Source organism: Bactrocera tryoni, chromosome 4 (genome assembly GCF_016617805.1).
Source record: "Bactrocera tryoni isolate S06 chromosome 4, CSIRO_BtryS06_freeze2, whole genome shotgun sequence".
Taxonomy (NCBI): Eukaryota; Metazoa; Arthropoda; class Insecta; order Diptera; family Tephritidae; genus Bactrocera; species Bactrocera tryoni.
The window spans coordinates 34,979,132-35,051,220 of record NC_052502.1 but is presented as its reverse complement, the minus strand read 5'-3'; the positions used below and the strand labels follow the sequence as shown (position 1 = coordinate 35,051,220).

The window sequence follows — 72,089 nt, the reverse complement described above, 5'->3', positions numbered from 1 at the left end:
TTTCGATGACGCATTTGAGCATTTTGACTGGTAACTGACGAATAGCACTATGTTTTGCTCTAAGGCCTGAATCATAGCGGGATTATCCGCACAGACTTTAAACTTTACATATTCTTACAGTGGAAGTCGAACGGTTTGATATCGCATGATCTCGGGGGCCAATGCACCGACGTGAAATTATACGGTCACTGAAGTGTTAATTCATTGATTGTTGCTATGTGTAGAAGTCTTGTTGACATGTCGCCGAGATCACGAGCTTCAAATTCAGGCATCAGATAGTCGGTTATCATGGCGCGTCGCCATAGATGGTTATGTTCTCATCGGCATCATTTTTGAAGAAATATTGACCCCTGATTCCCCCATAATCACACAGCCACAAAACCAAAAACCAGATTAAACCGTTGTTTTTCTTGATGAAGCGACAATTTTGCTTGCTTACATAACCATTGAGCCAAAAATGGGCCTCATCGCTGAACAAAATTTAAATAGAAAACGTGGGATCTTTTCAAGAGCCAATAGAGCGAAGCGAAATCCCTTGGAAAGGTCAAGCTGCTTCAGTTCTTACACAATTCGCGATGAATGGCCCCGAATCGACTTTCCACGGTCTTCGTGTACACTCACAGCTACGGCTGCTATATTTTCTTCATTGCGCGCTGGACGTAGTCTATTCGGTTGAATATTATCCCATAATGAATTCTAGGTCTCAAGATGGCTGATGGTACGCTCAGTAGGCTGAATATCTTGAACATAAATTGAGCGAAATGAAGTTGAACAATTTGATTAAATGGCAAAATACACTGAACAAAAATAACATGACAACTTGACACGACTCCCGCTTGATCTGTCAAAACAAAGCCTATTAAAAAAGTACATCCACGGAATCACCCGTAGTAATTGTGACTTTGAGCTATCAGTGATTTTTTATCAGTACTCTTACTCTCGTAGTTATTTTAAATATAATTAAAAGGTGTCGAGTTTTTCAGCAGCAATGCCTTCACCAATAATTAAACACTTATTTAAATACGAAACCAAAAAACACAATGAATGTTCTACTCATAGGCTCGCTCATCAAATACATATTTATACACATTCATACAATTGCCTAGAGAATAATTACAGAGACTTTGTCGTAATTAAATGAGCATAATGACTTGTGTGGAAGCTTTTGTTAATCGGATCGCATGCAAATGTCAAATTTAATCTTTAGCAACGTTAGCGAAGCGACAAGAAGAAGCGAAAGAACTAATTGTTTATTTACCGTATTAAGGCCAATCAGGAAAATAGTCGTGTAGCTAATTGACTTTCAAATGATCTCTGAACACGTCGCAGTTTGCCATTCTTTTAGGGAATAGGCAAATAGAGTTGCGGTTGCTTTGTACTGAAAATTAACGAAAAACCTTATTTTTAATTCAAATTTTTGTGGAAATATGTATTTGATAAATACTCAGTAAGGAAATCTCACACATTTTAAAAGGTCATTGAATTGTTTCTATATTAATTTTTGCAAACGGAGAACTCGAATTATCAAAAGCGAAAGAATCATATGGAATTTAAAATTGGGTTATATGGCAAATAGGCGTAGAGAAATGTCAAAGTAACATTATATACCAAATTTGGTATATGATTGGAGTACTGAAGGGATTTGTCCTGAACGAATTTTATTTTAGCTTGAATGGTTAAGGAGATATGTATATTAAACCTTTTAGAGGGAGGGGCTGCACCCATTTTTTCAAAACTTTTAGCCAAACTAAAGCAAGTAATTTGTGACAAAAAAGTACCAATAAATTGTAAATAAAACCCAAAATATTTAATTATTCATCAATATTTATTTTATCGCCTTCAATGTAAACTTCACCAGATGTAATTAATACACTTATGCCAATGATTTCTCGAGACCTCGGAACACTTTTCATAAGCAATTTTTGGGATGATCTTCAGCTCCTTAAGGGAAATTTTTTTTTTATCTCTTGGATCGACTGAAAACTTATCAAACTCATATCTCATAGGAAATTATAACGCTTTTCATGAATGTGAAATCGGGATTCGGACGATCAAACATGTCCAAAAAGACATGTTTACGTTACTCTTTTTGAAAAAAATTTAGCTTTATCGGGACGGTCTAGCAAGAACGCGTTTTATTGGTGGACTTTTTAACAAACTCATTCGAACGGACTCGCGAGAGATGTCGAGCTCTCTTCCTATCCCTCTAAAACTTGCCAGACGATTTTCTAGCACCATATCCTTCACTTTTATAATATTTTCATCAGTTGAAGAGGTCAAAGGTTGCACAAGAAGAGGACAAGTCTTCAAGGATTTCTGAATCACCGTAAGCCTTTTTCAACATTCACACCGACTTAGTTAGAAATACAAAATTTGAAAGAAATTCTTTGTTAGATATTTTTTCCATTGTAAAAATCACAACGCCCTACTGAGGTGTACCGACTTAAGCAGCTCCTGTGAACAAACTGGTTGACGCTCATATTTGGCATAGTATTTAAGGATAGTCCTACCAACTTAGCAAAGTATATTTTTTTGAAATATCATTTACCTGGGGAATTTAATTACAATTTCCGGTACATTTCCAATAAAATTAATGTTTATGCAGATTTTAAATAAATTTAACAAACATTTATTAATTATAATTTCACTCCTCACCCACCTCGTCCGTGGCTAGTCTCAGAATTATCTTCTCAATGTACGTTACTGTCAGAAAGCTTCTTAGGACGGATTTGATTCTTGCAATTTAGAAGAGAAAATATTCTGTTGCACCCGAACTTAGCCCTTCCATACTTGTTATAATCTAGATTTGTTAAAAATATTTGTTAATAATGTTCTTCACTTGCTTTTTATTGTTCTGTCTCAGTATTTACATATATTGTATATACCATATATATCCCAAAAAACTCAAACAATATTTTAGTAAATATCGTTTTCGTCTAGTTTATTAGAATTTCACTTTTCAGTGCCTTTAATTATATGAATTTTTTATTGAAAAATGTAGCTGGGTTGTTAAAGGAAATTTTTTTGAACTTCTGGTTATATGTATATTTGTAATGAAAACACATGATTAAGTGCTATTTACATCAGAAACTTTGAATTCTCACTTGCAAATTTTAAAATTAATCGTTACATTTGTTTTGGCTCACACTTATGTAGGTATATGGTATATTTCCCAGGACTTTTCTTTCAAAGCAAAAAGCTTATGTTATCACTGTGTGGGCATAGCTAACCTTTGAAACAACTAAAAATAGAAAAGTCTCAATTTTCAAGCAGCTGAACATAAACTTCACACAGGACCTGACGGATTGCATTTTATTGCGTAGAAAGTTTGCCCAGCGTATTTCATAATCGTATTTTTTTCCTCACTGCATTGGTATGTAATATACAGCACAGCTCTTCTTGCTGCAACACAGAATTGCACGCTACTTGCCATTAGATTGGCCCACAGCCTTCGCTGCACTGTTGATGTGGGAAAAACTGTAGCACGCTTAGAGTAAATTGACGGGAGAACTGCAACGAAGTTCAAGCTAGGAATAAAAAATAATACAGGCATTGGAATTTCGCATTGCTAAACGAAGATACGATATAGTGAACGTAATGCTTTTCGAAAAAAGTCGCTGATTTTGAGTTAGAAATTGAAATTGATAAGGGATATGCTTTTATTCGGCTTTTCAGCAAAAGGAAATGCGATTGTGATGCACTGTAATATGTTCTTTGTTCAAAAAGCTACAGAACACTTCAATAAATAAGAATATTTTTATTGGTGTAGTAAGTTACCAACCCTTATTATTTTCAAAAAATTCATTTTATGAGCAAATCCCATTTAGTAAAAGCCACTGATAACTAAGTACAGATTAAACTGCTTGTATTTAAGTAAGTCAGTTAGTTTACAGAGTATATATAATAGCAGATATCCCCTTATAGAGTTTACCCGAATCGACCCTTCTCTTCCTTAAAATGAATATTTTTATAGCCTTGTGGTTTGAAATAGTAATTTCACTTTTTTCTGAAAAGTTTCATGAGTTATTCAAGAGCACTCTCCTTCGCACTGAGTTATAATGTTATTGAATTTCATTCCACGGATATATTTGTTTGTATATATAAAAAATGGTTACTAAAATGCACACAAAACTCATTCTGCATGCAGCTGCTCAAAATGCTGGCCATTTTTGATGTTTCTGACCAATTGCATATTCAGCAAACATTTTATTTCCATTTATCGCCCTTTTTGTTAAAGTTTATTTTATTTCTACTTTCAGACACCTAAAGAGGAGGCATTTTAACGCTCAACTAAAAATTACAGTTAAAAGGTAAGTGTAGAGTTTCATGGTATTGGTTTTTTGCGGGAAATATCTGTAAATACCTTACTAACATATGGTATGGAAAAACTATTGCAGCAAATAATTTGCATATTTATTTTGCAAGTATTTGTAACTGTAATAGTAGTTATGAATACAAAACGACCAAATACTCTCAGCTCTTTTTGCTCTTGTTTGAGCTTTTAAAATTTTAAAATATTTCAAACTCTTAGCTTTGCTAGTTAGCCTCAGTGGTCTACGTGTATTCATCACTATTACTATTCAATTCTATTACCTTTCTATTAAAGTTGTTCACTAAATAGAGTGAAAGAAAACTAAAGTGTGGTAAACAGTGAATAAAAATGGCTACCGAGTTTCGACTTTATTGATTGAAACCAATGTTAATCGGCAGGGGGTTAGGTCTGGTGCATACGACGGGTGGGGTAGCAGCCCCCAGCCAGGTACTTTGACTGTATCCTAAACAGATTTTGCTTTGTGTGCACTTGCATTGTTGTGGAACAAAATTAATTTGCCGAGTCTTCCGGCACCTTCTTCACATCCGTTCATGGTTCTTATTGATCATTTGTTGTCTGTAGCTATTAGTAATAACTAATTCACCAGATTTGAGGAGCTCATGATATGCCACACAATTCTGATCCCACCAAACACAGAGTTTTTCTTTCTACCGATGTTGATGATTGTCCCGAATTAACTCTTGAGTTTCTCCGTTTAGGATTCTTAAATAAATCCATTTTTCATCGCCAGTGACAAATCGGTTTTTCTTGAAGACAAATTTCACAAGTATTTTTTCGGTTATCTATTTGTTCAATACATGTGGCACCAGTTTTCGACATTTCTCTTCACTCTTTTTTGGTGGTCTTTCACTCCCACTGCATTTAGTGCGACTCTGCAGCACTTTTCTTGAAAGGGAAAGAACAAGCTAATGATTTCCGCAAGTAAACTCTTTTCGGCTCGTTCCCTATCAACACATTTCTAACTAAACGCTCACTTTATACCAGCACAACTGGTATATATTATAGGGTTTCCCACGTTTCCTTCTGGGTGTTACAAACTTCGTGGTAACTTAGTATACCCTATTCGGGGCATAAAAAGAGGCATGGTGTCCACAAATTGTCAGAAAAGTGGTCAAAATGTGTGCAAAGTAATGGTCAGTGCTTTGAATAATTTTTTTTGCTTTCCCATTCAAAACAAGTATTTTATTTACATAAAAACGTCATATTTCATACCAGTATGCTTGGTACATATGCACTTAGTATATCTATATGGTCAGAATGATGATGAGCTGAGTGGTTGTAGCCATCTCCATTTGTCTGTATATGGTATATCCGAACTAGCTGCGCGTGTTTTAAGATATCGCTCTGAAATATTGCATATAAACTTTTCTCCACAAAAAGCTAACCCTTTGTCGGAACCGCCGATATTGGTTCACTATAGCATATACTAGCTGCTACCAGACTAAAGTGATTTCATGTAAACCTTTTTAATTTGATAATATATGTACTATATTCACGAAATTTGGATCTTTTAATATCACACCCTTTTTTGTACTCGCGGTCTAAATTTCTGCATCTTAGAGTTTTATATAGCTCATATATGTAAATAAACACTATATCTTCATTTTATATCTTTTTAATTATATCGGTACGAAACACCGTTTGTTCGTTCTTTAATTATAATAAGAATATATTATATCTATATTGCACAAAAAGAAATAGGTGTTAGCAAGGAAGGAATATGGAAGGCTTACATTTTTCTTGATACAAACAAAACAACTTTGCCAGGTGCGTACGTGAGTGTACATTCAATACAAGGTGTTTTCCAAAGTAAAAAGGACTTTTTGAATCTAGCGCCCCTGGTGGCGTCATCTATATGTCGACTGGTGCCTTAGAATCTGCTATTTTTATCAATTGTCCAGTAAGAATTTCATGACATTTCATCTATTGGAAGTGAAGTTATTGCGTTTTAAGTGCCAGTATGTTTGTGTTATCAATATGTATTTATGAAATTATTATTTTTTATTTTCGCGGTTTGTATGACGCAGCAAAGGGCTTCCATTTCCACTTAAACTTTATGGACTTAAATTTTCGCTAGAAGTTAGTTCACGAACAAAAAGAATTGTTTGAGAATGGCAAACAACTCTTGAAATTAACCACAAACTCTACGAAAAGCTATACTTTCTGGAAAGGTACGAAAGGGAAATATTTGTTATTTATATAAATGGAGTTCATGTTTCGCTTTAATATGCCCAGCAATGAACAAGCAGTTACACCTTAGAAATCAATGTAATGCTATGTTTAAAGATCAGAACTGGCTAACAACTCAGTAAGTCAAGTACACAATGCCGTAAGAGAACTTTAAATCATCTAAACATCATGAGGTGTATAAGTTTTGACTGCTGTTTTCTTTTAATACGTTATTGTTTCTTTTAGTTTAACATTTTCGTTGAAATAGTAATAGCTACACGTATGCGGTCTACAGGTATGTATGTTTATGAGAAAGATATGTACGTATCTCTGTATATATAAATATATATATGTAAAGAAAATGATACTGTAATTACTGCTTCAGTTGTTCTAATTTTTATCTTTTCTTTGTCTTTGAATTAAGTAAGTGAAGGTGTGTGTTTCAAGATAATAAAAATATAACTGCATTTAGGTTACTAAGAAAATACTTGCATTTGACAGCTGTAAAAATTGCACAAATTTCAAAGTAAACTTTCTGTCAATACAAAAATGAAATTCTGAAATATGATATTACTATACAGTATATCAAGAAGTGACTTCGGAACAGTAATGACAAATTTCGTGAAAATATCTTATCAAATAAAAAGTCTTGCATACAAGAACTTAATTTTGGTCGGCCAGCTTGTATAGCAGCTATGGACTATACTGGTGTGACCTGAATAATTTGTTCCGAGATCGTATTTACTTGGAAATAATTCAAAAAAAAAAAACATATCTAAATTTTATTTAACAGGCCAAATAGCTGTAAATGCAGTACAGTACAAGAAAGCCTTTATTTGCTATTATCTGTGCTTGGAAAATATTGTAGAGGTCTGGTAGACGATTTTTGAAAGCGATTTTGATACCTGGTCTTGCAGAAAAGACACTCCTACTTGATTATCTAGTTTGGAACCCTTTCGCCATTGTCCACCATGCTTCTTTCCCGCTCTGTCCTGGAAGGAAAAACAATATTGGGGACTGAATTTAATTTTAACTCTATAGCATTTCCAAAATCCCATGTATTTGGTAGAAACGGGAACTTTCCAAGTATCATAGGTTGTTCTTTCTTACTGGCGACTAATTAGAAGGATTCCCTTAGTCTAAAAGTTGACTTCGCTGTCATTTGTTTACAAAGCAAGTCTATTAGCAGTCTAAAATTTCGTTTAGTGCCTGGCTTGGTATTTTTCTGAGAGCTTCGCCGATGCTCTTTATATGCTTTCCATACGTCTTACCGCGTATTCCACTTCCGTTCTACTTCAAGTTGGTTTTTGTTGAAAAAATCTTTCTTTTGTTCTTAGTCGGTAGTCTCTTTCTGCTTTCTTTTGGCTGTATGTTTCGCCTGTTAAAAAGTAAGTTAAGTGAGGGACAGGTATGCGTACACCATATAAGGCATCTACAGCACTTATTTGTACCCTTCAGGAACCAAAATTGTTCCACAAAAACGCACAACGCCGCAGTCAGCAACGTTCCAGAACTCAACTCATTAGAATGTGATTTCACCTTGTAATTCACAATTGTTGTGAATCGTAGGTAATGTGAAATATTCCATTCCTCCACAATTACCCTTGTGCAGTCTATTTACCAAGGGCATCCATCAACAGAAAGATTGATTTTCATTCAGAATTGTCAAAGATTTTCTGTTTTAGCATTCAGCTTTATCTGCACAACAATAACCAAACAATTTACTTACATCCTTTTGATTGAGAAGCATTGACCGTAATCGGTCATCAAAGTAACCAAAAAGAACGATGTTAAGATAAAAAAGTCAACAATTGAGCTCACAAATTTATAAAAGTGCTTTTAGAAGAGCTTTTGTGAAATGCATAAAAGCATTAGTGCGTAAACACGCAGAAAAAAACTATATATAAATATTGCACTAGATAAATTAAACTTGCAAGAATTGCTGGCTGCTTTTATTTTTTTCGTTTCTTTAGTATTTCTGAATTATTGCTCTGTGTGTTTGTATAGTTCGGTTTGTGCAATGTCAACATTTTAAAATTCTAATGCATAAATTTAACTTTCTTCATACACATACCCGCATTATCTTGCAGTCTTCCGCTTTCTTTTAAGTATATTCTAAAAGTCAAGATATAAAAGTGACTGATGATTTGGCAATTTTTCCAATAAAGCAAGTGGGAAATGGGAAATTATAAGCTACATTAATATATGCATATATATGTAAGACAAAGAAGACATATTTCTACAAACCGCCAGAAGAATAAATCGTAAAAAATGGTAAACTGATACGACTAATATAAATATGGCAGTCCACAGGTGTTGGTAGTAAACCGAAGGGAGGAACCATTATTTTAGTGGCTGTCAGAATTAGGTTAAAGAATTAGTCCTCTACAACTGTCATAAACATCATTTCCGTTTTAAATTTCTAAAATATATTAAGTATATGTTTTGGTGGCAAGAGATAAAAATGCCATTGGTTGTGGCTACAATGCAATTAGTGTTATTAAAAATTTATTATCTTTTCCTCACTACACGCCGAAATAAATTTTTATCCCGCATGGCAATTAAAAATTAAATTTATTACTATTACTAACTTTCCGGTTAATATATATTTCAATTTTGTATACGGCATGTATATATATTAAGGCTTAAAATATGTATTGTGATTAAAATAATGTTTACCAAAACATTTTGTGGTTCATTTACCACATTAAATCATTAATAGCTAATTCTAAGGCTCTTTATATGCTCATAACGTATTGATTCTAATAATTTGTTCCTTTTACTTAAAATTTTTACAGTCTTTGTTATAAAATGTATTACATAAAATAGTTCAAAAGCAATTCCTGTATATTGGTATTACAAATTGAGGGAATTAAACTGTTTCATTCCCACAAAACCAAACTTGCCTACTTTTCAAACAACAATCCAATTAGGTGAACTTAATTTGACTAAATCTTATTTTGACTATTTTGCAGTCGTTCAATCTTTTCTAGCCATTATAAGAAATTAGCATCCCATCTCATAAATTTTGATTACTCATACGCACGGCAGGCCATGAAGAAACCAAAGTTGCTATTTCTACAACTGCTACTTCGATATCCAAGTTATTGGATAAAATTCTGAGAAAACAACAAATACAACAAATGTGTTTCTAATATGAAATTTTGCTATTTGCGAGTCATATCTGTTTTTTGTTTGGGCTTTTTGTGGGACTTTCCGATAGTGTCCGTGAGTACATAGAAAATCTATGATAATAATTCCACGAATGAAGTTTGATAAGTTTTGTGCTAATGATAGACCAACAGAAGCTATGAAACAATAATCTTTTCAAACTACTGCTTAAAACTTAAAAATGTAATGTAAGTTTGGCAGTGTGAGTTCATATCATTTGAAAAGTATTGTGATGGAGATGTGCATTAGAATTATTGCGGTTAAAGTTACAAAATTATGTAATGTGAAAATCTTCATCATTGGAAATGTGATAGAGAGAATAGGAGTATAGTAGAAATAGAAATATTCTGAAAAAAAACAACACTAACATAAAATAAATTTCTCCAGACAAAATACTATTATCCTTAAAAAAGAATTATTATAAATTATTGTTTCGTTAAATCGGTGAATGGACAATTGTCTTCGATTAAATCCATTCCCAATCAAATATTTGGTAGTACTCCCTTGGTATTGTGAAAGCTGTGCACACCACTCCACTAGCGACCTGCTGAAGCAGCAAATAAGCTGAAGACATCTGCTTCGGCTGCCTATTTAGCAAAATCAAACACAAGAGTAGCATAGAAATATCGTTTACCTGAAAATATAATCAAGACAAATGGATGCATGAAAATATGAGGATTTATGTAAACGAGCGGTACTGATGAATGGCTGATGGCTTGTTGACGACGCATTGACAGCTTATCAGTTTCCCACACAACCAGCAGTGTCCTTTACTTACTGACGTTGAGCTGTCACTCCTACGTAGCGGTCCTTAAGGATAGCAGCATCAGGCAGACCATATCTCTTCATTAGTGGATTTATATTTATTTGAGTAATTTATGTCTCTGCTTTAGAAACAGAAAAGTAGAGATTGACTAAAAAAATAGAATAGCCATATTTGATTTCCTCCTATCAGTCTACTTTAAAGAGGCCATTGGCTACTAGAAAATATTGTTATTGTTCTGACCGTCATTTGTTGGCTGGTTGTTTACAGATTAGATTACTATCGATTTTCTTTATATTTCTTCTTGCTTTTTGCTCCCACATTTCGGATTGCCTTAATCTCTTTTTACTTTTCCTTATACATATATATATACATAACTGATGTCACTTGCACTCGGAAGGATGTCAATCTTCATTACCTTTTCATCTTGTCGAAGGTAAAATTGAATGTTTGCTTTGGCTGACAGTTGAATAGATACACATGTTTTAGCCAATGCTGAGAGCAATATACATATGTATACACATATGTGTTTGTAAACAACATGAATTACTATATGGTAGGTGTATACTTCCAAAAACACATACACCTTTCGCAAAAACATCTACCCTTATGTATATTTTAATGTTGCCGATTCAAAAAGGCGGCAAATACTAAGTCCAAAATGTCATTTATGCTTAAATAAATACTGCTAAGACTCTACAGTTCTAATATTCCAATTTCCAGGTCACGACAATAGAACTCTCCTCTCAATTACCTTTATTGAGATTTGACTTGTCTACTGTTTTTAATAAACAGTCGCCCGCAGCCATATTTGCTAGTGACTCGTTAGATATTTTATTTCTGTTATCGAAGCCGCCTTAACTTTACCTAAACGAGAAAAAACATAACTTTCGGTTGCTTTGAAACTAAAGTGCTCTTCTCAAATTCAAAAGATTCAAAATAAGGATTCCGATTTCCGATAATTCAGTTTGTGTGCCAGCGACATATATTTCATAATGGTCCGATATCGGCGATTTCGACAAATGAGTCGCTTCGTGACAAAACAAATAAACCCATTTAGGGTATAAAAAAAATTCGAAGAAAACGGTTAACCAATCATTATGAAGATGAGTGAGGGGTCTCTGGTCAAAATGAGGTTACCACTAGCATAGATAGGCAATTTGAGTCGGAAACGCTGTACACTACCGCGAAACTTCAGTTTATTTGTATCTTCCTCTGAAATTTAAACTAAACCTTAATATGATTATTCTTAAAGATGTATAGTAGGTTCATCTATTAAAACAAATAGCTTCATTAGCAAAAGACCATAGATGCATCTTTTATGGAAATATATAGTATGATTTTCATTTCATTACTATCACTAGGCCAGTTCCAGGGTTCAGTTTTCCACAGATCACTAAAGTTTAGATTTAAAGTTGAACTTCAATCGGCAAAGTAGTTTCTTTTCTTTTCCTATGAATACTGAATTCATCTGAGTTTAAATTCTGTACAGTCATCAGCCAGAAGTAAGCGTTTAAAACCAAGTAGAACAAGAATTAATCTTATTTAAAAACGCCAAGAGCATACAACAGTCTTATACGTGCTCATGTGTGAGCATAAGTTAACAACACTTTTGAATCCTTAAGTAATTCAGTGTATGCAAATGCAACCCAAGCTAAGAAGATTAAACCAGGAACATTTCACTTTTACCATACAAACATATTTTATACCGATCTCTTCGTTTCTCTGTTTCGCTTGAACTTGGTTACTGCGACTGACAGTGTAAATAATTTGGATTTTTTGCTTTATGTTATACTGTTTCGTTAGTTAGCAACCAACTTTTCATGTACGCTTTTATTACTATCACCGAAAGCAGCTTGAAAGTTTTAAGCATAGCTGTCCGTGTCGCAACGCTTTCAATATCGCGTTCACTTTGCGTTGTCTTATAACATCTCATGCTGCCAATACCTAGCGGTATAGCACAAATATAAGCTATTGAAAGGTAGTTGTTTGCTCTCGTGCTCCATTAGTATAAAATTTTTTTATTTTTAAGCAAAATTATTATAATATTGTGTCCTTACGGATCATATTTATTATATCCTGAACAGGGTATATTAAGTTTGTCACGAAGTTTGTATCACCCAGAAGGAAGCGTCGGAGACCCTATAAAGTTTATATATAAATGATCAGTATGATGAGCTGAGTCGATTTAGCCATGTTCGACTATCTGTCTGTTTGTCTGTCTGTGTATATTCGAACGAGTCCCTCAGTTTATAAGATATCGTTTTGAAATTATGCAAACGTCATTTTCTCTTCAAGAAGCTGCTCATTTGTCAGAACTGCCGATATTGGCCACTATAACATATAGCTGCCATACAAACTGGATGATCGGAATCAAGTTCTTATAAGAAAAACTTTCACATTTGACAATGTATCTTCACAAAAGTTGGCACAGATTATTTTCTAAGCCAACAACGTAGTCTGCGAAGAAAAAGCTGCCATACAAACTGAACGATCGGAATCAAATGCTTGCATGGGAAACTTCCTCATTTGACGATATATCTTCACGATATTTGGTATGAATTACACTGTGGATCATTTTTGGGATTATTGTCAGGGGTGAGAAATTCCAAGTCAGGGTGATGGTACTAGGTCAGTATAGTAAAACCCTCAAAAGGTTTGGCACTCGTATGTGTCAGTTTTTTTTATGACCTTATAAATTTTTTCCTTATCTTGATTTTTTTTCGCTTAGTTGTAATATTTTGGCAAAAACGGAGTTTAACATAACTCGCCAACCACTATTATCTATTTTTCCAATCCATTAGACGGTTATAGCAGCTTTTACACACTATATTTGGTACCCAATTTTCGTTCACACTAACAGGTCATAAAAAAAAACTGACACACACGAACGCCAAACCCTTTGAGGGTTTTACTCTACTGACCTAATACCATAACCTTGACTTGGAATTTCTCACCCCCCAGATTAGCTGTTGAACTGTGTTATTATTGATAGAAATATTGTAGTCTCCGAAAAGATTGTTCAGACCGGATTAATATAGCATATAGCTTCCATACAAACTGAACAAATAGTTACTAAAAGAAATGCACCTGTGAAGGGTATACTAGCTTCGGTGCAGCCGAAGTTAACATCTTTTCTTGTTTTTTTTATTGTTTTCACATTTTATTTTAACTCAATATTTGCCTCAATACCATAAAGGGTGACACACGCTTTTTCCACAACTTTAATGTCATCTGAAAAGTTTTCTTTTACTTTCTTTATTAGTTTTGTATTTCTTTCTTTTAGTTATGCTATTTGTTTATGAGCAAATTGCTATTCGCAAGTTTGCAAATTTCAATCAGAATACTTGTAGTTGCCTTGTCAGGTCTACTGAAGTGCATAAACGTGTTTCCGAACTACTTTGCTCTTGAGAAATTTGCAAATGAAATACAAATATTGCTTTGTCATTATGACAAAGTTTGCTGAAACTTAAACCGTTTTATCACATTTACAGTTAAAGAGCTTATAACTATAATGCATTCACGATTCGACGAAGGGGTATAAGGATTACAATCATGTTTGGTATCTTGAGGTATACGTGATATAAAGGCTACCAAAGAGACTAAATTTAATATTAATGGCCATATGAAAAAACGGGCCAGGGAAAGAGTAATATTTATTATGAAGAAAAGAAAGAACCAAGGTCTGGACCGAATTTATTCATATTCAACACTAAGCCACATTCTGTTTGTGAAACCTTTGAAATATCACAAACAATTTTCAAATCCAACAAAAACTGTTCCAACGCTAGGTACTGAATATTTAGCCTCCAGTACCTATAGTTGACTTTTGACCCAGATATCGCATATATCGACCAATATGTGAGCTCCAAGAAAATGAGAAAGCGTGTCTTACTCACAACAGTGTATCTTTGTGCCTAAAATGCATAAAATGGAGCGAAAACTTTACTAAGCCCCCATATAACCAACATTAGGCTTTTCGAATATCCGGCTGACTTTAATCTATATGATTGGCAAAAATAGATCAGATCAGGTTTATACTACCCCAGCTCTCATATACTATATATATAATTATTTTCGTTTTTCTATCAAACCTTAAGTGGAATATGTCGGCTAGTATTTGAGTTATACAAGTATATTATTTATGCTTGTATAAATGCTGGGATTCCGATCCTCTGGTTAACGTTTTACACCTTAAGGTAAACCCTGGCTTTGATGCTTGCAAGTTATAAGAGTACAAAATTTTCGGTAGCACAGGAACTTAGCGTTTCCCTAGTTTTTAATGTTTTATAAAATGTGTATAAGATTATTAAAGACCTTGCCTATAGCATGCGTCTCTTTAGTATAAAAGATAGAAATGTTCGATATATAAGTAAGTTCGCCTGGCAGTTTAATTTTCTTTACGACGCTTTCTGCATTTTTTTTATACACAAATTTTTCTACTGTAAATCAGTTATGCGGCTTTTGTGGCTTTCATTTTTCTCCAAACGAAATATTTTGTTTTTAATGTTTAATACCTATTGTGATTCATAACGTAACACATACCGTTCTTAAGCGAACCATTACACCCGAATTCTCCGATTCACACAAGGCTATTTAATAATTTATTAAATTAGTGTCTTTCAAAAGCAACAATACTGCACACGAATAGGTTTACTTTACTTAACTCAATCAATAAACTTGATTTTTTTTGTTAAATCAGATGATTTTCACAAAAAGGTCTGGCACACAAAGCAGTGAGTGGTTGTTTTTTTATAACTCAATTCGATTATTTCATTTTTTATTTTTCCGTGTTGTTGAGACCATGATACTTTGTTGATGGTAGCGATTTAACTGAATTAGTGAGCAATATATTTTGTAATGAATGGTAATATATTAATGCCATAAATACCAAGGAAATTTTTAGTAAAAATTATATTATACAAGTATAGTATATACTTATACATATGTACATATGTACATATATGGTATGCGAAATACTTTGTAATGTATGATAAATACAGCCACGGTTGACGTGACTAACGATTTTGACGTTTCGTATACCCCACACTAATTAATCAAATCATTAGTTCATACATAGTTTTTTATTTTAATCTCAATGATATGTTAAGCATATTGATAATCAATAATAAATTCGAAAATAATGGGCATCAATTAACGACTTTGCACATCAATTTGTAAAGCTCTGATATTTGGTGTCAGTGGCAATTCATAATTAAAATTCTGGGGTACGCATATATTCCAAAATGATAATCAAAATCGTTTACGGAGCACTAAATGCGGAAGACTAGCAGGGAGTAGTGAATCGTGCAGAAAATTTTACAACTTTTCCCATGGAGTTCCACAGAATGACTCAGAAAAGAATCGAACACTTCAAAGGTACTGTGATCATTTTTCACTTCATTAGTACCGGAAATTAGATGTTTTACATCGATTATCGGTACTGATCGTAAAATCTCCTCAAATAAATACCGCTAAATTGAAGGATTTTTTGCCAAGAATAATTCAGCTTTTCACCGGCTTTCATTCGTTTTAATGGCATTTTATTCTAGAGATAAACATCAGTAATTATTATCTGAAACTCATAAATAATGTTTTACAGAGTAAACGTCTTGACCTCTTTTCGCTCATTCTTTATATTGGGGATGTTTTAGTACACGAGAGTACCGACTCCCTGGAATTTTTTGCTTTTCGTAAATTCTGAAATTTATAGCCCACCATTTTTCGTTTTTAACAGGGTGCAGGGGTTGGCGCAGTGTTTTTTTACGGATCAAGCGATTTTAAACCATTTCATTTAAGAGATCGCCACTCTGACCCACCCTCCACTTAACCCGTTTCGGGATTCTTGACTAAAAAATGCTATTGATGATTGAAAGTACTTATATGATGAAAGATGTTACCTTTACTGAATCCACCCATCATTCATTATTACATCCAAATATGTATTTACTCCATCCCAATTCATATTTTTATGATCAAATTCACTTACTGCTGCTTTGTCTGTTGTTTACGAATACGGAATTATTGCTTATCTGGATGTTGCTTATTATTTTTCTTGACATGAAAACATCACAACAAATTTGATACCCTAAAATTATTCTCATTATTCTTTTTCTACAAAGCTTTTTGAATAAAAGAATTTCATTCCAGCTTCTACGCGCAACGGCAACCATAAAATTGTCTTTGTAGCTTTTAGTCTTCATTCCGTTTTTATCGTATTTATCAATTTTAGCGCGTCGTCACTTTCCTCTCTTCTTATGCAAATGTGTTGCATACCGAAGGTGTTCTTTTATATTAAGCTATGACGAACCTTAATTTGGTTTCCCTTTAAATATTATGAATAAAAAATTCAAATTGCAGTTTTTTTATAGCAGACGAGATGAGCGTTGCATAGGAGTGTATTCACATCAAAATTCAATTGAGAATACTTACATATTTTTTTGGCACAAACTGGAAGCCATATTCTAATTTTTCTTAGAATAAAAATACAATTAGGCAAACAAGAATGCTCAAATATTATTTTTTTTGAGGGTTTCTGAACAAATCGTTGCTGTTAAATCCAATTAGTCAATTTTTGAATAATTAAAAAAATTAAAAGTGTTATCTAAAATTCACAGAAATGAATAAACCAACGAATGTTTCTCCCCCATTACAGTAAATAATAATTAAACTCATATGGCATGACTGTATATGTAGTTATTTTGTTTTTGTAGACACTATAGTTTTAGTTATAACTTTGAATATTTATATAAATATTATATTAAACATTTATATATAATATATATGGTATTTATTAAAATCATGACTCCCAGAGTATTCAGTCGTTTACGTTACCAAAATTTTACAAAAGCAGAGAGCAAAACACTTTATTTTCAGAAGTTTTACTTTTAAAGCAACTAATATTTCCATATCTTTCAAATTTGCTTTTCTTTAAAAGTTATACGCATCAATTGATATACATAAGTGTCCCACAAATTTTGTGTTACTCATACAACATGGCGTACCGTATGAATCCTCAGTACATGGTATATAACTTAAACCTTAAATATTTAGTTTTAAATTGAAAGTAGACAGCTTGTTTACGTTGCATAATTTTTTAGGGGAAGAAACTCGACCCTATGGGGGCACGGTAAGCAAAATTCAACTTTTAATTAACGAACAGCCTGATAAATACGTAAAATACATATCTTTTGCCAAAAACGCGAACTGAAAAATTATTGTGTTGATTAAATTCCACATTTCATTGAAAATTGCCACACAAAATCAATTACCCAAATTCACAATCACATTTGTTTCCATGTGCGTGAGGTTCAATCATGCCATACTAAACCAGCAAAACAGGAAATAATTGCGAAGATATGTATGTATGTTTTTAGAACAAACTGTTCAAATATTTGGTAGGAATTTGTTGAAATATTGTCAAAAATTCAAAAATTGCTTATTTGCTCCACATAACGCATCCGTAACACGTACGTGCCTTAAAACTTCAGGATGGATATATTGATTTTCTGCGAAATGGCTTGTGGCTAAAACACTTATGTATATCATGTTAACAGTGGCTTAACATATTCGACAGGTGAAATGGTGCCCGTGAGGGTGGATAAACACATTCGAATGTTTGAATATTTTACTGCTGCTAATGTGCCAACGGAGTATGTACTATTAAAATTCCATACCCATCAGCACACACATAACCAACTGTAAGAGATTAGCTAAACTTATTGCAGTATATGTGGTTTTTCAATAAGACATATACTTGAATATGCATATATGTACATAGTTGTGTGGTTTATGGTAAGCACATAAAGCGTTCGACGTATGGAAACTTTAAGGCTGCATACCTACCATTATAGTACATCTAATATTTCCTTATTCATGTTAAGTCTCGTTAAAGGTAATCAGACTATTGAAAGCAGTTTTCAAATCAAGCAAAATTTTAGCAAAAATTTGGGAGAGATGATGGAATACGGCGTCTAAGCTTTAGACGATATCAACTTACGTTATAAACTAACCATGCATTTACAGGGCTTCATTTTTATTTTCATATATAGAATATTTAGCTTTGTAAAAATATTGCAATGCGCCTGGTTTTTTTAACATTCATTGTTTTCTGTAAGCTCCCGTGTCAAAATGTTTTCGTGTATTTATTGTTGTTGGTTTTTCGGCATAATATTTAATACTAATTAAAAAATTTACACCTGATTGGCTACTTCGCCACCAAAGTTCTGACCATACAGAAATTATAAGCGTCCTTTTCGAGACATTGTTTGAATTCTAATATTAACCTGTTTGGTTGTATGAACAAATTTAAGCTCAAATAAGAATCTCCGTTACTGCTGGTGGAAAAATAAAACCTATTTGAGCTGAAAGCTTTTCATTCTAATTTTATTTTGATATTTGTAGGTCTTTATACTATTTTGAAATCTTTGCATCATTAAATATGTATGGGAACTATGTACTATGTGCTCAACCTTATCTGGGGTTGTTTTTGGTGTGTTATCATATACATAGTTCATGTTGCATGGTTTGGGTTGTTTTATCTATGTCGAGCTATATCAGGCGAATATTGTGGTTGTGGGGATATTAGGTTGGAAATTTTGGCGCGAGATTTCCGAAGAATTATGTAATGCAGTATCCGACGGTGAATTATCGTGGTGCAAAATCCAAGAGTTGTTGGCCCATAGTTCTGGCTTGCTTTTATGAATAGCTTCGCGCATTTGACAGTTTGGCCGGTCAGAAGGAATTTGAAGTACATCACACTTCGTTAATCGAGGAAATTATCAACGTGATCCTGACTTTTGACTTGCTTTGATTATTTCGTTCTCGGCTTACCTTTGCCACGATATTCGGCCGACTGACCATCAGATTTTAGGTCCTTAACATAGATCCCAGACTTACCGCCAGTAGTAATACGTTTCATGACATATTAGTAGTCGGAAAGTATTGTTTCACAGACGTTAACCAGATGCTTTTTTCAAAAAAATTTACTGAATCGTGCTTTTACTTTTCATGGACCCAAATTATCTTTCAAAATGGTTTCCAATGATCCCTTCGATACTGCATCGATGCCAATAAGATCTCTAACTGTAAATTGTCATTATCAAGCTCCAATTCTTTTATTTCATTTATGTATAGATCATCAGTTGATGTTAATGTCCATCCTGGACGTTGTTCGTCGTCAACATGTTCTCGACCATCAGGGGTAATTTGTACCAATCAAAAGCACTTGCTCGCGACAAACCATTATCACCGAAGGTCTTTTGAACTTTTTGGCACCAGAAATTTGAAGCTGCACACACAATTTAATGGAACTTATTATGAAATAAATTAACTCATCGTAAGAACTGCCGAATGCATGTAATGTACTCTAGAAAAGCAAGCGTACACTAAACACCACACTAATGATTATTTTTATATGACATTTGGCACAGATGTCACTGACAGTCATACAACTTAGAAAAAAAAATATTTCGACGAATGGGTTTCGCGCGAAAATTAAATTAAAAATACTTACTATATTTTGACCACAGTAATAAAATTTTTAAGCTTTGGATTTAGGTCTACAACTTTGCTTCCGCCGTTTTTTTGTAAATTTAAGGCTTTATTGTATAAAAACGGTCCAAAAGTGTTTTCCCTTATTCGCTCAAAAAGCAATGCTTGATTAACACACGAAATGCTTTATGATCCATTTTTTTTGTAAACTAACACAAGTTGCTTTACAAAATTTCTATATATTTTTAATACCTAATAGAAATCATATAGATGGTAATAGTAGAGTAATAGTATTATATTTGTATGTGTCAGCCTCAGTAAAGCGTGGACGTGTCCTCAGCCGCACTTTTCTTGGAATTAAAAAAGAAAAGCAAAATTTCCAGCAAATGTCGAGAATTCGGCTCAAACAGTGACATTTTCAGTTGAGAATAAGTTTGGGGTGCAAACAGATCGTTACAAATATTTTGTTGGGTTAATATTGACAGAAATGTCCAAGATAGATATGAAACGATTTAGTCGACCAGTGCTTGACCCTAGAGACATCTATTGGAAAACGGCGGAAGCAAAGTTGTAGACCAATAGTATAAATCTTTTCGAATAAGGAACAAAACTGCAAAAACACCAATATTTTACTGAGGGGTATTGTTACTGCCGTGATATACTTTTGCCCATAAAGCATGCAAAATTGCTATATTCGGTATTTGGGCCTTTACGACGGTAATTCCTCGAAATAACATTGTTTGTAGTTTTGTTGGCAGCTTACGATAATTAACGTTCAAGCACATGATAGCCTCGTAAAGAAAATGCAATTTTAGCGTGCATATTAGCGAGTAGCGTACGTTCCATAAATACATACCTAAACCCACACAGGAAGAAACGAAACTGTAAACTACTGCAATTATGCAAACGCACTTAACTTTCGATTACCTCATACATATCAATATTTGAGGGTGCCACGTCGTATGAGCAACACCCAGTTTATAAGGCACTTCCTCATTAGATTTGATGTATAAATTTTACTGCATAAACGCTTTTTTAATGAAAGATGAATAATAATTTCGTTTATATAGTGAACAATTTTCTACTAAAATATGCTTTCGTTAAAGTTGAAGATTTATTGTCTTAACGCAAAGCTTAAAGCAATTCGATGTTATCGGACGTCAACAAAAAAAAATGAAGTAGACAACCTACCTACATCGCTTTCAAAAAAAATAACCACATGCCTACACCATTGGTAAGCTCTCTCGTCATCGTTAAATAATGTTTAGTTATGATTAATATTGTTAATGGCGGAAATATCAAAGGCTTTGGATACAACTATATTTAAAGCAAGCTACTGCTTATGTTTTCATGTTTGTATACTATATACTATACACTATATGTTTATGAGCATCCCTATACATGAATTATGCAGAGGAACATTATTTGCAGTAGAGCATACTCGGCATCATCGCCCTCTGACAGGCTTCGTGTTACACAGGTTTTTAGAGCACTCAAGCTTATAAACAACAGGTGTGACACACAAGCGTTAAATGGCTTCAAGCACTTTGCTTGCTGTTTCTTAGGTTCTGCTTATTTAACTTTTTTACTATTCACAGCGATTCTCTTTAAATGTTAATGCATGCTGCTTTAACATTGATTTGGTTGCCATTTTTGTTTGCCACATTTATTTGGATGAGAAACTTTTTCGTTGAAAGCGTATTTGTTCAATTTTTTTGTATTATAAAAATAATTTTATATGAACTAGCACTACCGCAAGCTACTGGTTGAACTTTCTGGAATACATTACAAATGCAAGGTACATTCCAAAGTAAATAGGACTTTTTGAACAGGACTAGCGCCTGTGACGGCATCTATATGCCAACTGGTGCGTTAGAATCTGCTATCTTTATCGATTGTCCAGTGAGAATTCCATGACATTTCGTTAATTGGAAGTGAAGTTATTGCGTTTTAAGTGTCTGTATGTTTGTGTTATCGGTGCGAAAATAAGTGCACGAGTGGTTTCAATGTTTTCAAAGTGGTCGTGAAGATATAAATGATGATCAACATGTGGGCCAATCAAAATCCGTGATAACCGGTAATTCCATCGAAACTGTACGTAAGTTTATCAAAAATCAGCGGAAATCGTCATTAAAATTCAAGAAAATGGAAACATCGATTGACCAAACATAGGGGCTTACGAAAGGTTTGTGCACGGTTTGTTCCCCACAAATTGACTGAAAACCAAAAATTGCTCAAAATCCAATCGAAGGACACATTTTAACCATTAGCCACTCCCCGTATTCACCTGATATGGCAGCGTGCGACTTCCTCCTTTTCGGAGAAATGCACTTGCCTATAAAAGGAAAACATTGTGCAGTCGTAGAGGCCATTCAAAACGCTTGCACCGGCATACTGGCCATACCGGCCAATGATTTTGCCGAAAAACCATTTTTTCTGTTTTTCTTTTAAAGTCCTGTTTACTTTGGAACACTCCTTGTATATATTCAATTCAAATTTCATTTGAGTACCACAGTTACTCTATCTTTGTGAGTTCTAAAGTTTTATATTGAACTAGCAATAAAAATATATTTGTCCCGATAATATGTACTTTATAGTCTACCTACGTTACACCTTTGTCATTGCATTTTCATATTTCCGCTCCTATCATGTTACGACAACGCTTTAGCATACATATATACTGTATGTATTCTTTCTCCCGTATACACATTGATGTATTTTTCCGAAACGGATATTGAATAACTTTCGCATTTATCTTGAAACACATTCGTGGAGACAATGGAACATAATAAAATATTCTAGCCGGAGGATGGAATGTGAAAATAAAACGCAACTTTGGTTTCGAAAAAAATCAAAGCACATAAATCACTTCATTTGCATGCAGTGACTGCTGCAATATGAAAAGAAAGAACCATCTAAATGCTAAGAATTTAAGGTTTTCACTTGAACCCAGCTAGCAAACAATAATATTTATAAATATTAAATAAGGTGTCCGAGCCATTTTTGAGAAATATTATTCTCACGAACATACCAAAACTGAGGCAATAATAAAAAAATAAAGCCACATGTTGGCTTCAAGATTGTTTAGATCTTCTGATTAAATAATCCCCCTTTTCAGGGTCCAAGGGTATTAGAATAATGATGGGCTCTCTGGTTCCAGACTTAAAGTGTACAAGAGTAGAGTTACTAAGAGCTAATTTTTATAATTTCTTACGTAATTTATTGTCTATTGGGTGTTTATGTAAACTTCTGTCTGTGCATGTGCTTACGGCACTTTGTTGCGTGTTATTGCGCATTTCATGACACTGGTGTCACAACTGTTGCTTTCCTTACAGTCATATTTTGCAACACTCCATTCAAACAATAGTGCCTTCTCTCGACGGAAGCATCCATTATGCTTTTATACGAACTGCAACTGTACGCTTTATGTGTCACATAAACGCTTGACTGCCTGCCAGCTTTTCGAGTTGAACAATAAAACTAAAGTGTTTATGAATTCCATTGTTTAAAATGACATGAAATTGAAAAGAAAACGCGAAAGGGAAAGATAGTAAAGGGTGTGAGTAAGAAGAATACATATACGAACATGGAATTGGAGTGTGAGGAAAAGAATTAAACATAATTTCAATTAAAAATGCTTGCGACAATTGCCTGGCATAACTGTTTCGCGGTTATTTCATATTTAATGCCGTCAGCACACAATTACGGGTATACGTGATTGACACAGTAAGCAACAGTAAATGTTGAAATTACAGTCGAAATTTAATGTTGCTTATAACATTTAAGTTATGTTTGTTTTATTATTTTATTGCTTACATATATGTATATATACATGCACTTACGAGTTTATGCATTAAAAGTAACAACAAAAAACTAACACAGATTTCTAATATTTAAATGCCATCACATAAATTTAATCTGGCCCACTTGGTTTTATTGCTGCAATTCTTTATAAATCATTGAACTAAAATTAACGAGTTATTAATTGGTCATTTACTGATACTATTATTTTAAGTTCTCTGATTGTAGTAGATAAAATTTCAATTACATTAAGTTTTATAAGTATTGCACCCAGAATTTATTTGTTGAATATTTTTAATTTTTGTATCGATATCGATTATGATTTTCAAACTTTATTATACATATGTACAAAGCTTATAATACCCATAAGGAAATATCGGAAATCCTATAAAATATACATATATACATACAAAAAAGTACTCGGAAATCGTAAATAAAAGGCAAAATATCTAGTTATTCATAAATATTTATTTTGTCGTCTTCAAAGTACTTCCCAACCGATGTAACACACTTATGCCAACGATTTTTCCAGTCCTCCACTTTTCAAAAGAACTTTTTGGGACGGCCTCAGGTTTTTCAGTGAATTTTTTATTTTTTATGATCTTCAATCGACTGAGGACAGATTCCGCGGAGCCGCAATTTCAGTTTGGAGAACAAGAAAAAATAACACGGAGCCAAATCTTATGAATGTTGTGGTACATCGATGGTATTCATTGCGTTTTCGGCTTTAAATTCGGTCAGAATTCTTTGTTTGGTTTGAGCGGCTTTGGCGTGATTTTTTGGTTTCGGCTCATTTTTTCCCTCCAAATTGATGACTATGGAATTAATTGCATGTTAAATTCAAAAGCGCATGCCAACCTTTGCGGGACCGGAATTCGCTTGATCAAGCAAGTTCAGGTTCAAAGAGACCTGCTACTGTACTCTTTTAAAAAAAAATTCAGCTTTATCAGGACGAGTCGAGCAAGAACGCGTTTTATACCCAAAATATACACCAAAATAGTTCGAACGAACTCGTGTAAGATGTCTTCTCATCCTCTAACATTTACCTGATGATTTTCAAGCACCAAATTATTCACTTTTTTAATATTTTCGATAGCATGACTTGAAGGCTTTGTATTTGATAAAGCTAAATCACCCTAAATTTATCCAACATTCGCAAATTTTCCGCTCAGGAAATTTGGTTGGATACAAAAAATTTGAGATAAATTCTTTGTTCGATATTTTTATCCATTGTAAAAATCGCAACGCAGTACTGAAGTGTATCGACTTAAACAGTTACCGTAAACAAAATGGTTGACAGATCGCGCTGATATTTGGCACCGTAATTAAGGATAGAAAAAACATTTACCCGGATAATTTAAATTGAAATTTCCAGAATTTTTTTGTCACAATTTGCACATGTCTTTTTCTCTCTTTTTCTCTATCAGACCACTATGACATGATACAAACATAACAAAGTTCTTTTTTCACTTGAGAAGGATATTACATATAGCTCAAATCCAACCGATGTTAACGTATTTACTTGTTACTCGCTCTGCTGAATGATTGATTGATTGATTTAGACTTTGAGTTTACCGGGCACTTAGCTCATTTATAAATATCGTGGAATTTTATCTACTTATTTAAGTTTTTAAGCTTATAAATATTTAATTTCAATCTCTTCAATTACCACAAAATTCAACTAAAATACGTTGTTTAATAATATTAATTCAAACAAACGCACAAATATAAAATGTTTATGCACGTGTTAAATAAACCCAATTATATAAATCTAAAAATAAATAATAATTTTGTGGAAAATGATATTTATATATTCACAAAACCTTCAGTTTGCATTCAAATTGCTCTAAAATATAGAAAAACATTTGTAGTGGTCGTCATACATTTGCATGGTTATATTATGTGTAAAATGTGGTTGACCGATTTGTGTTATTCACAAATCAGAAAACGGACAGTGTACATATAAACTCCATTGGTTGCTCACCCAACCATTTGATTTTGTGTGAAATCAATCAATCGCACACACGAGCACTAAAATACATATGTATTTGGATATGACGCAATTTGGTCCAAAGGGAGTACGCCTAGCGAGTGTTGGAGGGAATTTGCATATTAAATGTATATGACTGATGAGTGAAATAAAATTCAACGCCAAGCATCACAATGCTTACACACGGAGTAATTTATTTAAATCTATTAAGCGCACGATTTGAACGCTTAGAATGTTGTAAATACATTGCTATTGTGGTAGACCCACCATTCTCTCTGAACCTCTATAATAGGTATATCTCACAGATTGACCGATACTTTCAAAAAAAAGTTCGATATCTGGGGGATTAAACAATTGTTTTCCGATGTTTACAATTTTTGATCATAAGGTGGCCTAGTGTAACCGCAATATTTAAACAAAGTTTTATCCTAAAAAAGATTCTATATCAATTTCCACACCACAATAAAGGAATGTCAGGTTAATGTTAGCTACCGAATTTGATTGAAATTGGTACAGCAGTTCCTGAAGTATGGGTTTTCACCTAAATCAACCATCAAATTTTGTTACCAGCTCCTTTGATGTCCTTTCGTATCATCTTGGACATTTATTTTTTGAGTTAATGCACTTTTAGTAGTTTTCAACATAACCGTTATATGACTGATGAGTGAAATAAAATTCAACGCCAAGCATCACAATGCTTACACACGGAGTAATTTATTTAAATCTGTTAAGCGCACGATTTGAACGCTTAGAATGTTGTAAATATATTGCTATGTCTACCACCATTCTCTCTGAATCAAGACAAGGTTATAACCCAATTTTATCCATTTTTACACTTTCGTATACCCTCCAAAAAATATTTCAGAAGATGCGATAGATAACTATGAGACCAATTATATTTCAACAGTACGGAAAGTCGCAAACGTAGCTTTTTAATCAAGCCAAACAACGTAGCTTAGCTCTGCAGAATTACACGCCAAAATAGATACAAGGAAATACAAAAAATTTGCTGCTTGGTCGTTGATTGCGCATTCAATAACGTTGGCATAACGACGAATTGACATAACTGCAGCGAAAGCGCAATTCAGTTTGACAAACTCAATCGATGTGTAGGTGTCACGGAGGGAATTGCTAAGGCACAAGCGCCACATCAAAGCTTGGACTGCAGCTAGCAATACCACGATTTCACTCGTAATCAAACGATTTTTTTGCAATGGCTGAACGTAGTTACATCGTTAAGTGCGAAAACTGTTTCCTCCTGATGGCTTTATAAATGTGTAGTGTTTTTGGCCATTACCGTTGATGTCCATATGAAATCCCTTATCCGCACTATATAACGTGATATGGTTACCCGCGTTTTAAATAGCATGAACGATTTATAAAAACCTTCTAATTTCACGCGCTTTCACTCTAGTTTGATTAAGATTTTCCTTATATTCAGTATTCTAACACAATCTACAATAAATATCACCAAGTATCACTAGAGCCAAATATGAATGCTTTGTCGAGTTATAAAAATACTACAAATTTTTCAAAATTTTTAAAAGATTAAAACTATTATAATTATTATCACCGTTCTTTTATCTTCTCCTAACTTAATTAATTTACTAAGAGTTCGTTATTCATGCAATTTCTATGTTACTCATACGGCGTGGTGTACTGTATGAATGCTTACTACGTGATTTATGACATGAACTGCGCACAATTTTGAAAAAAATGTCTTAATAGAAATACAATCAGACTCTTCTTTTAATAAGGCAAAACTTTGAATTAGAATATCCTTTTTTTCAAGTTGTAGGTTTATTTTATTAATGAAAAAGATGTAAAATTATATTTCATAAAACCGGCAAAAGTAACATCATTTAGGACGATTTAAATTAAATTTATTTTTTTAGGGAAAAACTAAACTTCAAGTAGCGCCAAAAAACATAATCGACTTTGAAACATGCACAAAGAGCAACAACGTCCATGATATTTTCTATTCCTCTGTTAATACTGGTCATCGTATTACGTACGCTTTAACTATTAATTTAATATTTCAGTGAACTTAATGAAACGATAATTAATTGTTATGAGCATTTACATGCAAATGCCCACACTTGTGTTGGCTTATATAAATGCATGAGAGTTTAAAGCTGTGGACTTGGAAGTCCTAGAAAAAAGTTGAAATGCAATTAAACCACATGGCTTGTTTTTGGAAAAACCTGATTATGCGAGTGATACTCAGGGGAAATCGTTATTGTTCGATGAATTTAAAACTTTTTTCAACTGAAAAATGTAATTAATTTAAATAAAAATTAAGCATAAAGTATAAACCAAATCAAAAATTTTAAATAGTTAAATAAATATTGTTTTTTCTATGATAGCATATCATATAGTATGTTAACTAAGATAGAGTAGTTTTTAATTAAACAATTTATTAACAATAACAGACGTTTGCTTCCAAAGGACAGCTTAATAAAAAAAACTTGAAAGAGTTATGTTTTTACATGTGTAAACTTCTTTTCCTAAACTCTTAATAAATCGACAGTATGGCTGAGCTGAATATTTTTAAACTATCGAAACTGGTGTTCAAATATACAAACCCGTTTTTTTTTTATCAATTTCCATATGCTTTACTATTAGTAAGTACATATTTCTATATTGATTCTCATGACCAAACTCTGCTTACAATATCTAATATTGGTTCAGATATGCAGATATAGCTTATTAGTTTCATCATCTCCACTATAGGAATATTTCACAAAAAATCAATTCAAATACATATTTACGATTTCATGTTATAAAAAGTAAATGTTCAATCATTTTCCAATGCTTTAAACATAAATATATTAACTATGCACATTCCGTAACTACTCTTTTAAAGCAAATTAAATATTTATATATACTCATTTGAGATACCAAACTTCTCTTTTTCAATTCACATATTTACTTTCTCATTCCCGTTTCAACATATGTATGTAATAATATATTTTTCATATAATTTTAATTGTCACCGATTTTCCTGGAAAAACTGTATTACAGAAAGATATTCAAGAGATTAAAGTAAATAAGTTCACCGGAAATTGAATAACACGGTGAATGCGTTACTTAATTAACACACTTTCCTGAGAGCTGCAGGTCTAATATACTCAAAAAAGTAAAAATCTAGTAATTTAAAAAATTAATTTGTTACAAAAAACATAATTATATATAAATATCGACTTTATAAAATAGGCAGCGCGAATTTCTCAATATCTATAATATTCATTTAAGCATTACATTTTTGTTTTGCCAAAAAATTGTGTAAGCTTCTATAAAAAATTAAACTAATAATTGTAAATACGTTAAAAAAATGCATTTTTGAATAGTAAATATATTCTGCCATCTCATCGTTTTAAATGGAATTCTCTAGCTCATTAGTTCTTATAAAATTGTTACACTTCACAAAGCCACCAAATTAATATTTATTTTATAAAACTGTCTTCTACCCATTCTGTTTTTATTTGTTCCCTCACTATGCCACGTACCACAGATACTGCAGAATTTCATTTCTTACTTCATATTTCAGGTGTTTTAAAGTACCAAAAGTGCTTACTGTGACCACAATAAATGCAAGCATTTTTATCGCATTTATGCTATAATCATCGTCAGCATCTAATTGAGTATTCTTCCGCGGAAAAATGAAAACAGCATATTTCCTAGAAGAATATGCCGAAAGAGAAAAATTCAAAATCATTGATGCTCATTTAAGTAAGCACTTTACACTGAAGTGGTAGGAGTTGATAGGTTTAATGAGCGAATATTCAATAATGAGTACCAAGGAAACAAGCAGTGATGATGCGCTGCTGTATTGAATACTCGAAAATTCAAAAATCCAATACAAATGAATGACGCACAGAATATTTTCTCGCCAGAGCTATAAGCGTTTTGCTCAAGTGCGCTTGCACTTTTGATTTCACATTGCTTTCCATATACGAATGTACTCCGAGTTATTATCGGCAATTTGCGGCACAAAAAACATAGGTAAAGTTAATCTAGGAGACAATAATCCAAGCATAGACCAATTTTGGTCCTTTGCAATACCAGATGAAGTTCAGTTGCTAGTTCAAAGAGGAAATTTTAACAGACTCTGCGGTCTAAATATTGATATCTCCTCCAATGTAGCTTCCGTGGGTACCTCAGATGCTTATAGCATAGTTTTGCCAATACGGGACAAGTGCACATGTGAAAACGGTAGTTCGGAAGTACAGAAAACTCCTATTGGCACTCGATGAAAACTGCTACATTGTTTCTCTGGTGCCTGCTCTAGCCATTTCCGGCAGCCTTCTCGATCTGACGGCCCCATCTTGCGGGCGTGTGTCGCCACCAGACGGTAGCAGTGTTCCTACAGTCTCTTCTATCGAGTGCCAATAGGAATTTTGTGTACTTTCGAACTACCATTTGCACATGACTTTTTCAGTTCTGCACACAGGTAGCTCTTTCTATTGAGTTTTTATTTTCTTTACCATGCTTCTGTCAAGATAGTATTATCGACAATGCATAGGTTACCCAATGTGGATCATGTTTTCGGATGTTGGCCACCTAGCCCATAAATATGTGGGTCCTTCCCGACACCTATTTAGCAATTAATTACTGCCCCCTGTACTCGGCGAAAAGCCAAGCTAATCTGAGTTTTCAATTAATTTTTTGCAAAACTGTTAGACCTACAAATTTCTCATTAACATAAGACAATTGTAACAATTGTAGCGATTGTGTTTACTAATTAACACGACATTTACTTTGGCCTACCAGTATGCATGGAATATTACGCATGAATTCGTTCGCACAATTATGATTATTGAGAAATCAGTAATATTGAATGACCGTCATTATCGACGCATACTACCTTGAAAATCATTGCACTGCACTTGTATGTATAAGTTTGTATAAAATGAAATTGGTTTTTCGTTTATGTGTGTTACCATTAATAGCGTGAGCTTTAGTATATACAGTTTTGACATTTGAGCTAATCGAACTTAAGTGCACGTACTGGATTCAATCCGCTAGAATAGTATTTGTGATGCATTAATAATTGAAAAATTTTTAACACGTCAACTTGTCAATAGTTTACGGCAGTCTGATGGTCACTTTTCATACCATAATGACAACTTTTAGCGTTACGCGACTTATTCTGATCGAAAAGTCTGCTAATGAATGAACAATTTAATGGGCACGACAAGTTTAGGATGGAGGAAGGCTAGCTGTCTTCACAAAATATGCAAAGCCTGGCATATTGAGTTGAGATCATAATGAAGTGAGTTTTTTTGTTTCATAGCTGAGTGAAATAAATGCCATGAACTCTATGTTTTTGCTAATGTAGCCGACTACCTGTTCTAAATTATGTGAAGACCCATCCTGCCAGAAAAATAACACCACTAAAGTAAAGAAATTAATTTAAATATGTTGGAAAGAAAAATTAAAACGTTAACCATAATGTTATTTTGAGATTTGGAGAGATGAGTGATATCATTGTAAACTTTCATTTATAGTAACCTTAACCAGTATTAACTTAATTTACCAAAATCACCGAACTGCTATTATTGCCAAACTAAATTCAAGGCGTAATGAATCACATTTCACAAATGGCTAACAGTAGTAAGTAAATACTGAACAACCTCAATTCTTACTCGAGAATTTTGCTGCCTCAACTACAGTTAATTTGCTTAATAATATTTGTTCCGAACTCTAGTAAAGTACATAAGTATGAAGGAATTTAATGGATTAGGTATAAACAAAACAAACACTTATTTTTGCAGTGTGCGATATTTACACACAATCTTCTCTCACACAGATATTTGCGTATGTGTTGCCTGCCGCAAGTAATGGTAATTAATTTGCCAGAAAGTCTGAAAGCATTTGGAAGTCATTTCCTCTTAGAGCTTAACTTTAAGTTTAAACGCCGTTAATGCGCATTTGACTTGAAAACTGATTATTAACTGCGCGTCAATTGGGAGTTTAGTAGGGTTGACGGTAAGGTTTTTTGGTAAAAATTTGAAAGAAACACTTAGCGGAAGACAAAAATATTCCCTATTTTTCACATAAAATTTCATAATATCTTTCTCTTACAAAAGCGAACGTGGTATAATATATAGGATCTACAAGCAAGAACGACCTGATTGTTTGGTCAAAATGAGTCCTTTTTTATTTGTTACGCAGATAATTCTGAGACATTTATGATTTCTACAAAATGTCGCCCAAATGGCCACCATGATTCAATTGCATATCTCCATTCGTTAACAATAATTTTTGATTACCCGGTTCAGCATTTCAGTTATAGTGCTGGTTGATTCGCGTACCATGAAACATGAAGCAACGCATTGTCTTGTTGAAAATAGAGTTCGTCTGTGTGAATTTCGCAGAATTTCGCGAAATGATGTGGTAAACATCGTGCTAAATGCTCACTATTAATTGATTTCGAAAGAAATGGTTCATTTTGGTAATGCAATTGCGTTTCCAAACGAAAATTTTGATTACAGCAAAAGCAATAATTTTTTTGCTCACGAAGCCATTATATCAAGTGGCACCCCTTACTGAATACATAAATCCATAAACAACCATGACTGTCACGAACTGTCAAAATAACGTCACCCCTATTTGCAGACGCTTTGTAACGCATACCCAAACTTTACCCACATATGACTTACTTATCAGACTGCTACAGTATTATCTTATGTATTTATGTGTAAATTAACAGCGTGATGACTTGAGTTGATTAAGTCGGATCTTACCTATCTGTCTGTCTATATGTAAGCAAATCTGTGCAAAACTACTTTTTCTCCACAAAAAGCTGCTCACTTGTCTAATCTACCGATCTCGAACTGAGGATATGCCATACAAATTGCGTAATTGACGCAGACGAACTCTATTTTTAACAAGACAATGCGTTGCTTCATACGGGCATTGTGACGATCACCGAACATACTGTTCAAAGTGCACCTTTTGATCCAAATCAAGCTTCTGTATGGAAAACTTCTTTATTTGACTCAATATCTTCACGAAATTTTGCAAGGATTATTATACAAGGGATTGTTCAGTGTCCGAATATATTGCTTAGGTCGAAACACTATGCTATACAGCTGTCATACAAACTCATCGATTAAAATCGAAATAAAGATTTATGCGAGTACATATAGTCGCTGTAATGCATCTATGAAGAGCCTCGGTTTAGCCGATATTAGCGTTTTTTATATTTCTTGGTTTCTGGTTGCTTTTTACTAGATGTTTTCGATCTCGCTGTTCACATAAAAGTATTTTTCCAACCGAACTAACAAAACGTTAATCTCTTTAAATAGCAGCACACATAATTACGCTATAGAAACGAAGAACTAAGAACTCTTTAAACATGACGCGTTTTTATCGCGTCTCTATAACCATACAGTACACGTATACAAGGTTACTAATACGCCATGGCAAACACTCGGATTGTTAATGCACACTCTGACGTTGTGTTTTTTTGGTTGCACATAATTTTATATAATCGTATTTTTGAAAAAATCATAAGAGTTTCAACAAACCAAAGTGACTTTTATATTACTGTAAACAAGTATTTACTGTACAGAGATTACATAATGGCAATCATATTAACAGGGTTGAAAATTTCTCAAGCGTTTTTGAGACTTAAAGTGTTTTGGGATGCGTGTTTATTTGATATTTCAAATAGTTCACTTAATAAAAATTTACCAATTGCCTGTACCTAAGTAAAATCTGAACTTTCCGAAATGCGACGGCGAAATAGCGAAAAAAAGAGAAAACGCGTGCGGATTCGATTGCGGTCAAATAACAATTCATTTCTTTATTTCAGCAACTAGATGACTTAGCCTAAATCTTAAAGCTAACGGGAAAAAACAGTTGGAATGTTAGTATGTATGTATGTACAAAAAGGAGGTAAGTATAATTCATTTCGTTAACTTAAAGTAATAGATTAAGGTAAGTATATTTAATATTATTAGGGTAAGTACAATGAAAGTATAATTCGAATATAACATGCATTTCAAAAAAGTAATTAATTCTAATTTCATATTTTATTTTCATTTTAAATTGAACATATATTCGTATAAGTCGCTTGACGCAACACCGGCCACCTTGACAGGATCAGGATCCTTCAACATCCATGGGCAGTAGTGCAAGTTTATGAATTGGGCGCTTAATGGTGCCCGCCTTGGTTGCCACGTCTGCCACTCGTACCTTGCCGTCTTGGCCTTCGACGGTTGCGCCGACGCGGCCGATTACCCACTGCTGCGGCGGCACGTTGTCTTCGTGAACGAGGACGAGATCGCCTGGCTGCAGGTTGCGTTTGGGGTGGAGCCATTTGTTGCGCTCCTGAAGGCTCGTTAGATATATTTTGGACCACTGTTGCCAAAACTGTTGCTTGAGACAGCAAACAAGTTGCCATCTCTCGCAGCAACGAATTGGGTCCGTTGGTACTTGTGCTGGGGGCAGTGCTTGCAGGGGACAACCGATTAAAAGGTGTGCTGGAGTTAGTGCTTCTCCGTCGTTGGGGTCCTGGCTCAACGGTGTTAGGGGACGCGAGTTCAAAATGGCCTCCACTTCGGCCAGTAGCGTTGAGAGCTCTTCCGTCGTTAGCAGGGCGTTGCCGAGTGCGCGAACGATTAGATGCTTGGCGGACTTCACGGCCGCCTCCCATAATCCGCCGAAGTGCGGCGCCCTGGGTGGTATAAAGCCGAAGCTGAATCCTTCTTCGGCTGCGAACCCCATTAGTTCTGGCGCTTGCGCTAGAAACGCCTCCTTCAGCTCGCGCAGCTTGCGGTCGGCGCCGACAAAGTTGGTCGCGTTGTCGCTGAATATTTTCTGTGGCATCCCTCGGCGACCAATGAACCTTTTGAGGGCGAAAATAAAAGAATTAGTAGATAGGTCCGAGACGAGTTCTAAATGTACTGCTTTTGAAGTGAAGCAAACGAAAACTGCTATATAAGTCTTTACGGGTGGTCGACCACGTATTTTTAACGTTGTATATATGGGACCACAAAAATCGACGCCACATATCAGAAAGGGTCGTAAAGCTCGAAGTCGTTCAACTGGCAAATTTCCCATTATTTGGGTTTGCAACTTCGGCTTGTAATGAAAGCAGTGTGTACAATTTCTTACGGTTCTACTGCAAGCTTCTCTGGCATTAATTAGCCATATGCGTTCTCGAAGAAGCGCAACCAACGCTTTTGCCCCAGCGTGGTGATTTCGAAAGTGCAGGAACCGTAAGTAAGTGATAACGAAATGCGAATTTTTATTCAGTAATAACGGGAATTTGGCATCGTATGGGAGAGGTGCATTTAATAGGCGACCTTCTACTCGGATTAATTTAAAAGAAAGCGACGTGTCCGAGTACTCATGCAAGAACGGGTTGAGTTTTTGCAAGTTGGCGGGTAGCGTCGTGCCTTTAGTCAGTTTTTGGATTTCGCTCGCAAACTCAGAATGTTGAATCACCTGGACAATTTTCAAAAAACTCAAGTTTAATTCATCTGCAGTCAGAGCTCTTCCCACAGTAGGCATCTTTGGTCGTCTGATCCATCGTAATAAATATGCGACCACACGAAGTAACTTTTGATGAGAAGAGAATTTTTCAATCAGCTCCATTATAGTGTTATCTTTCACATTTGCAGAAAATGTGACAGCGTTTTTCTTCTTCTCTAAGGCTTCGTTTTCTGGGGAGAGCTGGAAGTGAGCGTTAATTGGCCATAAAGCGGGGTCTTCTAGGAGGAACTGTGGACCGCCAAACCATATAGAATTATTCAATTCGTCCACGTTACAACCCCGAGACACTTGATCCGCAGGATTTTGTTTCGTTGGCACATGTCGCCACTGTACATTGTCAGTCAATTCTTGGATTTCGGACACTCTATTTGCGACAAAGGTTTGTAATGAAGATGGATGCGTTTTTACCCAGTGCAATACAATTTCAGAGTCTGTCCAAAATGTAATTTTCTCGAATCGTCGACTCAACATTGGTGCAACTCGTGACCATAATTTGGCAAGAAGATGTGCTGCCGAGAGCTCGAGACGCGGAAGAGACTTGGTCTTCAGCGGAGCCACTCTAGACTTTGCAGTAAGCAGCATACATTTGACACCACTAGCAGATTGGCTTCGTATGTATATGCAGCATCCGTACGCTCTTATTGAAGCGTCGGAGAAGCCATGGATTTGGCATGTAGCAGTCGACTCTAAGTTTACATACCGAGGAACGCTAATTGACGAGAGCTGCAGTAGGTTGGCTTTGAAACTCTGCCAGCTAGTGTCGAGGCGCAATGGAATCGACTCATCCCAATCTAGTTTTTCAATTCAAAGCTCTTACCATAAGATTTTTGCTTTCATAACCAATGAGGCTAAAAATACAAGAGGATGAAAAAGGCGAGCAGAGACTGACAATATGTTCCGTTTAGTGGCTCGCAGATCATTAAATTTGGCATCCAAAACAAATCGAAACAAATCCTTTTTCGGCAACCAATGTAGTTGAATTTTTGTCATTGAAGCTGAATTACTTTTCAGTGCAATCACTGTTGAAAAATTTGCGGTGGTTCGAAAACCACTTCTTTAATGTGAATCCTGCCGAATTTAATATTTTAATTACTTCACTTCTTATAAGATCTAGAGACTCAAAATTTTCAGATCCTGTTAATAAGTCATCAACATAAAAGTCTCTTTTGATGGCCAATGAACTGAGTGGATATTTTATTGTATTGTCAACACTGAGCATTTGCAAACACCGTGTTGCGAGAAATGGAGCAGGCGCAGTGCCGTATGTTACGGTGTTAAGACGAAATATTTGTATATGCTCTGAAGGATGCCCTCTCCACACAATAAGCTGACAATCTCTGTCTTCTTCGTGCACCATTATTTGGCGGTACATTTTAGTAATGTCTGCCGTTAAAGCGTACTTGTGTAAACGAAAACGAAGAAGAGTTGAGTATAACTCTTCTTGGATGGTTGGACCTACCATCAAAAGTTCATTCAACGCTATTTGAGTTGAAGATCGACTCGAGGCATCAAATACAACACGTAATTTGGTTGTTGTGCTCTCGGGCCTTAAAACGCATTGATGCGGAATGAAGTAGTGTGGCTCACTCGGGATCTTATTGTTCGTTGGGCTCATGTGACCCAATGCTCTATATTCATTCATAAAGTCCAGATACATTTTGCGAAGTTCTGGATCTTTTAATGTCCTTCTCTCCAGGGCCTGAAACCGCCGAACTGCGGTTTCATAGGAGTGACCGAGTAACTTACGGTCAGCTTTAAAGGGCATTCTAACTTGAAGCCGTCCTGAAGGCAATACTTGAGTTGTATTTACGAAAAATTTTTCACACTCTTGTTGCTCTGGTGTGAATTTGATGCCATTTGATTCTGAAGGTAATTCTTCTAACGCCCAAAATTTTTGGACCACCGAATTAATTGACCTTAAGTCATCTTCAGATTGGCATAATGTGCTAGTTGCAAAAGGAGGAGGACTTAGATTGCTGGCATATTTGCCAGACACAACCCACCCTAAAAGGGTTTTCTGTAGCGTTGGTTGATTAGGACCACTTTTAATTTGGCCAACCGTTAACAAATCGAAAAAGGTTTCTGCACCCAATAATATATCAATCTTTTTTGATTTATGGAATTCTGGATCCGCCAAATTAATATTGTGCGGAATTTTCCAGCCATTAACATTTATGTTATGGTCTGGATGATTAGCCGAAATGCAACGCATTATCCAGAATTCTGCCGAAAACTCGTAATTATTTACCCGCGACTTAACAAACGCGCTTAATTTTGTCCCCACTTTCGTATTGGAATTTCCAATTCCTATTATGTTTAACGTTTTGTGTTGGCGACGAATCCGCAACTTTTGTGCCAAGTCCTCCGTCGTAAAGTTGACTTGGGAGCCTGAGTCCAGTAACGCTCTCGCAGGCAGATATTCACCATAACTGGTCCTCACTTGAATGACAGCTGTCGCCAACATTACCCGATCCGGCATACTCGCTGTATGCATGGCATGTGTGGTTGATGGTTGCGGATGAGATGCAGCGGGGAAGGAAACCGGGTACTGGTGCAACAATGTGTGATGCAGATCGGTTGCATACACGACATCGATCCGCTCTGCGCTTGGATACAGTATGCCCCTTACGCAAGCAATTTATGCATAAGGGCAACGATTTCACAAACTCGAACCTCTGTTGTACCGGAAGCGCCTTGAAAGTGGGGCAGGCAGTTAAAGGATGTTCCCTTGACTTGCATTTTTGACAAGTTGGCTGCTTTGCATCTGCAGCAACTAAAGCTGATTTTGTCCTGTCCATATGTGGCTGCTTCATGTGGCTCATGCTGGTTGTGGCTCCGGATTTCGTCCTCGAACAAGATGCTCCTTCCGCTGCTAACTGCTGAAATCTTCTATTTAAAGTTGCTTCGCAATCCTTCCATAATGGCAAGTGATCATAGTCAGGTTCTCTTCCCACTTGGATCGGGTGGCAGAGTCAATCTTTGTCATAACCATATGTATTATAATGGCGTTTGTTATTTGCTTCTCATCGCCCAGAGATAGCAAGGAGTCATAAACAGCAGATACTTCATCAATCATTGATCGCAATGAAGGCGCGGATGGCTTTGGGATGGTTGGCAGCTCAAAAACGCTTTCGGATAATTTTCATCCGACATCTGAAACGCTTTAACTGTTCCCAGAGCCTCTCCAGATAGACAATTTACCAAATGGTTAAATTTTTCTATATCTGGGATATTTGGATCGTTATGAACAAGCTCTCAAACAAACTCATAAAATTTTTAAACTCTGAATATTCTCCCTTGAATTTCGGCAAATTCATTTTAGGGAGTCTTGAGCTGTGAGAAGCTACGAAAGATGTTTCGGCAATTGACGTTCTATTTTTGGCTAAAATATTTTTAATTATTGATTTCGTTTCAACAATTATGTCCTCTAACTCCCCTCGGGCCATGTCGTCTTCATCAATCTCTTCAATTTTAGATTGGCATTTCATTAGCTTTTCGCTATGTGAATTTAATATGTCGAGCCGACATTCCAATTCAATTGGATCTAACGACATGGTTTTTTCTAAAAGGCCCGTCTTTATTCGCAAAATACTATTTTTGCCACCGTCCTTTGACGCTTTAATGACTTTAAGTCGATTAACTCCTTACTTGGAGAGAGGTTGGCGATAGTTGGCTTTGGCTTGCTCATTTTGCTTGTTTAAATTAAATTTCCGAAAGAACAAACAACTACCACGGTTGGCAACAGATATATTAAGAATCGATACCGAAAACGAAAAAAAATATATATCAATTCCCAAATATACGAAAGCCAAACCAATAGCAATAAAGGTTGGCAACAAATATATTTGGAATCGGTTGCGAAAACGAGAAAAAATAATATCGATTCCCAAGTATACGAAAGCCAAACCGATGAGTTATGCAAAATGAGCACTAGCACAGTCGAAAATTTAACGCGAAAGAATATTGTCCAAGAATCAAATTTGCGAAAACACGAGATGATATGCGAAAAAACTGACCGAATTAAAATTTTTAAAATTATGCGATTTAAAAAAGGGTCGCACCTTAATGTCGGCTAATCCGCAATCCCAAAATCCCTTCACATTCACTTCAATATATGTATAGAATATGTATGTGTATAATATACAATATATGTAGAAAACAATATATATATATATATATATATATGTACAAATAGGCGTGTAATGTGAAAAAAGGGAGAGCCAAAAACTGAAAGTGTGCGTTTGCAATTTTATTAGTTTTTTTTTTTTTTTTGTTTGCACCACTTTCAATAATTCGCACTCGTTACCTGGTGCGTCGGCTGTTTGCCGGCGTTCACGTCCCTTTGGCACAGGATGCAGCGGCAGCTCATTCCCACGACGACTTAAACAGCAGCGGATTGATGGCAGCAGCAAAGTGACGGCAGCAGCAAATCGACGGCAGCAACGACGTGATGGCAGCAGCGGCGGGATGGCAGCAGCGACTGAAGGCAGCAGCAAATTGACGGCAGGAGCAAATCGACGGCAGCAACGACGTGATGGCAGCAGCGACTGAAGGCAGCAGCAGATTGACGGCAGGAGCAAATCGACGGCAGCAACGACGTGATGGCAGCAGCGGCTGAATATCAACAGCGATGGCGGCAGCGTAGTGATGATTTTAACGGATAGCGGTGGAAACGGGTTGTCTTTTTTACCGGCACTCTGGTTTCTAACGATTTTTAGGCTTTACCGGTTGTTCAATATTGCGGCACTTTAGGCAACGGGGTTTTTTTTTTTTGAAACTGTAACAAAAAAAAAATTTTTTTTTTTTTTACGCCAAAAACGTTTTGTGCCTTTATTTGTGCCCACCACTGTACCGCATAAGTAGATCACTTTTCGCACTTATCAAGCACCTCCTTTTATGTTATTTCTTTGTTTGGTGAATTTCTATGTACACGTATACGCACACACTCCACAATACTTCCCTTTTCTTCTTTGTCGATTTTTTTTAAGCTTAGGTAAGTATACGGGTAAGTATTTCAGCACTGCACTTTGCACTGTATGTATATATGTATGTATATAATTTTTTATAGATTTCCACTGGTCTTCACGTATGTATATATGTATTTATTCTTTTTTTTACAGGTTTCACTGCACGTAATTCGTATAGCTCAATATGTACTTGCACATATATGTATGTATATGGATTTTTAATCCTTTTTATAATTTTTCTTGTGTTATTTTTTTTTTTTGTAATTCGTTTTTTTTTTTCACTTCACTGAACCGTGAACATCGAAATTCGAAAACCGAACACCGAACACCGAAAAGGGTACAATTATTGGCAATTGGTTGCGAAAAGAATTTTTTTTTTTTTTTGGCACTATTATTCCACTGTGTAAAATTTAAGTTAACTTTTTTTTTTTTTTTAAACACGCATATGTCCCTGCTCGGGCGCCATGAAAATTTCTCAAGCGTTTTTGAGACTTAAAGTGTTTTGGGATGCGTGTTTATTTGATATTTCAAATAGTTCACTTAATAAAAATTTACCAATTGCCTGTACCTAAGTAAAATCTGAACTTTCCGAAATGCGACGGCGAAATAGCGAAAAAAAGAGAAAACGCGTGCGGATTCGATTGCGGTCAAATAACAATTCATTTCTTTATTTCAGCAACTAGATGACTTAGTCTAAATCTTAAAGCTAACGGGAAAAAACAGTTGGAATGTTAGTATGTATGTATGTACAAAACGGAGGTAAGTATAATTCATTTCGTTAACTTAAAGTAATAGATTAAGGTAAGTATATTTAATATTATTAGGGTAAGTACAATGAAAGTATAATTCGAATATAACATGCATTTCAAAAAAAGTAATTAATTCCAATTTCATATTTTATTTTCATTTTAAATTGAACATATATTCGTATATGTCGCTTGACGCAACAAGGGTCATGTTGAAATTTTTAATATACTCAAACAAACTTTTTGGTACTCTTTGACATTTTGCAAATAATTTCTGATGATGGCGCGTGTTTATTTTTCAATCGACATCGACTTTACAAGTCAGGTGACAAGTCAAGCATCTGGGGTATTCCATACCAAATCGACCAATTTCGAAACCGATCCTTTAGAATTTGCTGAAACTTATCCTTTTCTACCCTTTGAAAAACATTTTTTCAAATTTTCAAAATTTTTTGTCCAACTTCAAAAAAAGTTATGATTTTTTCAAAAAAAAGCTTTTTTATTTTCAAATAGCCATAACTTTTGTAGAAATTGACTTTTGTGGACCTTTTTTTTAAATTTTTGTTTTTGAATGAAGTTTCGAAAAAATACACGAAAAAAATTTAACACGAACAATTGTATAAAATAATCGGTGTTTTTAAGTAGAGTCGTAATTTTTGGAAGTTCGCCATTTTTGTTTTTTTTTTTCCTCAAAAACAACCTCAATCAGTTTGACAACTATCCCTTCTAATCCTGAAGTGGGCCGATTTTTTTTTTATTTTTTTCATTTTTTAAATTTGACAATTTTTTTTAAAAGCATTTTTTTTAAATAAATAAATAATTGAACTTTTTTTGACGCAAAAAAAAACAAAAATGGCGAACTTCCAAAAAATGACGATTTTACTTAAAAAAAGGGTAGAAAAGAATGGATAAGTTTCAGCAAAATCTAAAGGGGTCCGGTTCAAAAGTGGTCGATTTGGTATGGAATACCCCATATTCATATGTAATATGTTACATGAGCTAAAATGAAAACAAAAAGTTGCAATATGAGAAAAGTTAAAATAACGCATTTCACGCGAAAGTTTAGCATGAAAAATTGCAAAAAAAGTATTAATTCCACCGTAAAATAATACGCTAAATTTCGTGTGGAAAACTAAACAAATCTTATATGCGTCGCTTGTCAGAAGTTTATTTTGGCGTGTGGTAAATAGTCGCTTCCAGAATTTCGCAGCATTATTCCTAGTTTAAAAATTTTTCATATATTTGTATAATGGCGAAATTCTTTCACTCACCTGAGCGCACGGGTGAACTATTTCAATGTGCGCTAACACGACGAATAATAACAAAGTAGCAAAAACTGTGCACTGACATTTGCGAAATTCACACATGTGAATGTCAATTAGTTTTGCGAGAAAAACACTGCTATAAGCATATTTTTATGGAAAAATGCATTCAAAAAATTTAGAGGAATACTTTTAGCATATCCTTTTATTTAGGAAAAGGTAGACTGTTGTTAGCTTATAAAAAAGAAAATATAATTTGCTTATTCTAAATTATACAAAAGAAAGTAGCTGATATAAAATTAATGTCCAATCAGATTTCAATCCAGCATGGCTTCTTTTATTGCTTTTCTATTTGTTTTTTTTTTCTATATTCAGAGATGCTACAGTTTTTAAATATATTTGTAGACTCTTATAGTATGCTGGAGCTTTTACACATGATATGAAGAGAATGGTTATGCAAAATTGTATGCAGGTAAATAAACGCAACACAAAAATATGCATTAACAATCAATCGTGTGCGATGGCGTATGAGTAATCTCAATCCCACAAATACAATATAAACACTGATGTACCTCAAGAAATACATGTTATAGTGAAAAGCATATTGTTGGCATTTGTATAGATAAATCGAAGATTTTCATTCCGACACAGAAATAATTAATATAAAATACTATTTATGCTAACTCAGTTACCTTAAGTTTATAGTATTGACATTTACGTATTTATATATGTTATCTATTTCTGACCACAGATAAAAATGGAATATTTATGCCTTCTGTTTATAAATTTTTAAAAAATTTTTTTAGATGAACAATTTGAATTTTATTCCTTTCCGTAAGAACTTAATGAGCTAAGTTACTTAAATGGCCCACGTTAGTGGTCTACCTAAACTCTTACTAATTAATAATTAAAATATTTTCTCAAACACTCCGATTTTTTTTTCCTACTTTTTTTATAAACATTCAACATGAGATTTTCGTACTTTATTTATTATTTACGTTCTAATTTTTTTGGTTTTTCTTCGTACCGGTTTTTATGTCGGCTAGACGACGGTAAGATTTATATGCGATTTGCAAGAGATTTATTTTCAAATTTCAATATTTACCTTGTACTGTTTGTTGCTTTTTCTTCTATTTTTATGCTCAGTAGCTAAGGGCAATAGCGGATTTATGATTCCCTTTAATACTTAAGTGCTCACAGGTGTGCGCGTGTTGCGCTTTTATATTTCTTTGAAAAAATTTCTAAGTGGATATCGTTATTGTGGTTACTTTATATGAACATTCTGTACTGCTTTGACTGTTGTGGAAGATAAAATGTGAAAAAATATTTCACTAATTTTCCCTTAGAGCACTATTTCTAAGGATTTTAATAAATATTTCTCTTTCTCCTCAAAACTTTTGTTCTAAAAAATGTTTAAAATTTTTGGTTTAATTAATAATGATCAGTGCATTGAATGTACAAAATAAAGCTTACTAATTGTTTGCATTACAATTGTTTGCTTTATTACCAATGTTAAAATATATTGGCGTAAGTCTGGTTCGATAACTAATTGTTAATTTATATAAGGGTTAGCAAAAATAAATCCAGTATTAACAATCTGTAACTCGCATTCTTTATGATTGAAGAAGTATCGAAGATGGAAAATTTTTTCCATGCAGCCAAAAACGTAAGCCAAGTGTCTGACAAGCTGATCGGTTATTATGGATTTGAACTATAATCACCATCAGTTTCGATAATTTTAATGTTCAAGATGTCCCATGTTAAGACCAATTGTCAAAGATATCGATAAAATAAAGGAAATCTATTGCCCAGAAGCTAAACATTGCACAAAAAACTGTTCGAAGCAATTCTTTAAGGCTGAGTTCCAAACAAAGGTCTATGTATGGGTGACAAACGCGTTAATGAAAAAAAACCGCATATACCGAATTTCCTTCCAATGGTTGGTTACTGCTGTTAAAAGATGGGTCTATTACGACAACGTGAAGCAAATTTCTCAGCATTAAATGGTCGGCTAAAAAGTGGCCAAGTCAGGATTGGCGATTAGGAAGGTTTTGCTTTACTTATTGCCGGGATTGGCAGGGAATCATTTACTATGAACTTAGCCAAAATCTTAAGTCGCACCTTGCTGTATACAATTTTCTCTGAACGGGACAGATCTCAATAGTGATTCACGAAAGGCTTCTGGAGTCCTAGAAGAGCTTCGGAAAATTGACTGTCTGTGGTTTTATTAATAGGGGTAACATTAGTTGATTTATTTTACCCATATCTTATATTTTGCATTTATAGCTATCCCAGAGATTATACATGCTAAAAAAATGACAAATAACAAGTTATTCATTGGTTCACCATAAGAAGTTAAAGACGGTGGCGTATACGTAATTATTATATATTAAAAATCGGAAATACATTGTAACAAAGAGTACCCGGAAATTGTAAACAAAACGAAAAACGGAGCGGGAAATTCAGTTTGGGGAACAAGAAAACATCACACGGACCCAAATTTGGTTGATTGCTGGTATTCATAGCGTTTTTGGCTTTAAATTTGGTAATAAGCGTGGCTCGAAGCGATGGTGGATTATCATCATGTAAAATCTATGAATTGTTTTTCCACAATTCAGACCGTTTTCGACGAATGTTCTCACGCAAACAGAACTTTTTTATGACCGTCTGTTCCTCCGGAACAAATTCATGATGCACCAAAATATCGAAAAAACATGATTTTGGCTTTGGCGTGGTTTTTTGGTTCAGGGTCATTGCCTCATCGGCAGTTAAAATGCTCTCTATTATTGTGGGAACAGAATTTTTTAAAAAAGTTCAGCTTTATTTGGACTAGTCAAACAATAACGCTTTTCATACCAAAATATCTACCAAAATCATTTGAACGGTCAAATGGGTCGACATTTTACTTTCAATTTTTTTCCTAGCTTAAATCATTTTATATTTTCTTTGAAACATTATTTATATTCTCATAAATCATCTTCATTATTTTCATAATAATTTTTGGTATTTTGTAACAACTACAATGTACACCCCATCGCTTTAATCCACCATAAAATTAACCAACTACCTGGTATAAAGTGGCGCTTTGTTGTTTAATCGACTGCATGGCTACCAATTGTTGTCGTCATCTCCTTCAGCCTTGTGCTACTTACTTCCTCTGTTTCGATTTCTCATGTATCTTGTCATTCCTTTGTCCGTTTAGCTTAAACTCAATTTTGATTTTATTCAATTATGGGCTTATTAAACTTTGCTGTTACTATGATTTCATTGGTCGCTCGCGTTGCCTAGGGATTGCTCGAGGTCAACCGTGACTGATGTTCTTATATTTCAAAGTACGTGCAACTTAAAATATTCGAAGCTGCTAAAACTTAAAATACTCCCTCACCTAATTTCACGCTGCTATACGTTCGTATATTATTTTCTAAGTTGATGTTTTTAATAAGCCTCTAAACTGAAATAGTTTCTACCCTTAAAAAATTTAGCTCTATATTTTTAATTTAAGCAGTGCCTAAATACTTGCAAATTTACTTTACAAATATATTTATTATAAAGTTGTTTAGTTTTTTAGCATTAATTTTTTTTTGTCTTCAACGCGAAGTAAACCCATAGCTTTGAAAATAGGTAAATCTAAACAAAAATTAGCGGTCTTATTAATTTTTTTCGTAAAAGCCTTTAGAAATTATACTTAATTAAATTTATTAATTATATGTACTGTATTCATTCAGTACACCATGCCGTATGAGCAACACAAAATGTACTATATAAGACACTTACGAATACTACTTTAAACGGTTTTTTTATATATATTAAATTATTAATCAGATTTTTTTGTAGAGCAAACATTTTTTAACCAGAATATTCATTTTTCAGATTTGTAGATTTACTTGCTTCATTAAAAATATCAAAATACCCTGTGGTATATACAGGTGTATGGAAAAGTAAAGCCGCTAAAAATAAAAAAAACTTCTTTTTCGTTGCGTAATTTATATAGGACAAAAACCTGAAATCTCAAAGAGCCTCTAAAAAAATATTAACTCGAAAAATAGCGAAAACCCTAATATACATTTGCAGTCATTGTCCAAAGACTTCCGAAAATTTTCTTTACTACTCTGGTTTTGTTTGTGGGGTTAAGTTTCATTCCAACTCACAGCTTTATTCTTGTTTATCATATAATATATTCTATGTTTCATATAATATATTCTATATAATATTGAATATAATTCATATTTAGTTTTCCTTGCCAAATTTTGATTCTATGGCTGATTTTTACACAAGACATGTAGTCTTTGGTTTGTCTATCATATAATCAAAACATTCCATTTACACTAAATGTCCTTAAAAGTTTTCCTTGTTGCTTATACGCCTTTTATGTCTGTTAAGCAGGCAAAACAACAAAAAGTTGGTATTAAATATATGTTTAAAGACTTTCAAAATGTGTTCTTTAAGCTATAAAAATTTCATTAGAGTTGCTATAGAAATATATTAAGTCTTGCTTTATTATTGTGTGCCTTGAAATTGCCCACATAATTGTGCTATAATTTTTTAAATGTAAAGGGTTGTTCATTTCAAGATTCTCTACTTAAAAAAAACACGGAAACTTCAAACATAATGGGGATTGTTTATTATCATTCGAAAGAAAATTCTTTTACATTTATGTTTTGAAGATTATCCCTTTCAAATGTTGGTCGCAGCTACGTCTCAGATGATCCATCTGTTGTAAAAAAAATTTAATATGATCCCTCAACACAAAACTATACTTTATGCATAAGCAGATAATACAAGCAGCTTTAGAGTTAAGCAAAATCGTAGAGTAACCAAATTTTTAAAGCAGTTTTAATAAGACAGATATCCATCTATATATACATATATAATTTTTTTCATTTTGAACTTATGAGTAAATTAAATAGGATTCTGCAAATTTAAACTAAGCACATCAATTTACAAATACACGATTTTAATTTTCATACATAGTTGAATCTAAATTCGAATTCCATCGAAATATCCAGGAAGAGCTACTTATTTATATTGGTCACTGGCTCATTCACTGGCGAACATCATTAGCAATTTTAGAAATTATTTTACTTCTTGTAATTCACCAGAAAATAATGGTTCTATGCAAATTAAATAAAATCGCTGGTTACAATCGAAGTAGTTGCAATATAAATAAAACTCTTTTTGAACCTCATTGCGGCTGTGAATTACATTTATTTGCTGATTATTTTACTATGTGGAAAAGTTAAAATATTTTTAGTCATTGAGATTATATGTAGAAATATTTGCGTCATCTCACATACAATCTTTATAGTTACATCAACTCTCTTCTCTGATTATTTTGATCTGTTTGCTTTATACTCTACGCATAACAAAGTTTATAAGAAGAGTATTTAGTTTAATTCACATAACGGTTGTTTGTAAAGTCCTAAAACTAAAAAGAGTCAGATATAGGGTTATATATACCAAAGTGATCAGGGTGATGAGAGAGTCGAAATCCGGATGTCTGTCTGTCCGTCCGTCCCATCTGTCCGTCCGTCTGTCCATCCGTCCGTCCGTGCAAGCTGTAACTTGAGTAAAAATTGAGATATCATGATGAAACTTGGTACACGTATTCCTTGGCTCTATAAGAAGGTTAGGTTCGAAGATGGGCAAAATCGGCCAACTGCCACGCCCACAAAATGGCGGAAACCGAAAACTTATAAAGTGTCATAACTAAGCCATAAATAAAGATATTAAAGTGAAATTTGGCACAAAGGATCGCATTAGGGAGGAGCATATTTGGACGCAATTTTTTTTGAAAAGTGGGAGTGGCCCCACCCCCTAAAAAGTTTTTTGTTCATATCTCGGAAACTACTATAGCTATGCCAACCAGACTTTACAGAGTCGTTTTCTTCAGGCATTTCCATATACAGTTCAAAAATGGAATAAATCGGATAATAACCACGCCCACCTCCCATACAAAGGTTATGTTGAAAATCACTAAAAGTGCGTTAACGGACTAACAAAAAACGTCAGAAACACTAAATTTTACGGAAGAAATTGCAGAAGGAAGCTGCACCCAGGCTTTTTTTTTAAATTGAAAATGGGCGTGGCGTCGCCCACTTATGGACCAAAAACCATATCTCGGGAACTACTAGACCGATTTCAATGAAATTGGGTATGTAATATTTTCTTAACATCTTGATGACATGTACTAAATATGGGTGAAATCGGTTCACAACCACGCCTTCTTCCAATATAACGCTATTTTGAGATCCATCTGATGCCTTCTCTGTATAATATAAACATTAGGAACCAATGATGATAGCGGAATAAAACTTTACACAAATACGGTATTTGAAAAATATGTAAATGACGGATAATATAATCTCGATTATCACTTTACCATGCGAGAGGATAAAATGTTCGGTGACACCCGAACTTAGCCCTTCCTTACTTGTTTTTAATATTTTGGTTTTCGAATAATTTGATAAACAGTACAGTCGAATCGTGTAATATACTTGTATATGACCGTTTCTCATATTTTCAAAACTTGTCTGTGTTTTAGCCTTCGCTTAATTTATTTGATGATTTTCACTTATTTACTTCATCTTCATATTTCTTTGAATATTTTTTAACGCGCTTGTGCGCTTGTGCGCTTGTATGCCCTAAAATTTCACTATGGGTGTCCATTTGAATAATTATGTAGATTATTATAGTGTACGATATACTACTCATATTTGCATATACCACAAGTTAATGAAAAAGTTTGCTACATTATTCTTAACTAATCTATATTATTTATGACAGTACTTATAATTCAGCAATAATTATAATCTCATATGAAAATATTTAATTCTGTGTAAGAGTATTGAGGAAGGTCTGAAAATAATAAACAATAAAGACTTTTTTTTTCATTGTTAGATTACGATGAAGCTCTTTGTACAAGAGTTGAGCAAGTAAAGTTGTGTTGCGCAAATGTCAATTGATTGGACTAGGACAAAAATAGTATAATTGGCATGAAAGGATGACTAAATCACTAACTCATTCCTTGCGCTGATGTTAAGTTCAAGTGACTGGAAATGGTTGGCCGCACTTTTGAGTGTGAGGAATTTAAGTACTTTAAATATATTAATTAATGTCACTATAGCCCTATACCCAAATAATTCAAAATTTTGGATGAATTTTATGTACTTTTGTGGTACCTAAAAAGTTATTGACTATTTTTAGGTTGATTTATAAATATGAAATATATTTCTTTCTGACTAAAAATACTGTGTTTTATTTTTTGGAAAAACATGTTGACATAGTTTTGCTTTAAGACTGTCTGTTTTCTTGTATCTCAAGCAGTTTTCGAGAGAAAAATTATAATTTGTTTGAAGGCTACAAATTAATATTTTATAGACAAAACGGGAATGCATAACGATATTGGATCCAGAATTGGCAGATAATTGGCGTTACCCTTTATTAGATACCCCAACGGTCTCGATCGGCTTACAAATGTGGAAATTCTGGGCGTGTGGTACAAATCTCCAATTTTCGCCATAAGAGAGGAAAATTTAGGTTGCACATCATCATCACCATTTACCAAAATGGTCAATTCACAGAAATCAACTGCTTATCAGAAACCATGTAAACATTTAGTAAAAAATAAATGTATGGTATTTAAAAGAAATTTTCAAAGCAAAAGATGCAATAATGTGTTTGACTTAGATATTTTAGCAGAAAACATCGGTGAGTATGGACACAATATTAGTTTCCCTTTTTTTTTTCTATTTTTCTCAATCTAACTTTATTATGAATCTATATCATACAATTTCTATAAATTTTCCAAAACTCCTCTGAATTACCTTTCATTTGAAACAAAAATCGGTTTAGATTTGTTGAAATTACGAAAAAAGTGTTTTTCTTTGTTTCTCCCAATTTTCCAAAACTTCTCGCAAATCCCTTTAATTTGAGACCAAAATCATAAAAGTCGGTGAAGATTTGCCAAAATTATGAAAAAAATCGCTATTTTCTTCATTTTTTCTAATTTTCGAAAATTCCTTTTAAATTCCCTTAATTTGACACCAAAATCGTCAAATCGGTTAAGAATTGCCGAAATTACGAAAAATTTTGATTTTCTTAATTTTTTTCCAATTTTCCAAAATTATTTTCAAATTCCTTTAATTAGACATCAAATTCATAAAAATCGGTTAAGATTTGCCGAAATCACAAAAAATCGTTATTTTCTTCAATTTTCCAAAACTCCCCATCAATGCCGTCAATTCGACACCAAAATCGGTTAAGTTTTGCCGAAATTATAACGAAAACTGCCATTTTTTGTAATTTTTAAAAATTCCTCTCAAATCCTCGACACCAAAATCATCACAATCAGTTAAGAATTGCCGAATTTACGAAAAATTGCAATTTTCTTAATTTCGTCCAATTTTCTAAAACTCCTTTAAAACCCCTTTAGTTTGACACCAAAATCATTAAAATCGGTTAAGATTTGCCGAAATTACGAAAAAATCCAATCTGGTCACCCCAGCACATGGCGGTGCATCCAAAATTTACGTTTCACCAAATCGCCAATTTGCACCAGGCACCCAGAATCGCCCAGTAGGTAGCTGCCGCAAAAAAAAATTTATTTTCTGTAGCCTACCCCAAAGGCGCTGTAGGAGCTGCGTTACCGGCATATGCAGGATAACCGGAACTAATGGCTGATGCCACATTTACGTGAATAACTTCCGTAATTCAGCACCGATTTCGATCGTTCAGGCACCAAATGAAAGGGCAAGCGTGCAGCTACACAATTAAGTACTAACGAATTATAACAAACTACAACTACAAGATATTTTTTGAAGCAAATGTCTCAAAGCAACTGTATGATAAAAAACTGAAAATTTGATACTTATAAACAAAGATGAAAGGATCTTCGTGTTATAAATCACTAGAAATACGCTTCGTAAGTATATTCTGTTAATGGCAACATTTCAACTGCAATACATTCGAAGTTATTGCATGTTTTCGAATAGCTTCTTTCTAGCTGAATTGCCATTCTTACGTAACAGATGAAAGTAAGCCATAATACTTATGTTTTCTAGAAGCCATCACCTTTCATTTGCCACCAAAATCATTGAAATCAACTGAGTTTTACCAAAGTTATAGCGAATATGCGATCGGTATGCATTAGTACTGCATTATCCACCACTTCCTGTAGTTGCGTGCGCGATAAGTACTTATCACGTTCGGGTAAAATCCATCCGATTTCAATGATTTTGGTGGCGAATGAAAGGTGATCGCTTTTAGAAAACACAAATGTTATGCACTTCCTTTCATCTGTTACAGAAGCACGGCAATTCAGTTAGAAAGAAGCTATTCAAAAACATGCAATAACTTCAAATGTATTGCAGTTGAAATGTTGCCATTAACAGAATATACTTATGAAGCGTATTTCTAGTGATTTATAACACGAAGATCTTTTCATCTTACTTTATTAATATGAAAATTTCAGTTTTTAGCATACAGTTGCTTCGATACATTTGCTTAAAAAAAATATGTTCTATTTGCAGCTTGTTATCGTTTGTTTGTATTCGATTGTGTAGCTGCGCGCTTGCCCTTTCATTTGGTGCCTGAACGATCGAAATCGGTGCTGAATTACGGAAGTTATTGACGTAAATGTGGCATCAGCCTTCAGTTCCGGTTGTCCTGCATATGCCGGTAACGCAGCTCATACAGCGCCTTTGAGGTAGGCTACAGGAAGAAAAAATTTTTTGCGGCTGCTACCTACTGGGCGATTCTGGGTGCCTGGTGCAAATTGGCGATTTGGTGAAACGCAAATTTTGGATGCGCCGCCATTTGCTGGGGTGACCAGATTGGATTTTTTCGTAATTTCGGCAAATCTTAACCGATTTTAATGATTTTGGTGTCAAACTAGAGGGGTTTTAAAGGAGTTTTAGAAAATTGGAAGAAATTAAGAGAATTGCGATTTTTAGTGAATTCGGCAATTCTTAACTGATTGTGATGATTTTGGTGTCGAGGATTTGAGAGGAATTTTTAAAAATTAAAAAAAATGGCAGTTTTTGTTATAATTTCGGCAAATCTTAGCAGATTTTCATGAGTTTGTTTGTCAAACTAAAGGGATTTGAAAAGAGTTTTGGAAAATTGGAAAAATATTGAGAATATTGAAATTTTCCGTAAATTCGGCAAATTCTAACTTATCTTGATGTTTTTGGTGTCAAGTTAAAGGGATTTGAGAAGAGTTTTGGAAAATATGTAGAAAAGAGAGATTATTTGTAATTTCGGCAATTCTTAACCGAGCTTTGATATATATGGTGTCAAATTAAATGAATTTGAAAAGAGTTTTGTAAAGCTAGAAAAAAATTGAGAAAACTGCGATTTTTCGTAAGTTCGGCAATTTCTAACTGATCTTGACGATTTTAGTGTCAAACTAAAAGGATTTGAGAAGAATTTTTGAAAATAAGAAAAAATGGCAGTTTTGTTATAATTTGGACAAATATTAACCGAGTTTGATGATATTGGTATCAAATTATAAGACTTTGAGTGGAGTTTTTGAAAATTGGATGGTATAATAAAATATAAATTAAGTGAAAATGAACAAATAAGGAAACATTGTAAAAATAAAGTTATGTGGCTTCAAATAGTTAAATATTCTTTTATTTCAATTATTTTTGCATTGACAACACATATGTATACCTATACATTGAATTTTACTAAAAAAATACTTGATATCTACAATAAGAGTTCATTTTTGTTATTTCACACTATGTTTAGTAAATTCATGTTTGTCTTTTGACTGTTTTCATTATCTTTTCTTCAATTTTTGTTTTTTTTATTGTTTATTTAAGAAAAAAATGTTAATTACAGCTAAATACAGAAATGTGATATAAAGATTAATGATACGCAGCTTCTGCACATGCGCCTTGATTGACTTGTATTACTTGTCACCAATCAGCGAGACGCAGCGCAGCTGGTGTGAAGAGTTTGTCAACCTGGGCATGGGATGATGATGCGTCAAGTTAGCATTTTCATATGTCAATGGCGAAAAATGATTTTTTAAGCGTGTGACAACTCAACGTACAATAAAACCTTCTGAGTGGATGTGTGGAAAGCCCGTCTAAACAGCTTTCATGAGTATACACATGATATCCAATTTCGGTAAATTAATTATGCTGCCAGCCTCTGGTTTGTCAACACCGTCAATTTTCTTGACTTTATACTGTTCTACGAAAGTGTAGATCAGAACTTTCCAAATATCAGCGTCAAAGCCAACGAAGTTACCTGGAATATGAAAAAAAATAAAAAGTGTCAATTGTAAAAAATACATGTATATAGGTACAAATATAGAGTATATATGAAATATATTTATAATAAGTGTGTACATAAAATACTGTTTATACATAAAGGGGTTGCATGGGTTTTCTCGGGTAAAATATTGCTTTTTTCAACAATTTTTTTCTCATTTAAAAAATTAAATATTTTATTAGAATGTTTTATTGCTACAAACATACAATATTAACAAAGAAATTCTGAAATTTTTGGAAAAAAATATTTCAAACTCGGCCATTGCGACGCCATTTCCGGTGACCCTTCGGAAAAAAGATGCCACCACGTTGGAAGGATAACTCCTTACAGGATCATCTCAAGTGAAAAAACCCTTTAAAATCCTAACTTAGAACTTAGACAAAGGAAAAAACTGAAAATGGGTTTTTGACAACTTGATCAACTTTAAAATTTAGGACCAAATGCTAAAAGTATTGTAGAATCAAGTGCTTGTATAGAAAATTTTTTGGTTTGCCGAGATATCTTCAAAAAATTTGGTATGAATTATTGTTTAAAGAAATGGTAAAATCTCCAAAGAAATTGTTCAGGTCGGTTCACTTAAGTATATACTTAGCTGCCATACAAACTGATCAAGCAAAATTAAATTCCTGGAAGGAATCATTTGTATTTGTTAATTGGCCTCATCAGAGTGATTGTTTGATTCAGAGGGCTTAATTGTTAACAGTACAGATCCGAATTGATCTGTCAACAACCTTGGCTAACCATCGGTTTCGTTAATAGATCCACATTATTGCGATGTAGCATTCATTCATTGAGGCAAATTCGATGATTCAAGAATGTTTTCTTCGTTATCTCGTGTATCATCTATAGATAAAGCTGCTTTTACTATTCTGGTTTTAGGTTTGAAACAGTTTTTTGTTTAAGCTTTAGTTCTTGTCCAATTTCAACAGTGCTAATCGATAGATCGGTCTCGTCGATTTACATTATTTTATCGACATTTTCAATAATTGGCCATTCAAAGCACTCCTAACATTTCCAAACGCTTGATTGCTTGGGATTTCATCGTCTCTCGAAGGTATTTTCTCTTTTGCTAGTGTCGACTACTTTGGCCGCCTGCTTAAACAATACTGAGTCAAGCAATCACAAAACTATCTGGAAATCTTAACTTTCTAACATTATACAACATAACTCGAACGCATTTATACAACGCGAGATACAAATTCGTAAAAACTTCTATTAGAAAAATAATGGATTTCTTTCTACTATACCATGTATAATTTTTGTATACAAAGCTGTATTTCTGTAAAGCTTTATAATACCGCTTAGACGTAGTTATTTCCTAGCAGCACTTTCCATATGAACTAGCTTCTCAACATATTGTTCTGGTTCCTAGGTTAATTTGCTTTGAAAAAAGGTTAACGGTTGATAAAAAATACGGTAGCCTACGAATACCGCAAATATATGAACAACACCAAGAGCAACAGCTGTAGAAGCGCCAGCACCAATAACAGCCACCGTCTTGTTGAAACCAAATGTCGCCGATATTTCTGTTGTTGTTGTTTTTCTGGATGAAATGGCAGATCCTGAATTTCTTCAGCCCATAGAGCGAAATGATATCGCTTGCGAAAGTCAGGTGGCTTTAGTTCTTGCACAAACTGTATTTTGTACGCTTTAAATTTAAGATCTCGATGTAAAATGGCCAAGCCGTTACATAAGTTAGCCCGAGTTGCTGCGAACGGCGCCGAATCGACTCTCCACAGTCTTGGTATATACCCTCAGCTACGACTGATATATTTTCTCCACTGCGTGCTGGACGTGGTTTATTTGGTCGAATATTATCCAATAATGTAAGCTGGGCCTTAAGATGGGTGATGGTGTTGCGAATAGTATGCTCAGTAGGCCGATTATGTCGACCATAAAAGTATTTACTTTAAAGTGGACCGATTTGTAAACGTTGTGTAGACGATACTGAAAAATTATATCTACTTGAACCACCTGTTATTACATAATTAACTAATATGCTGAGTTAATTGATAAGTAAATAATTTACACATTTGCTACACTTGATTTTTTTACGTTTGGAGCAAACTACTTTTCATTTATAACTTCCTCTTTTCTCCTTCGCTTTGGTAGAAATTGCGATTTTTATTTCAAGTCTAAAATGCAGCCATAAAAATGTGAGCATCATAACGGCCACCACTTTCTGCTTGCCACTAATTACAGCATGCTGGTGTGTGATTAATGTGCGCTGTTGGTGTCGCGAGCAAAAAGTCGAAAACGCTATAGGTAAACAATAGGGGTAGAGAACCAGCATATTACTAAGGACGATAGAAGTATTTGGCCGGTTTACGAAAAAGTGAGCTACACAGTGTTGGTGGGTATGTGGGTAGACATCAACACAATTCTGCCATTTTTCATTATGGTTTGCTACACTTGACATTAAGTGCAGACAAAACAGATATAAGGCGAGACATACTTATAAATGATGGACATAAGTATTGTATACGAGTATGTGAATGTTAGAAAGGCGCTGAAAGAAGTTACTTTCATAATGAAAGTTTGTCGCTAAAGAAGGTTAGGAAAGCGAAGTTGTCAATTATTGGCGTTAGTGCTCGAACCCTTTTTGGCACTTTCCCATTATCTTCTTAAATTGTTTAACAATCAATTTGCAATAAGCTTCTTTTACTTTTTGAAAAAAGGGGAATTTGTACAGGTTAGAATTTTGATTTTCTTCTACAATAATCTGTAGTTAAACTTATTTTAGTTGTTTTTCGTATAACTAGCAAATCTAATGTACCTGAAAGAATTGCACCGACTTTAATCGTTGCTAGTTGCAAAAGTATAAAAAGTTCGGTTATGCTTTTTCTTACTTGTTATCCCCTTTTCCGTTTTATTTAAATAAATATTTCTAAACTAAATTTAATAAAGACAGTTAAAACGTCAATTAGTTTGTGTTGTCACTAAAGTTGTAGCAATTGCAGCAAAGTAGTTGTTGTTATTATTGAACTAGTCAGTTAACTTGCTTGCCAATCTGTTCCATAAAAGCACTAAATACTTGTATCTCCTTAGGACCATGTTCACAGCTTTTAATATAATTTGAGCATCTCTCTATTACACTCGAGCTTCTGCTTCTCAAGCAACGAACTTAACACGCTTGCACTGGAGCACATACGTATTAAATAATATGCCATATATTAGGGTGGGTAAAAAATTCGAACTTATTTCGGTGTCTCCAAATGTTAGCACTTAATTGTAACGAGAAAATTCTCCGCCTTGCAGTTTTTAATTTTTTGTACTCTTGCCATATGTTGCTATAGAGTACAATAGTTTCGTTAACCTAACGGTTGTATGTATCACCTCAAAAATATCGAGTTAGAACTAGAGTTATATACTTATACATATATATATAAGGTCTGTCGCAAAAGAAACCGAACTTTTTAAATATAACTGTTTCTGGTGGCGCCACCTATTTGTGGGTCTATGAAATAAAAAGGTTGATCTCTTGTTGACATTTCGTAAAAATTTTAAGACAATTGGATAACTACAATCGATGTTATCGATCAAAAAGTGACAGAAGCTTTTGGTCATCGGTCGTAAAATGCAAAGAGTAAATATTAAATTTTGTTTTAAACTTGGGAAAACGTTTAACATACTGAAACATTTCAAATGATGGAAAAAGTTTATGGTGATCAGTGCTTATTCCGTAGTAATGTGTATGAGTGGTTTAAGCGATTCCAAGAAGGTAGTGAGGACCTCTTAGACGATCAGAAAACGGGCCGCCCAAAATCGACTTCCGAAGTCAAAAATAAAGACAATGCTGATTTATTTTTACGATTCCGAGGGTATTGTACACCGAGAGTTCGTCCCACCTGGCCAAACGATTAATGCTGTGTTTTATCTTGGTGTAATGAAGCGTCTTTTGTCACGCATTCGTCGTGCTCGACCACAATACCGTGAGGCAGGGTCCTGGCGCCTGTAGCACGATAATGCGCCGTGTTACCGGTCGACGCTTGTCACTAATTTTTTGACAAAAAACTCCACATCAACCATTAATCACTCACCCTACTCACCTGATCTGGCACCCTGTGATTTTTACCTATTTGGAAAACTTCATTTTCCCATGAAAGGACACTGGTTTCAGGACATTTCAGCGATCCAAATGGCGACGACCGATATTCTCAAGAGCATTCCGAAAAATTACCTTAAACACTCATTTGAAACGCTAATTAAACTACTTTGAATAACAAAATATAACTTTGGAAAAATATTAACTTTTTTTTTTAACAGTCCTGTTTCTTTTGCGACAGACCTTGTACAAGTATATACATATGTAAGTAATATAAATATCTTCTAAACCACTTAAGCTACAGAAACCAAATTCGCTCATGCCCTACCGACACTGTTAAAATGGATGAAATCGGAGCATTACCCCGTCCATTCCCTATATAAGAGTACTTTTAAAAAACTTCTAATATTTATATAGTTGCTTGAATTCCGATCCTTTGTTTGACGTTTTGACCCCTAATGTTCTTCCCGGCCTTTAAGTCTTGATATTATTTATAAAATTAACCAAAAATCAAGTCTTGCTTTCAACTACCAAACGAAAAAATAATATTTTTCCTTTTATCCACCCTAATATACATATATATCACACATATATATATCAGTATGCAGTAATATGAGCAAATCTATGTATATGTACATTTTGATTATTTACTTATGTGAGCCAGTCCTCAAGGTTTCTACTTGTTGCATGCCAAATTTGCTTTGCTTGCGAAAATTTGATCCTTGCCGAGTTGGCGAAATATCATCCATTGCGATGTGTACTGCCAAGCTGGACGCGAAATTTGCTTCGTTAAATGTTAGTTAACAACAAGTGACAGAGAGGTAATTGCCTTCAGTAGTACGGGGGATGCAAGTGGATTTTAATTAGTTAGTCAGGAACTGTTGTGTTGCTTTGGCAACGGGTTTATGCTTGTTAACTTCTGTATTTAAATTACATATATTTTATATTATATATATATATTAAACTAGAAGATTATTCTGGTGGCAAAGTGTGAAAATAAGAATTATTCGTAACAAGTTTTTGAAAATAAACTGAAGAGCTCTATAAATAATTTCACAATTAATTTATTTAGAACTTAACCTTATTACAAGCAAAGTCATCCTTCTTGCATTCAATGCGAGTAGCGATTCATTTGTAATGTCTTCAACTGACTCAAAACGGTTTTCTTGGAGCGTTCGTTTGAGCTTGTTGAAAGTTAGTAGTAGTTACGCCACAAATTGATTAAAAACAGGCGGCGGTGCATAATCGTGCTGCAAATACCAAGAGTTGTGAGCCATTGTGTTGACACTCTGGTAGTCGGAGGGCATTCCTTCAAAGACGTCCACTCGATGCTGTTTTTCGAAAAAAAATTGAGGCATTTTGAAGCCAATCGCTTTCACTTTTTTTAGGCCCAAATGTTCTTTCAAAATGATTTTAACTGATCCTTCCGATATTTCCTTTATTTTATTGATGTGTTGATCATCAGTTGATGCTGATGGCCGTCCTGGACGTAGTTCGTTGTCAACGAGTTCTCGACTCATTGAATAGTTCGTAACTATCCTTTGCTGTGTTCGAATATACCTCTTTTAAGCTTTTGAGATCGGCCGAAATTGGTTCAGACCTTCGTCTACATCTCATAGGCCCAATGTAATAAATTCCAATTCTCTAGCGTATGTGTTGATATCATATACATAGATCTCACTTGAAGAGTGATTTAATATAATTTTAGCTCACGCGAAATAAAACATAGCAATAAAATTAAGTCTGAGTTAATGATCACTTTTTTTGGGTAAAATTTAGAATAGCATTCCCGGATTTCGGGGATAAAATGGGTATCAGTGGAAAGGTGACGTTCTCCAGAACACGAAAATATATATATATAGTTGCCGCTGACTTATAGTTTTAAAGAAATTTGCATTTAAAGTTGAAAAATTGACAGCTTTTACATTGATAATTTGCATATTGTGAGTAACTTTTTCACTTATATTATGCACTTTTCACGTACTAGCACTTCACTCTAACGATTCTGCATATTAATGTTTTTAATATTTGTTGCAAATAAAGCATTATTAGTACGTGAAAAGTGCACAATATAAGTGAAAAAGTTACTCACAATATACAAATTATCAATGTAAAAGCTGTCAATTTTTCAACTTTAAATGCAAATTTCTTTAAAACTATAAGTCAGCGGCAACTATATATATATATTTTCGTGATCTGGAGAACGTCACCTTTCCAGTGATACCCATTTTATTCCCGAAATCCAGGGATGCTATTCTAAATCCCAGCCCTTTTTTTTCAATAAACAATTAATAAATAAATTTCGAGACTATCAGTGAACCATTCACGAAAAGAAATCTTAATAAGCAAAAAAATACAACATATGTGTGTATGTGTATAAGGCAAGCACAAAATTGCAATTTTTTAACTGCTTTTATTTCTTATATTTTATAATATTCCTATTTGCGGTTTAACTTACCCAATTGCTTAACTCGAGTATATTTTACGTCTCAGTTTTAATATAACTTTTCATATGTACATATAAGTATATTTTTATGTTTCTCACAACACACTTTTTCTATATTCTGATTTACATGAGTGATTTAATATTTAATTTTTTCTTCAATTGTCTTCCCGATTAACCAAAAAGTTTTCTCATACTGCCCCAAATACACTGATTTTTCACTGCGTTCCAATAGTTGTTTACCTTTGATTGACACGAATAACGGCAGCCTGTGCTGTTTATTACAAGGGATTTTTGCATGCTGAGCTGAGCAAGTAAATATTATAACACAAAAAGAGGTGAGATCGGGCCTGTGTTGAAATTGAGTAATTATGAGTGTGTACTTTATTTGTTACTCAACAGCTCTCTTTAGTTGCCTTTCTCATTTACAAACAATTAACTTTACTAAATTGTAATGATCTCTCCCTCGGCCTTACCAGTTGTTTATGTTTCATTGACACGATCCACTTTACCTTTTGTTGTTTGACATATAAGGATGTTTGTTGTTTGCATGCTGAGGTGACCAAATGAAAATATTAACGTGTGAATCAATAAATATCAACTCATCAACATCAATTATTAAACGTGGTACACTAAAATTATGAGTGCTTAAAATATAATAAATGAAAAAAGTGTATATATTTTTATTTTGTTACAGCTTTTTGTTTAACTTAATTTGCAAAAATATTTTTATTAATTACACTCCAACTCCAATTAACTAAAGTAGGATTTACAAAAACGGTTGACAAAATCTTACAACCGGTATACTTTTGAGAAAAATGTCCATCTGTGTATAATTTCTATAAAGAATAAATGAAATAATTTAATTTAATGAACGCACATATCTAAATTGACTTTGCTCAGCAAGCCGATCATCAATGCACCACAAAAGTATCGGGTGATTTTTTAAGAGCTTGATAACTTTTTTTTAAAAAAAAACGCATAAAATTTGCAAAATCTCATCGGTTCTTTATTGAAACGTTAGATTGGTTCATGACATTTACTTTTTGAAGATAATTTCATTTAAATGTTGACCGCGGCTGCGTCTTAGGTGGTCCATTCGGAAAGTCCAATTTTGGGCAACTTTTTCGAGCATTTCGGCCGGAATAGCCCGAATTTCTTCGGAAATGTTGTCTTCCAAAGCTGGAATAGTTGCTGGCTTATTTCTGTAGACTTTAGACTTGACGTAGCCCCACAAAAAATAGTCTAAAGGCGTTAAATCGCATGATCTTGGTGGCCAACTGTCCATGCATCCCGAAAAATGCACTGTTTGGTGTGGTTTGTACGCTGGTGGAATCATTGGACCGTATATTTGAAAGTTATATGGTGTCTTGGGCGAGTTTTCACCCGATTTTATTTATTCTAATCACAAATATACACACCGAACACCAAGGTAAATCAAGCGAATACTGTGGTTGCGGCTCGATATTAGTTGAAAATGTGGCTAAATGATCACGAATAACCAATGCAGAGAGATATTGCAATATCGCACTTCTTTGTTCAATAAATTCAGACGTAGTAAAAACCGAAGAATTGACTTTTAGTGCCGCACAAAAACAACGCGTATCTCAAATACTAATAAACATTTTCACGTGAAATTTGGCATAGATGTCACTAACAGTACTACCAACTTACAGAAAAATTTGCCATTTCGAAAAACACGTGAAGTATGAATTAATAATTCACCTTTCAATTTGATCAGAGTAGTATATAAGTATAGTCCCTACTCTTGGTTTTTCGGAAATTTGCCGGCACTGCGTCCGGTTCTGCTGCGTTTGTATTTATAAGAGAGGTTCACAGCATCCCATAGATAATTTTTTATTTGTGATTATTGAAAAGTTTGTTTGTGGTTTCGGTACTGGGAATTTCATAAAGCTCTCGTATGCCCAAGGTGTGTGCTTCAGAAAACATTGCACGGTTTGCCAGTCTGCTGACTACAGCTTGACCTTCTGATACTGTTTACTATGTTTTACATATCAATCTATCTATTTACGAAAATAAGTAAATGCATACATACCTATATTTTTATATGAGATGATGCATGCTTAATAAAATGTTCGTGCGGTTTATTAGAAATCCACTCTTGATCTTCGCGGTCGGATCTCCTTCAGCTGCATTTTTGCCGATTCGAGAAGCTGCATAGAGAAAATTTATGGTTTGGGAAATCTGCAAACGAAATTAATTGTATATTAATGATACTTGTTGATTTGATTACAACTTAATACTATGTTCGGGCCGACACTTAATCATACGATTTCGGCTGTTGAGTGGTTTATCCCACTAATCTTATAAATTTATCAAGATTTCGCCATACAAAAATGACAGTTCAAAATCATTTCATCGGAGTGATTTGAAACTGATCCACGCTAAATCTCTCTGTGCGACTCTGATTTTGCGCCATCTACTTGGCCGCACTGGGAATCTATTACATTATCATAGCTGATTTAGACACTACAAAAAGGAAAAAATGTAAACAAACAAATTTTTATTAGAGCAATGAATCTAATTTCGGCTGAAAATCGACTTCCCAAATGAAATAATGCGTCCATTATTTCCATTATATGGGAAATATTTAAAAGAATACTGCTTTTATTACAAAATACTATATGACAATGTTTTCTTGTGATAAATATTGAGCGATGTAAATTCTTGAATGGCAAAAACAGCTGTTTTTAATCTTTTCAACGGCAGCAAGAACACTGTTATGAAGTGCTTAAATGTAATCTAATCTTTTAGATTTTCGGTCTGAACATGGTATAAGGTTGATACCCATTCAAAAATTACCAAATAAGTTTCAAATTTAGGAGAGTAATTGGGCTTAAAAATTAAAACTTAATTGTGCGTTATTTAATATCAGATAATATTTTAAGCGATATAAAAACAGAAGTATAAAATAGTTTTAATAAAATTAATATAGAATTTTTTACATTGAAAATACCATAAGCGCTTATAATTTTAGTGTACTATGATTAATAATTGATGTTGATGAGTTGATATTTATTGATTCACACCATAATATTTTCGCATGGTCACCTAAGCATACAAACAACAAACATCATTATATGTCATACAACAATGGTATTGTGGATCGTGTAAATAAAACATAAACAACTAGAAAGGACTGAGTGAGAGATCATTATTCGAATATGAGAAAAGTAACTAAAGAGAATTGTTGAGTAACAAATAAAATACACACTCATAATTACAAGTACACAAGTATGCGCTCACCTTTGTTTGTGTAAATATTTTTGCTTGCTCACCTCAGCATGCAAAATTCCTTGAAATTGTTTTACTTGAACGAGTATGGTGTGATAAAGAGCGCAGGCTGCCGTTATTCGTGTCAATTGAGCAACTATTGGAGATCATTGAAAAATCAGTGTGTTTGGTGCAGTAGAGAAAAATTGTTATTAGATCGCAAAAATTATTGAAGAAAAAATAGAATAATAATAAATAAATGAATTAGATTATAGAAAAAGTGTGTTACGAGAAATATTAAAAATATATATGTACATATAAAGTGAAGTTAAAGTGCAAATATTTTAATAGTAGATAAATAAAAGTTTCTGATGTGTGAAAGTGAATACAATATACAAATAAAACTTGAATGTGAAAAGTTATATTGAAACTGAGACGTAAAATATAGTCGATTTAAGCAAATGGGTAAGTTAAACAACAAATTGGAAAAGAATGTAATAAAAACAGATGCTAATTAAAAGAATGTAATTTTGTGCTAGCTTTACACACGTACATATCTATTTATTTGCTTATTAAAACTTCTTTTCATGAATGGTTTACTTATTGTCCTGTTAGTTTGAAAATCTATATGCATTGAAATAAAATTTAGCTTTAATAGAAAATAACAAGTAAGAAAGGGTTATGTTCCGGATTATCCGAATATTTTTTATCCTCGTAACTTCCAAAGCTCAAGGGCTTAGAAGTTCCTTCAAGTGCATAAGGTTTGTTAGTTATATGGGGTCTTTGCATTTTAGGCGTTTGTGCTAGTGAATTTTTGACAACATTGGGTCACCTCTTGCTGTTCGCCGTTTCTTTATTACTCTAGGGTTCCCTCTTGGACTGCATCGCAATCAAAAACAATGGCGAGGTTTATGCAATGTTTTCCTCATCTCACATTCCTTTGGTTTGCCTCGTTCGGAGGTAATTAATCATCCGTACAGTAGTGTATCTTATGGCTTAGTGGATAGATCGTCATTTTCCCTCTTCAAGCATGCCTTTCAGGTTTTCAAACTGCTCTCCGTGTTGATAGAAAGCTGGCATATGACAAAAGTTATGGCATTTTCCAGTTTATCCTGCTCGATATTTACTGTTATTGTGTTTTAGAGGCTGGTATGTAGTAAGGGCATTCTCATTATTGTTAAGCTCCCCTAAAAGCCGAATGCTCGTGGTATTTTTGGATGTCTGGTGCCAAGTCGATTTTTATAAAAGATTTGTGGAAAAATCGCTTAGATAAGATTTGGAAAAGTGAAATCGTGTTTAATTTGTGACTAATTCGTAGTGCCAAGGAATTGCTCAAGGGGCTAGACACCGGTCGAATACAATGTTTTCTAGACTCAGAAGCTCCTATTAGTTACCAGTTTTGAAGATTTTGAAAAGATCTAAGTGTGTGGATTGTTGTTATTGAATTGTGTAATCTGTCTATACACCAATTTTATTAAACATGAAATTTTTAAATTATGACACACTAAATTTTTTTTTACCCTGAATTGGGTACGTAACATCCAAATAAAAAAAATTGCGAAGACCCTCTAAAATATACTTACATCTACATGAGTCATCAACATCATGAGCTGAGGAGATTTGGTAAGGTTCGTCTGTCTGTCTATCTGTTCTTCTATATGTACCTGAACTAGTCCCTTAGGTTTTGACATATCGATCTGAAATTGTGCATACGTCATTTTCTCTCAAAAGGAACTGCATATTTGTTAAAAGCGCCGATATCGGACTAATATAGCATATATCTATCATACAAACTAAACGATCGGAATCAAGTCTTAGTATGAAAAACTGTTTGTTTTTAACGAGGTGTCTTCACGAAATTCGGCATGAGTTTTTGTCTCAGGTAATAATGCAATCTCCAAAAAAATGTCTCTCCCTATAGCATAAATCTGCCATACTTTGTTGAAATTATCAAATTTAATAAATTAAGAATTTCAAAATATTTTCAACTCAAATTGTGTTAACATCCTTAAGCCATTTTATACACATCTATGCTCATACACAAACATTTATTTTGTTCATTAAATAAAAATATTTCATTTATTCAATAAGGAAATACACATATTGACATTGTTCTCAAAGATATACCGGTTGCAGGATTTTGACAACTTTTTTTCTAAACCCTACTTCGGTTGATAACCAATTTAAATTTATTTAAATCGACAGTTTTGAAATATAAACACATACTATATGCACTTCTTTTCATATATTGTATCATAAGCACACATAATTTTAGTGTACCACGTTTAATAATTGATGTTAATAAGTTGATATTTATTGATTGACACCTTAATATTTTCACTTGGTCACCTCAGCATGCAAAAATCAAACATCATTATATGTCATACAACAAAAGGTAATGTGGATCGTGTCAATAAAACATAAACAACTAGTAAGGACCGAGTGCGATATCATTACAATCGGTGCAGTATAGGGAAATTACTAATAAATGAGAAAAATAACAAAAGAGAGGCGTTAAACAACAAATCAACTACATACTCTTAATTACTCAATTTTTACGCAAGTATGAGCTCACCTTTGTTTGTTAATATTGTCGCTTGCTCTTCTCAGCATACAAATATTCCTTGTAATAAAGAGCACAGGCTGCCGTTATTCATGTCAATTGAAGGCAAACAACTATTGGAGCGAAGTAAAAAATCAGTGTGCTTGGTGCAGTAAGAGAAAATTTGTTATTAAACCGGGAAAACTATTGAAGAAAATATAAAATATTAAATCAGGCAAGTGAAAAAGAAAATAAAAAAGTGTGTTGTGACAAATATATTTAAAATTATTTAAGTGGAGTTAATGTGAAAATGTTTTAAAAGTATGTAGATAAATAAAATTTTTTGATGTGTGAATGTGGATGTAAGCAAATAAAACTTGAATGTGTAAAGTTGTATTAAAACTGACACGTAAAATATATTTGGGTGAGTTAAACCACAAATGGAAATATTATTAAATTAAGATAAATGCTAATTAACATGAGTATAAAAATTGCTGTTTTGCACGTATGTAGATATGTATGTATTTATTTGCTTATTCAAATTCATTTTCGTGAACGGTTTACTTATTGCACTGCTAGTCTCGTGATATATGCACATTGAAATAAAATTGATCTTTAACTCAGACTTTTTTGTCATGATATTAAATACATCTTCAAGTGAGTACATATACAAGGCCTATGAGGTGTAGACCAAAGTCTAGACCTATGGCATTCTAACCACATAATTATTAAGAAACTTCTTCATTTTAAGTTTTATTAACATATCACATATCGACCGATTTCAACGATTTAAAATCAGGTGGAAATACGGAGCTCAGTACCTGCGATATATTGAGGGCTGAGAAAAGGACGGCCTGATTCTATTGGGTTGGACATAAGTATCTCTGATATACTTAAGAACATATGTTTATGCAATTTATTATACGGTCCAAAATCACCTGAAAGTTCGAAAATCTTTATATTAGACATATGGGGGTTAAGGGAAGTACTGATCTGACCTAACAAATTTATAAAAAAAAAAAATTCGCATTATAATATAATAATATCAGACGAATGTTATGTACCGAATTTGGTTGAAGTCAGTTGAGAAAGCTTTATTTTGTTCCTGGAAGATTTTCTTTATAGCGTTTTTCCATTAAGGAAATGCACTGATGGAACTCGCCTCTTTCGTCACTCATAGCAATCAAATTTGCAAAGAATTCCATATGAGAGTCCTGCGTACGTGCTATTAAAGACATGTATATCACAGTCGAAAGTTTTATATGACATACATATATGTAAGTTCTTTTATTAAGTCTATGTAATTTTCCGTTTTATGGTTTCCTAAAAAAGTTCAGTTTTACATCAAAGCTCTTAATCTTTATCAGGTGACGTGTGGGTACGCAACAAATATTGCCTCTTTAGTGTTTGCCTCGCTGTATTTGGGGAATTTCTGTTTCAGCTATACAAAACAACAGCAAAATTTTTATCAGCCGAAATTTATGTGAAATGTAGGCAAACTAATCTCTTCATAGCTCACTAAAGAAGATTTTTAAAGAAAAATCTTGGAGTGACTGATTTACGCTTTGGCCACATTTTCATTGTATATTGATATTTTCTGTCAATATTGTCCTACTCTCAATTGAAACAGAAAAATTTTCTGTTATGAATTATGAGATTTTTTTTTGCTTGGACTAGTGCTTGGTTACACAAATTCCTATGTTTTAGGTATTGATGTCGTCATAACTTCTTTTATTTTGGAAACATAAATTTCCTCTCATTAAAAAATTCAAAATTATATACATTATTCCCTTAATAATAAATTATATTCAAGTTTTGTTAGGTAGACTGAAAATTAAAGAAAATTAAACTCTATGTTGGAACTAACTGTGAGTATAATTTATATTTTTCTGCGATTGAATTGACTCTGTAGTTCAATACCTTTTCTATGTAGCTGTACAAAGGAACATACTTACTCTGTGCACGTGCCAATAAAAATCTGCTACGTATAGTAGGTGTGAAGAAATTTTGAAAGAAAAGAGAATGGTGGAAATTGCAGCAGCAAGTTTTACTGCAACACAATACCTGTGAGTAATTGTAGCGTTGTCGGTTTCGAATAGCTATACTAAAATGCCAGAGGACATGTAGTGTGACTGGTTCTTAACAGGAAGAAAACTTTTCTAGTTACAAAAGAAATAGCTTCCACAAAAATATCAGCACGCACTTGTGAGACTTTCTTGACATGTTATCAATTGCACTAATCAACGCGTGTAGATCTCAGGTGTTTGCAATCAATGTTATATATTTAGATTTACAAATATTCACCACCTATATTCACATTCAGACAATTCCAAATAACAAATTGCCATTGAAGTAAGCCAAAATAAAGAGTTAAATTTTTTAACTAGTGCGCTTGCGGGCTGTATGTATATATAGAAGAATTTACATCATTTGTATAAAATTGCATATTCTTAGAAGCAAACGAAAAATAATGCAAAGAGGACAAACTATTTAAATATCTCTGCATACAGATTTACAAAAATTTCATTCAAGAATTGGTTATATGTTTGTCTACAAAAATATAGTCGTATATTATATATAATCGTATATACATATAATATAAGTATTTGTTTATTGATGCATATTTCTTTTATTTGATGACTGGCTGTTTATACTGTCTCATATAGCAAAACTTTTTTTTTATAAAGTCTCCACTTCCTGCCCTTTACGGGAAGCAACAGGCTTCTTCATTCTTCCACTGCCTTGCAACTGGCAAACAAATAGATAAATTCCTAGCAAACGGTCTTACTTGAAATATTTGGGTGCCTGTTTATTACTGGGCTTTAGCTATACACTCTTTGGATGAAAGCGGAAGTGTCGGACATACATAAATAACATGCACAAATTATATACTCACAGAAGGAGAAAACTCTAACAGCAACTAAATTCTTTCACATCTAACATCTTAATTCTACTTTCTACGAACAGGCATTGCAATTCAAAAGTATTAAATGCCAATGTCAAAAATGCACCTGAACTCAATTTATTAGGATGCGTGTCCTCAAAACAAGAATAAGATCAGTTCAGTTTATATGACAGCTGTTTATTAGAGTGGTTCGATCTAAGCAATTTACTTGAAGATACTTCGTCAAAGGAAAAATCTTTTCATACAAGCACGCATTCCGATCGTTCAGATTGTATCGTAGCTACATGGCATAGTGGTCCGCTATCAGGAATTCCGACCAAAAAGGAGCCAGAAAACACGATTTGAAATTTCAGATAAATATCTGAAATGCTAAGGGACTAGCTCGTTCTGATCATTCATACCTATGTACATATATATGGTAATTGATAGAGACTCCGACGTTGCCTGCTAGCTGTTACAAACTTCATGGCAAGCATAATATTCCTTGTTCAGTCTTTATGCATATGCTTGGCATTTATGCTAAAGTATTCAAAAGCATCATATAAGTATACTTCGTGCTCTCATCGTTTTGTCTTCAATTCATTAAAATACCACTTGTTGCTGTAAGCTTTGAGCATTTATCCCTTCCTTAGCTCCATTCTGAGGCATATTGACATAATTGGTGTTGTTTGTAAACAAACAAATCAGAAAGCCACTGCTCTTCATTATGTATGCCCAGTCCAAAGGTTTCCCTTTTAGCATTTGCTTTTACACAACGCAAAGTAAATACTTTAGGCGAAATAGTGGGTGAAAAACACTGACCGTGATAATGGAAACTAAAATAAACAAAAAAAGCGATACTCAAAGTGTAAAAGTCAACAAGTGTGCGCATCTATTTACAGAAAGTGATTTTAAAAAGTGTTTCAGTGAAAAGGAAAATTAACTCAGGTGTAGAAAAAGCAGAAAGACTATCAAAAATACAGCACCCAACAAATTGTCAAAAAATGAAAACGTTACTAAGTGATTTTATGACTTTCAAATTTATTGTTTTTCTAAACTGTTATGCCACGTAAGAAGGTTTTAAAATTTTAATGCATAGTTTTCAACGCTGAAGAATGTTTAAAATATGAGTGAGTACGCTAGAGTCCCACATAATAGAAACTGCAGACTTGGTAATTCAGTGAACGTAAGCTTCCAAACTCTTTGAAAATGTTTGCTTTCCAAAGTATATATATTTTAGTTTAGTCGCGAAAGCGAGCAGGATATGTAAAATCACGAACACATCAACATACATATTACAAAAATCCAAAGCAATTCCACAGAAGTAAATAACAAACGACTAAAGCCATTTGTAAAACTGGCAGACAGCAACAGATGGTTGCAAACCGAGAGAAACGAAGAGGAAATGAAGATAGAAAAATGAGATAAAAACAAAATCTTGGTAAATAATAATTTATGTGTGTAAATAAATGCCAACAGGTACGAATATGGGGAAAAGCAATTCAGAAATACGATGTGTTGTTGACGTAAATGGAAATGAAAAAGAGTTGGACGACAACGTATTGCTTCCACTCTTTTAACTCTTCCTTCACTTTGAGTTAAATCTTGCTTATGATTATCTGAACAAAACCTAAATACATACATTACAGGCCCAATGGGGTGTATGAGGGTTTTTTTGGTTACTTATGGTAGCGATGTAAGCGGTTTTGAAAATTAATACTAAATTGAAGTGAATAAAAGTTCGTACATTATTCATTTTTAATAAATTTTTTTGCAAAAAACCAAATTCAGTCAAAGTTGTTTTTCTGTCACTGTTTAAGGCTTAGCAGTATATACATATGTATATGTATGTTGACGCTTGTTTAAACAAGGTATTTTGTGCGACTTAATGAATTTAGCTTAACACATGTAACACTAATGCCTTTAATATACATACATATATCCGCGCAGCTTGTGTGCATAATATGTTCTCTCTCTCCTAAGGGTTTAGCTTCACTTATCTTTTTTGAGATATGCTTGCTTGATAGCATGAATTTGGACAGGTGTCCTTCCAGTTGCATGTGAAAATTTCTATATTTGCTAGTGTCTCTGCTCAGCTGAAAGTTTGTTTAAGGTGAGAACTTATGGGGTTGAATAACCAGAGATAGAGTCATTGCTGCTCTGGTTGCTATCCATTGAGACGCTAACATCAACAGTTTAGCTCATAAGTTGTATGTATATGTGACCTTGCACATCTATCCACACATATCTCACATCACAATGAGAAGCACACTCTTGAATACTAGGTCCGGTTATTCACTTTTCTTTTATTTATTTGTGCCGTTCTGAATTTGGAGTTGAAGACTATATTAGAACATATATTTTTATATTTTATTGGTATCTACAACAGTAAACATTGATTTACCTTAAAAACTAGAGTACGACGTATTTTTATATATTTGAGGGTTTTAGCTTCAATATAAAATTATATAGGATCATAAGAAATTATCGGAATTTTTTTAAAACTATGTCACTTACTTACTTTTTCGTCAACTGCTGAACATTTTTTGTGATTATTTATCTCATAATAATTTGGGTTAAGTAAACGCACTGTCGCCCCTTAGTGTGATACAATATATTTATCTTTAACTTCCTTGATTTCCGTAAATGGCATCACCATCATCATTGCTATCATCAACTTACTTGTGACTTTTAAATTATGCCAATACCAATTTATGGCATTGCTTTTTACTTATTTAAATTTTTTTGGGTGTCATCGCTTGGCTGCTGATGCAATCAACTTGTTGTTAAGTTGAATAGTAGTCGGCTGAGCTGTTGTTTTGATTTGGTTTCTTTGCTGGTAGGTTTGTTGTCGGGATGCATAGTAAAGCAAATTAACGCGCAATATTTTTAACCAATTTTTTTCTGTTTTAACTATATACATATGTATACTAGAATAAGGGCAAACAGTTTTTTTCGATCAAAGAGTGATTGACGGTCCTTTCTAAAGGATTGCAATTTTAATCTTTACTCAATTTATTATATTGCAAATACGCACGCACATATTCGCTGTTGCGGTAGCTTTTTGCTTAATTGAGAAATAGGCTCTTCAAAGGAAATTAAATAATTACTTTCTTCAGACTTTTGTTGGTTAAATACATTTTTTTAATATTGTGTTAAAGTATATCGTTAAAATATTGATGAACTGTGCATAATTGGCTACTGATCCTTGTTTTACTGAGTGACTTACGGTTAAAGTTAAGTTGAAATATTTTTTCTGCAAATTATCATTAAATTTCAATATCTATATTCCCTAAACTGTATTCATTTATAAGCTGTGAACAGTTATTTTATTTATTTGTTTGATTTGAAAAATTTTCTACTCATAACTAAAGTGACATAATCAAATTATGTATGAGCTTTGATAACGGCCGAATGTGAATTTCTATTTTAATTGGTTGTATGCTTAGTGTTGACAACA

At 33.8% G+C, this 72,089-nt stretch overlaps 1 protein-coding gene and 1 long non-coding RNA gene across 2 annotated transcripts; both read right to left on the bottom strand.

Annotated features, from left to right (window-relative positions):
- Window positions 1–33,501: 33,501 nt before the first annotated feature.
- LOC120773404 lies at window positions 33,502–39,602 on the bottom strand. The gene is made up of 2 exons (XM_040102266.1): window positions 39,533–39,602; window positions 33,502–34,576 (listed from the first exon to the last, which is right to left on the bottom strand). The coding sequence occupies exon 2, from the start codon at window positions 34,555–34,557 to the stop codon at window positions 33,832–33,834; it is 726 nt and encodes a 241-aa protein (XP_039958200.1). The 5' UTR covers window positions 34,558–34,576; window positions 39,533–39,602; the 3' UTR covers window positions 33,502–33,831.
- Window positions 39,603–53,334: 13,732 nt separating this feature from the next.
- On the bottom strand, window positions 53,335–60,209 carry LOC120773407. Its single transcript, XR_005705161.1, has 2 exons — window positions 59,985–60,209; window positions 53,335–53,457 (listed from the first exon to the last, which is right to left on the bottom strand). It is a non-coding gene; the product is annotated as an uncharacterized LOC120773407 (long non-coding RNA).
- Window positions 60,210–72,089: the final 11,880 nt, after the last annotated feature.

Excerpts from the sequence above, each read along its gene's own strand:
- LOC120773404 (XM_040102266.1), bottom strand. The coding sequence starts at position 34,557 with ATGCCACAGAAAATATTCAGCGACAACGCGACCAACTTTGTCGGCGCC.